This window comes from Miscanthus floridulus, chromosome 11 (genome assembly GCF_019320115.1).
Source record: "Miscanthus floridulus cultivar M001 chromosome 11, ASM1932011v1, whole genome shotgun sequence".
Taxonomy (NCBI): Eukaryota; Viridiplantae; Streptophyta; class Magnoliopsida; order Poales; family Poaceae; genus Miscanthus; species Miscanthus floridulus.
The window spans coordinates 81446488-81518075 of NC_089590.1; the positions used below are offsets into that span (position 1 = coordinate 81446488).

General features: G+C 46.5%; 2 protein-coding genes, 2 long non-coding RNA genes and 1 pseudogene across 7 annotated transcripts; 1 reads left to right on the forward strand and 4 right to left on the reverse strand.

The window, feature by feature from the left end:
- Positions 1 to 25775: 25775 nt before the first annotated feature.
- LOC136493573 (WEB family protein At5g16730, chloroplastic-like) lies at positions 25776 to 28850 on the forward strand. Its single transcript, XM_066489671.1, has 3 exons — positions 25776 to 26178; positions 26329 to 26581; positions 26687 to 28850. Exons 1-3 carry the CDS (start codon positions 26159 to 26161, stop codon positions 28700 to 28702), a joined length of 2289 nt encoding a protein of 762 aa, XP_066345768.1. The 5' UTR covers positions 25776 to 26158; the 3' UTR covers positions 28703 to 28850.
- Positions 28851 to 36931: 8081 nt separating this feature from the next.
- Positions 36932 to 38079, reverse strand: LOC136494917 (uncharacterized). The gene is made up of 3 exons (XR_010768746.1): positions 38035 to 38079; positions 37626 to 37941; positions 36932 to 37539 (listed from the first exon to the last, which is right to left on the reverse strand). It is a non-coding gene; the product is annotated as an uncharacterized lncRNA (long non-coding RNA).
- Positions 38080 to 38169: 90 nt separating this feature from the next.
- LOC136494918 (uncharacterized) lies at positions 38170 to 38861 on the reverse strand. The gene is made up of 3 exons (XR_010768747.1): positions 38665 to 38861; positions 38312 to 38584; positions 38170 to 38242 (listed from the first exon to the last, which is right to left on the reverse strand). It is a non-coding gene; the product is annotated as an uncharacterized lncRNA (long non-coding RNA).
- Positions 38862 to 39849: 988 nt separating this feature from the next.
- Positions 39850 to 50230, reverse strand: LOC136491352 (uncharacterized). Of its 4 annotated transcripts, none has more exons than XM_066487627.1 (11): positions 49625 to 50230; positions 49161 to 49212; positions 48770 to 48889; positions 48586 to 48680; positions 42469 to 42674; positions 42118 to 42213; positions 41832 to 42041; positions 41474 to 41627; positions 41286 to 41349; positions 41127 to 41201; positions 39850 to 41024 (listed from the first exon to the last, which is right to left on the reverse strand). In XM_066487627.1, the coding sequence occupies exons 1-11, from the start codon at positions 49850 to 49852 to the stop codon at positions 40945 to 40947; spliced, it is 1380 nt and encodes a 459-aa protein (XP_066343724.1). In that variant the 5' UTR covers positions 49853 to 50230; the 3' UTR covers positions 39850 to 40944. The 4 variants fall into 4 exon arrangements, with proteins under 4 accessions (XP_066343724.1, XP_066343721.1, XP_066343720.1 ...); XM_066487624.1 differs by having other exon boundaries at positions 42118 to 42306; XM_066487623.1 differs by having other exon boundaries at positions 42118 to 42309.
- A 136-nt stretch (positions 50231 to 50366) lies between these two features.
- On the reverse strand, positions 50367 to 53453 carry LOC136491353 (uncharacterized membrane protein At4g09580-like; annotated as a pseudogene).
- Between the last annotated feature and the right edge of the window lie 18135 nt (positions 53454 to 71588).

A 71588-nucleotide genomic window follows, 5' to 3' on the forward strand; every position in this document is an offset into this window, starting at 1 on the left:
ATGGCACATTTGTGAGTCAAGACAAGTATATCAAGGACATGCTCAAGAAGTTTGAAATGAATGAGAGTAAAGCTATTAGTACACCAATGGGGACAAGTGGAAGCTTGGATAGTGATGCTAGTGGCAACATGGTGGATCAAAAGATGTATCGGTCCATGATTGGAAGCCTACCCTATGTGACCGCATCAAAACCGGATGTGATGTTTAGTGTATGCATGTGTGCTAGATTTCAAGCCTCACCAAGAGAAAGTCACTTGAAGGTGACTAAGAGAATATTGAGGTACTTAAAGCATACACAACATGTTGGATTATGGTATCCCAAAGGAGCAAGATTTGAGTTGATTGGATATTCGGATTTCGATTATGCGGGATGCAAAGTAGAGAGAAAGAGCACATCAGGCACATGTCAACTATTGGGAAGATCACTTGTGTCTTGGTCATCAAAGAAGCAAAATAGTGTAGCACTTTCAACTGCCGAAGCGGAGTACATTTCGGCCGGTAGTTGTTGTGCTCAATTACTTTGGATGAAGGCTACCTTGAGTGACTTTGGAATCAAGTTCAAACAAGTGCCATTGCTATGTGACAATCAAAGTGCCGTAAAGCTCACCAACAACCCAGTTCAACACTCAAGAACGAAGCATATTGATGTCTGCCATCACTTCATAAGAGATCACCAACAAAAACGGGACATTTGCATTGAGAATGTGGGTACCGAAGATCAACTTGCCGATATCTTCACCAAACCACTTGATGAGAAGAGATTTTGCAAGCTAAGGAATGAATTGAACATACTTGACTTCTTCAATATGTGTTGATGCACCCCCACTATATGACATGCCTCTCCTTCAAGCCAAGCAAGGTAAAGTTGAGTGACATGTCATCCATTCATTGCTAAGGACTTGTTTAGTGCATCTAGACATATTTCATATTTGAATAGGCTCATTCATAAAAATCAAATAAATTTGATGCTTGTATGGTACCACTATTGCTTGTATGTTTGAAATGATCTAGTGGTAGCATATAACATGTTTGTGGGCTTGCAAACCTAGTGTTTGATTTAGAAAATGAGCTATAAGTGTTTAACTCAACATGGTACAAGATAACCCTTATTTGGAGGTGTGAAGAAGCTTGTCCTTGGATCAAACCGAGTTAAATATCTTTTGCAAGTAATCTAGATTGAACTAAATTGGGAAAATGATACTCATTTCACATGGTTTCACTCCAACCTATCTATAATTTGAGATCACCTTTGGTGCTAATTGTTAACATTGATAATCCTACCCTATCTATACTTTAAGCCTTTGTGGTCATTGATGACAAAGGGGGAGAAATAGTGTACAAAGATAGTGAGAGATAAAATATGACAAAGGGGAAGGGGATCAATTAAAATTTTGAGCATACAAATAGGGGGAGCAAGCTCATGAACTTGTATGGTAAATTTGAATGTGCATTACAAATGTTTGCTTGCATGGCATAAATTTTTAATTTCAATATCCATGCTTATGTGGTGTATGCTAGTTGTAGGTTTGTATGTTGAAATGAAAAACTAGCATGCATAGGCTAAAGTAACTAGACCTATGTTCACTCTATGGAAACTAGACCCTTGCTTGTAATATTGATCTCATGAGGTATTCTAGTTTTTGTGTATGTCTAGTTACTAATGGTGCTAAGGATGGTATATTGGTGCACTCCGATTGGTATCACGCTTCAAAGGTCCATCTCTTATACCTTAGCATCATTTAGTAGAAATTGACTCCTATACTTCCTATCTAATCATATGTGCAAAACTTCAATCCAAACTCTTAGCACATATGTAGGGGGAGCAATTGCTATCATACAGAGTTCATGAAACTTGACCATATCCTTTACACATTGTAAATATGCTTAGGCAACCAACATGGATTCAAACAAACTTTAATTCATATCTTTGTATAAGAGTTGTCATCAATTACCAAAAAGGGGGAGATTGAAAGCTCCAGTTTGGTTTTTGTTAATTGATGAAACCCTAAGTGCTAACCTAGTTTATCAAAATGATCATCAGATAGGTAGCACTACTCCAAGTGATGAAGCAATGACAAAGATCATGACATTGATGATGATCAAGTGCTTGGACTTGGAAAGAAGAAAGAGAAAAACAAAAAGCTCAAGGCAAAGGTATAAACCATAGGAGCTATTTTATTTTGGTGATCAAGACACTTAGAGAGTATGATCACATTTAGGTTTGATAGTCGTACTATTAAGAAGGGTGAAACTCGTATCGGAATGCGGTTATCAAAGTGCCACTAGATGTTCTAACTCATTGCATATGCATTTAGGATCTAGTGGAGTACTAACACCCTTGAAAATGTTTGTGAAAATATGCTAACACATGTGCACAAGTTGATACACTTGGTGGTTAGCACATTTGAGCAAGGGTGAAGAAGATAAAGGAGAATGGAACTCAGTCTCACTGTTTTCACTATGATTGGACGCTAGGTCTGAATTGACCAGATGCTGTAAGTCCGAGTCCGATCGAACTGACGGGTCAGCATAGTATCTAGGGTTTTGCACTGGATGCTGAGGTGTGTTCGGTCATGGTGGACCAGACGCATCCGATCAAAGAAAACCTATTTTGGAACCTTACTGTAAATAACTGGATGCTAGGGGTCCAGCGTCCGGTCACTTATGCTGGAGCATCCGGTCGCTACTTAGCCTTTGTGATCGGGTGGTTCTTATTGAATGGACAATGACACATGGCTTACATTGGTTGACCGAACGCTGGGTCTAGAGTCCGATCAGTCTGACCAGAGCGTCCGGTCACCCCGATCAGTACCCAGTGAAGGGGTACAATGGCTCTATTTCACGGGGGCTTCTATTTAAGCCCCATGGCCGGCTCAAGCTCTAGCTCTTGCACATTTTCATTGACATAGCAACCTTGTGAGCTTAGCCAAAGCCCTCCCACTCATCTCCATCATTGATCCATCATCATTGTGAGATTAGGAGAGAATCCAAGTGCATTGCTTGAGTGATTGCATCTAGAGGCACTTGGTATTCGTGTTTCGCTGCGGATTTCACTTGTTTCTCTTGGTGGTTGCCACCACCTAGATGGTTAGAGCAGCGGTGGAGGATTGGCACGAGTTGGTGATTGTTCGTGGCCATCTCCAGTGATTGTAAGGGGAGTTGTACCTTCCCCGGTGGAGTGTCGAAAGGTAACTCTAGTAAATTGCTCGTGTCATTGAGTTACGTCACTTGTGGGTTGGTTCTTGCGGTGTCCTATCGTGTGGATGAGGTTTGTAAAACATCTCTTAGCCGCCGAACCACTAAGTGTTGGTCAACACAACGGGGACGTAGCGTGTTGGCAAACACGTGAACCTCGGGAGAAAATTGATTGTCTCTTGTCTTTGGCATTCTCCCGGTGATTGTCTATATATTCATCTTGTGATTAGTTCATCCCCTACATGGTGGTATAATCACCCTACTCACTTATTTATATTCTTGCAAACTAGTTGATACAAGCTCTTTAGTGTAATTAGAATTGAGAGCTTGCTTTATTATTTACATTCATCTAGTTGAGCTCTTTAGAGTAGCAAGTTTGTGTGCCTTAGTAATTATTGCAACTAGAATTATTGGATAGGTGGCTTGCAACCCTTGTAGAGCTAGAGCAAGTTTGCATTATACTATTTGTCATACTAATCAAATTGCTCTAGTTGATTTGTAGATTTTTAAATAGGCTATTCACCCCCCTCTAGCCATATTAGGACCTTTCACACTCCCACCGGTCCTAAAGATGGGCCGATGGTTTGGCCCGTCTCCGCTGGCCTCACGGACTCACTTTCCCCCACATGGAATGGGAAGGGTCCCTGTGTGGGCAAGCGAGTGCCTATCAGCGTATCTTCACCCTCTAGGACATCCCAATCCACATCGGCAACTACCTCATCGAAATCCTCATCGTCGTCATCGTCGTCACTGCTTGTCTCCTCTCCTCGATCCTATGCTTGTTGCTTCCATAGCATCTTCTTCTTCTTGAGCTCCCTCGTCCTCCTATCCCACTCGGTTGTGGTGTGATTCGCTATCGCTAGGATCTGGTCCTTTGGTAGTGGAGCCAGGCTATCCCTAAGGACGAGTCTCTTGGGCTGGTCTCGCTACCTCGAGGTCAGCTTCAAGGGGTCAGAAATTCAATTGAAGAAGAGGCACAAGAAAAGGGAACTTACGAAATCGATGAACCCTGGTTCTGGCCGCACTGGGGGATGCCCTGGCACCGGATACACAAAATCAAGGACAACACTAGCACTGTCCTTCGAAGGCTCCATCGCCTCCTTGATCCACTGCACCACTTTGGTGGGGGGAGCACTTCATCGACAAGCGCCATCCTTTCAAGCGATGCTTCGAGCCCCATCAAGTACAGGGGAAGTGTGCGACTCATCAATGGTGCCACCCTCCACGTATGGTAGGCGCCGATGATCCCCGATCCCTTCACACCCCTCTCCTTCAGAATTTGGAGGGCAGCAAGATGGTCCTTGATCCTCTTCTTGTCTTTGTCAGGGACACCCCACTTTCATGACCCCGGGACCTCTTTGATGATGCGCCCAGAGAACACCGGCAAGGGGGTGGCAACGTCATCCTTCACGTAAAACCAATGCAAATGACATCCCTTGTTGGAGGTCGATAGATGTATCGATGGGTAGTCACTCACCCGGTTGTTGCGTAGATGAATGCTGGCATATCCCATCGCCATGCTCGGCTCTTGCTTCCCAACTCGCTTCTTTGATAGGTTGACGACTAAGAGATACCACCATAGATCGAAGTGGGGACTAATCCCCAGGAACCCCTCACATAGGGCGATGAACGCCGCAATGTGCTGGACCCCATTGGGAGTAAGGTGCTGCAACTCCACCTGGTAGTATTCTAACAGTCCCTAAAGGAACTTATGAGTAGGTACGGTGAATCCTCACTCGTGGGAGTGAGCAAAGGACACGACATATCATTCGGGCAGCGATGGCTTGTCCTCATCACCGTGTAGCCACCACTCCTCGATGACGGTCAGCGAGCAAAGAAGGCCATGGCGAATGAGGCCCTCTAGATGCTGAGGGGTGATGTTGGATCTACACCATGGCTCCATTGAAACGATGGGGAAGGGGGTGGATGCGAGCTTGACGACGGTAGCGATGCGGGTACGGGACGCTCAGGCGATTGGCGGTGGAGGTTGTAGTTGCGAAGGCAAGGAGGTGAAGTATGGAACCCTAGGAGTGAATCCCATGGTTTTATAGGGGCGATGGATGCGAGAAGATCAACCGTCTACCTCAGTCTCCGAGCCTACCATGATACACCACCACGTCATGTCGCAGGATATGCTCCCGCGATCCCTATCCTTTCCCACCAAAATCGCGCTGGGCGTTTCGCCTTCCCAAGTAGACCAGGACTCTTTTCCCACATAGGGGATACGAGTCAAAAAGCATTTCTCCAGCCCACCTAGGCCTAGGAGTTCCTGGGATGGCCCAATAGTTTCAGCGGTCGTCCCAACAAGGGATGGGCCCGCAAACGACCAGAACTTAGGTACACGAGCATCAAGGGAGCCTCGATCTGCAATCGAGTCCCAGCCAGGCTGATCCTGGATGAAATCCCCATAAATAGGATACCAGGGTTCCCTTAAAACTGTCTAGTTGACAAAAATCAAATCTCACAGCCTTACCCGCGAAGAGTCCGAAATTACCCCCCGGGTGATTCTATCCGAATCACCCGGGGGCTCGAGGGCTACACCTGATGGGTGTGCTCACACGCACCCTCTGGTGAATCCAAATACCCCCTGAGTGATTCTACCTGAATCACCCAGGGGCTCAGGGCTACACCTATCGGGTGCGCTTGCGTGCACCCTCTGGCAAATCGAAATACCCCCAGGTGATTCTGCTCGAATCACTCGGGGGCTTGGGGGGCCACACCCGTCGGGTGCGCTCGTGCGCCCCTCCTAACGTCCGAGGGTGGGCTCCGTCTTGCCCGACGACTGACGGTTGGCTTCGCCTTGCCTGACGGCTGAGGGCCGGCTCCACCTCGCCCGACAATTGCACCCTTCTCCTTCATGATGAGAAGCATAGGGTACGACAGGACATTTGAGTCAACCACAATACCAAGGACCATGCCCTACACGCCTGCAGGAAGGTACCATCGGGATACGATGGGATGGATGCTTTAAGCCCTTTCTAACCTAATAGTGTTCAAATAGTGTTGTAGGCACTGACTTTTGTCCCACAGTGTTGTAGGCGTTGCCATCAGCCCTCGGGCGCGGATACTAACATAGGCATACGACAACTACTACAATCCAAGGAAGAACTCACATCATCTATAGTGATAGGCGTATAATCATTTCCCCATCTACTCCCCGTAGAGTCATGGCTCGGCGCCCTAACACACTGCACTGTTTGCGGGGGGGGGGGGGGGGAGGATGGGACGTGACCACTTGCTGAAATGAAGTCAGAGCCCAGCCCTATCAGGATCGGTGAAACATGCTATCCCTGGCGTGGTCTGCCATGTCAGTAGGGTAGGCTCAAGGGAAAAGGAAGACCTAGCACCCTCGAAGGACTTTCTCTGACTTTGGTTTTTTCCTCTTTCTCCCATCTAAAACCCCTGCTCCCCCTTGGTCTATACAAGGGAGGGTAGGGCACCCCACTAAGGGGACCGGTCATTTTAACACACAAGACACAACCAAGCAGCAACCGAGCTCTTGGCGTCCATTTGACCTTTCCATCAGAGACTTGGGAACTGTCTCTCTCTCGACCATTTATACCCCCTACTATGAACCTTTTTTGGTACTAATAACACAAGCAGCAGCAAACTGGACGTAGGGACATTCTGCCCGAACTAGTATAAACCTTGTATCCTTTAGTACACCATCCGAGCCTAATGCGCAATAATTATAAATTTACTAGTCGGTGCTTGTTCAAAACACCAACAAATGAGAATTTTAAATTAAAAAAAACTATCTACTTGCTAGGATGCAATGCAAGGGGCAAGGTTATATGATGCTAAAAGATACTACTTGTAGGATTAAAAGATATCAAATAAAAACTTATCTTGCCCTTGCAAATGTCCCCATGTGGCATTATGGATTTAGGCCTTGCTTCCTACAAATTCTCCCTATTACATAGGCGATCCATAATCCATTATCCTCCCTTTCTTGGACCATTACCACTTATAGACACCACTTGTAAACCATTGCCACTTGTAAATCATTATGATCTAGCTTTTGGTCCTCCAAATTAATGCTTGCAAGGTCCTATAAATTCTCCCCCTTAGGAATCAAGCATCGAAAAGAAAGACATTAGTAGCACAAGGGAGGGTCAAACTTTGTGATCCTTTGTGTATAAAGTGGAATAGATCATAAAATTTGACTCTTACATTATATAGACTAAGCTCCCCCTAAATATATGCATACATATGGTAGAAGGCAAAGCATACACATAATTGGCAATTTTTTTTGCTCAAGCGAATTTAATCTATTTAATGCATGGAGAAAGCATATAAATATCAAAAAGAAATCAACATGATAATATCAGTTAAGAAATACCACATGTGGAAACCAATTTGATTTCTACCACTTGCAATAGGTGGTGGATATTTGAAGTATGATGCTTAACTCCGGGGACTCTATTTTCCTTGCAATGAGACTACTACACACATGATAAGCTTGAAAATGTGTTAGTCTCAAGGCATCCAACTTGTAGAGTAACCTCCCCCTAAATTTATGCACACAAGTGTGGAATACTTATAGAAGACATGCATATTGATTTTAGAATCAATAATATCACATGAAAGATGACATCACAAGAATATGAGAATCATTTTCGAAGTCGATATTCTGGAGAAATTATCTATAATTTGGACTGTGGCACATATTAGATGAACAATTGTAAGACAAGCTATGTGCCATGCTCTTAAACAGTTTTAAACCATGTAGGTTTGCTCCAAGGTTTAAGAATGGAACCAAGCAAGCCTACCATAAGATATACCTAGTGTATGCATGACAAAAGATTTAACTATGTAAATGCAAACATAGGCATGAAAAGTAACTAGAAGCTTAAAGATACCAAATTGTAAGAAATGCCACTTGTAGGAAATGTAAGTTGATACTACTTGAAGGAAATTGAATCTAGTTACCTAACATGGAAAAGGGAATTTAGGTCCATAATCTTCACTAACCCACTTGGCAATGATTTTGTCCATTATGATGCACCCCATGAAATGCACCCATACTTTGCCAAGTGTAACACCCCAGGTGTTTAAATATTAAAAACATGACATGTCATCATATGCATTGTAAGGTATTTGGTCAAATTGCAAACTTTAATATGCATTTACTAAAACAAGTTTACATTTGTGTTATGAGTGTTGGATTGAATTATTTGAATCAAGTCAAAATTTGGTTTGGATTTGAATTTTCCAGAAAACCCTGATTTTCAGTATTTAAACCCTACCCTGAAAATACATTTCAAAATCTAAGCATATTTTGGGGTTGGTTATAAAAGCAAAGTTGTAGAACTTTTGATTTTGAACAACTTTTATTTTTGGAGATTTTTGAGTTGTTATGAAAATTTGAGAATAATTTGTGAATTTTGGTGAATGGCAATCTTGTAAATACTGTGAACAGTGTTCACCACCGTAGCTACACCGCCGGTGACCTTCGATTTGCTTCTAGATGCGCGTGTGGATGTCCTCGGCTTCGTGCTAGCACGGAGAAGTCTCCTACGTGGCTTTCTTGTGCTTCTGAGCCGCTCTATTTAGCCCTGGCCGTCGCCGTTTGCCCCCGCTCCTTTCCTCTGTTTCCACCGCCGCCGTTGCCATAGCTTCGTTGAGCTTTTACCGTCGAACCAGCGCTCACGCCATCGTAGCAAAGCATGTCCCAGCTTCGCTAGTTCCTTACGCATCCAGCAAACCAATCCTTGTGGCTTGTCTTCACCGAAAACTCACGGTGCGCGCTCTTCTTCCTCGCGGCCAGCAGTGTCCCCGTCGCGAGCACTTTGTCATGGCCAGAGCTCTACGGTGCGCCTCTGCCCCTGCTGAGTCTTGCTTCAGCTTCACCATGATGCTGTGGTACTTCATGACCCATTGATTTCTCATTTTGACCACCACAGCCACCGAAGCATCGCCACCGATGATGATCTGCTCTGTCGTGCTTGCTCGGAACGTCGACCCACCTCTCCGTTGCTCCTCCGACCTTATGCTCTACTCAGTCGCGTTTGGGGTGAGCTGCTGATGCTTCCTGGGCCATCTGTTTAATCTTTATAGGTCTCACATCGCCAGCGTAGCGTAGCCGCACCGTCGTGGCCACCATGGCCAGCGTAGTGTTTGGTCTAGTCCGTAGATAGTCCAGCTTATGCCCTAGAATGATGCGCCTAGTTGAGGAGAGTGTTTTGGTGCTTTGGCCGTCGCCGTTGGTCTCGCCGTCGACAAGATATCGTCGGTCAGCGTAGTCGCCGGTGTGGTCAAACGCGCGAGGTTAGGGATGACAGGTGGGGTCGGGATGTCAGTGACTGCGTAGTTCTAAATGAATTTCTGTTTTTCAGATTTGAATGAATAGTGTCTATTTTTGTTATTTTTGTGTAGATTTATTTAGAGCTCCAAAAATTATGAAAATTTTTGTGTGACTCCTCTGTGATGCATATTATTTAAGAAAAATGTGAAATATTGTTTTTTAGCACTTTTTGAATGTGATAAAAATTGCTTAATTTATTAATAAATAGATTTCCATGATTTTTCTAGGCTTATTTAATTGTCCAAAAATTATGAAATTTGTTTTGCCACTTACTTATCATGTAATAAACATATACTAAAATTTTAAGCTCAATTAGAATAAGTTGATTTATTTCATAATTTTGGATTAAATAATTAATTCATAAAAGTAAATAGTAACCTTTAATGATTTAGGTTTTGTTTGAAATTTTGATTGAGTGATGACCTTGGGTCATTTGTTGATAATGATCCTTGGCAATTGATGTATGTGTTACAAAAAAGATTTAGTTTGTTTGACTTGCAACTGTACCACGAAGGAAAGTTATATTCAAATTGTTAATTTTAGCATCCATCATCGAGCATCATGTTTAATATTCCGCATCATGTTAAACATGGCATTGTTATTACATGTAGTGAACGAAGGTGAATACGTGGTAGTTAATCAAGTTGTTGAGGAGGTTTATCCATCTATTGAAGTCAGACCGAATACTTGTGAAACGTCGCAGGAACTGGACTTTTCCGTCAACGAAGGTAAGCCCCGGATGCATACAACCCTACCTTGTGTTTTACAAATTAATTTCACTTTTGCTTTCTGTTACTGCATTAAGTGATTAGGAGTTAAGTAAGAGCCTAATTGGTGCATTACCACCCTTGTTATTCCATATTTACCATATTACCAGTTTTAAATTCGTATATGCCTAGTTTTGCTTAGCTATGCGTAGAACGATGAAAGTCGGGTGATTATCTGCCACCTGCAAGTTTTTAATGGAACCTTGGTTACTTATGTTATCATGTGATATGGGGATGTGGAGTAATAAATCTAGACCGGACGGACTCGGTGTGTGTGTGAGCCACAAGACATGGAGGTCTTGTGAGCGGGTTCTTTTCGCCTGTGTCGATTAAGGTCCATACCGTTGTTGAATTGCATGAGGTGAGACTTTGTAGTACTAACCACATACTCCGGTAAGCCTTTACTCGGCTATTCTATTATGAGAATGGCTACTCGCGCACTGGGAGTGGAGAGATGGCGGGAATAGCGTGTACCCACGTGGCAATGGGCTAGATTGGTGGAGTACTGTATTCTCGGGTGGCGCGGACCCGTTCTTGTTTAGAGGATCCGAGGGTAGGTTGGTATATGGAGGTCAAGGACCTGCATATGTCGTGTGGTCTAGAATTCCCAGCTGGGTTTAATCGGTTCGAATCATCGTTGCTCCTCGGTTATGGAGACTCAACTCACTGTTCATCATCGTAGATTAATAACTGGAACTCGAATAAGGCTTGTGAAGGTGTTGGATATGAAGTTTCATGATCTCAACACGGATCGTGTTAGCTTTGTATATGATTTTATGAAGTTTTCTATATAAAGAATTTTGTTAAAGAGCTTTTATGCAAAAGAACTTTGATTATTGTTAAAGCTATACCTTGAATCCCTGAGCCTACATCCCTAAGTTTATCAGTTAATATTTTGGTTAAGTATTGTTGAGTACTTTTGTACTCAGGGTTCATCGACCCTTGTTGCAGGTGAGCCTCATGAGCAGATCTATTTTGGATCATGCTGCATGACTATCGTTCGTTTTGACGATGAGAAGTAAATGTGTGATCCTTAGGCAGGATGTTTATTTTGTGTGTTATGTATAGGTTAATTATGCCACTCCACTACTACTATGGTTTGTAATAATTATTGAACTTAATTTGTAAGGTTTGAAACAACTGGTTTGTAAACTAAGTTATCGTAAGACTTTCGCTATTTTTACTCTGGTATTGATATTTGAATAAATGTTGTAATAATGCAATGACTCTGTAATGTGATCCTGCTCGGAAATCGTGGATGATTCGGGGTTCCCCGAGGACACCCGACAGACTTCTTAAGTTACCAGGAACATATGCATAGTTGTCAAAGGTCGTTGGACAGTGACAAGTGCATGTGGGTCCTATAATTTAGGAGGTTCTGCCACACCAAGTCTCCAAATTCCCTGAAGTTCATTGGACTTCTCACTTCCCTTTTAGGATCCAAACCTTCTTGGTGCTCTTCATGTTTGAAATGATCTCCTTTGGCACCCAAAAGCATTTGACCCCATTGTTGGCTTGCTTGTTCACCTTGATGGCCACCACCTTGTCATTTTTCTTCTTCTTCAAGAGATAAGGTGTGGAGGCTTTTTTATCCACCTTGTTTGTGTAGGTGTTGGAGAGCTTGCTTGTTTGCTTCTTCTCTTTCTTCTTTGCTCCTCTCCTATTTTTCACCTTGCACTCATAGGACTTGTGACCTTCCTTGTGGCACACGTAGCAAACCATGGTTTATCCTTCATTAAGCTTCTTCACTACCTTGATGGTGTTATCTTGATGAAATTAGGCTTGCTTCGCCTTGCCTTTCACTTGAGTCAAGTCCTTGGTGAGGCGAGCTACTTCTTGCTTGAGTTGCTCATTCTCCTTTGCAACCTTTTGTGTGCATGTATCTACAAGACCTTTCTCAACACAAACTTGGTTGCACAAAGATGAGTCTAAATATAAATTATTACAAGAAGTAGAGGCATCCTTTTTAGACATGTTGAAGATAGAACTTTTCTTTTTAGATGCCTTGGTGGGGGTTGTACTAACGGCTTCAAGATTAGCAATTTTATTAGTGAGCTCATCACAATGTTTGCACGTGGTTTCCATTTTAGCAAGCAAACGTTTATAAGCGTCTTATGAGCTAGCTAACTTTTCTTTTAATTTTTCATTTTTCTTTACAAGTTGCTCATCATTGATTGTGCATGCATTTGTTGTTGCACTAGCCTTAAGTTGCTCAATTTTAGTAGATAGTTCAACATTGAGATTAGCAAAGTTCTCATATTGTTCAAGTAAAGTTTTGTATGCTTCTTGTGAACTATTTAGCTTTTCTTTTAATTTTTTGTGCTTCTTTTGTTGACTAATGCAAACTTCAGCATAATTAAGATTTTGTTGCATAATTTCCTCACAAGAAGGTATTTCATCATCACTATCACTCTCACTAGAGGATGAGCACTCATTACCTCATGCCATAAGGCACATACGAGAAGAGCTTGATGATGAGTGCTTGCACCCTCGCCTCTTGTGATGGTGTTCTTCTTCACTTGAAGAGTCATCCCATGACCTTATTGATGTGAGGGCTTGGTTCTTGCATGCCTTCTTCTTTGTCGGTGTGGGTTTATTTGGATAAACTTCCACAAAGTGCCCCAACTCGCCGTATTCATAGCATCCTCTCTTTCTTTGCTCATTTCTTTGATTGGTGAAAATGAGATCTTAGATTTGGATGGGCACACCCTTGACATTGAGCCTTTGGATCATCTTCTCCACCTTGTTGATTAATTTGATTGATTCTTCATCAAGGTCAGAGGTGGAGGAGGAAGATTCATCATCTTCACTTGAATCTTCATCATCATCATCATCCTCATCTTCTTCATCTTCACTTAAGGAGCTTGAGCTTGTCTCAACTTGCTTGCCCTTCATCTTCTTTTTCTTGCTACATGCGAGAGCTTTGCCTTTGCTCGATCAAGAGGCTTTGTCTTGACCCATCTTACGTGATATTTTAAATGCCACTATCTTGCCAATGACTATGCTTGGGGTCATGGTACCCATATTCTTCATGTTATGAAGGATGGTGATGATGCTTGCATATTTCTTTTGTGGTAGCACAGAGATGATCTTCCTTATGATGTCCGCATCATCTAGCTTTGTTAATCCTGTTGAATGAAGCTCATTGATAATTAGATTCAAATGAGAATACATATCATGAATGAGCTCATCATCATTCATCGTAAAGCAATCATAATTTTGTTTAGCTAGACAATGTTTTTGCTCACGGACATTAGATGTGCCGTCATGGAGCTCTTGAAGTTTTAACCAAATTTCATGTACCGTATTTAAAGTGAATACTTGGTTAAACACATCGATGCTAAATGATTCAAATAAGCAATTCTTAGCTCTAGTATTGAAATGCATTTCCTTTTCTTCACTCTTTGTGGGTTTATCAGGATTCTTAATGGGTTTCATCCCATCACGAGTGACTCTCCAAACACCCAAATCAACCGCCTCAAAGTGACAACCCATTATAGCTTTATAATAGAGGAAGTTAGTGTCGTCAAAGTGTGGAGGCCTAGAGGTATCCATCCCAACCACTCTAAATAGCGTTGGCTCAACGGCGATTAAGCCAAAAGTCCAAATTGAGCCAACCGGCTCTGATACCACTTGTAGGGGACCGTGATGCCTAAGAGGGGGGTGAATTAGGCAACTTAAAATTCTACTTCTAAACTATGGCCTCTTTTTCTAACCTTAGAAAACCTATGCAAAAGATAAACTATCTAAATATGCAACTACGGTTTTGCTAATGTGTTGCTATCTCTACCGCAAAAGGAGTAATACAATCAATGTAAATGCGGAAGCTAAAGAGTAAGGTAGAAATATACAAACTCCCATCGATGACTCTAGTATTTTTACCGAGGTATCGAGAAGCACGCAAGCTTTCTCCTAGTCCTCATTAGAGCCCCTCGTAAGGAATCCCTTGTAAGGGCCAAGCTCCCGGTTGGGTAACTCTATGGATAGCCTCAGGCCTTTCCCATGCACAAGTGGGTCTTCGACGTGCCTTCTGGCAAGCCTCTCTCGGATGCTCCTCGCCATCTCCACTATCTAGCTTCTGGCCAAAACGTTGCGGGCCTTGTTCCCTTCGGTACACGGTGGCGGCCACACCACAAACGCAGTTGGTGTGATCTCGTAAGACTACAAGCCCCTCTAATGTATAACAATGGTGCGCGCAAGAACTGAATGGTAAGAGGTATGCAAACCTCACTAAACACTAGGCCTAAACCTAGAGCAAGCGTATAAGCGGTGGTCTAATCAACCTAAGCACTTCGCAATGCTAATCACCTAATGAATCACTAAGCACTATGCAAGTGGAGATCATTAAAATGGTGTATCAACACCCTTCATATGTTTCCTTAGCTCCACACACCACAAATGGCTGGTTGGGGGTCTATTTATAAGCCCCACTGAGAAACTAGCCATTGAGGATGAAATCCCGCTTTTCTGCTACTGATCGGACGCTGATCATGTCTTGATCGGACACATCCGATCGTCCTGACTGTTAGAGCCACGATCAACTAATCGGACACTACCAACGTCCGATCACATGCCACCAGACGTGTCCGGTCGTAGTTTTGTCGCTCTGGAATCTCTCTATACTCGACCGAACTCTGCTGTCCTACGTCCAATAGATTTGCCACCAGCGTCTGGTCTAGCGTTCGATCACTGCTGCTGCCGAGCCTCTTGATTGGGGCATCCAATCACTGTGCTACCAGCGTCTGGTCACTTTTGTGAGCTCGTTTCTTTACGATCTTACTACGGCTTGGTTCTTATCTTCATGCTTGGACTTTGCTTGATATCTTGGGTCTTCGCTTGTGCTTTGAAGGTCTTGCTTATGGTGTTCATCATCGGATCACCACGTCGCCTTCGTCCAAGTTACGTCTTGCATCCTATTGAACTATAAAACAATCACTTGCAAATTCATTAGTCCAATTTAGTTGTGTTGATCATCAAACACCAAAATCTAAAGTAAATGGGACATTAGTCCATTTTCCTTATAGAGCCCACATCCACAACTGGAGCAGGTACACGCATCCACTAAGTGAGCCGAGGACAAAGTCCGACGACATGCCTCGCAAAGCTACCGGTAAAGAAAACCCAACACTGCAGAGCCCCAACTGTACTGACATGCTTGGTCCCAGTCACTGAGGCAGTGGACCCACATCAATGACGTAGTGTCTCATTTAGCGTCGGGGAAGAGAACGTAGGCAAACAGGTGTAGGATCCATGCCCTGTAGTAGAACCCAACTGTCTCCTCATCTATCTCCTCGGGGCACTATGCGAACTCTTGCCGAAGCCAGGAGATTACAACTCTAGAAGTGTGAGCCCCTTGCTCACCAACCTCATGCCTAAGGAAAGCCTTTACTCGTGCTCTCCAACCTTCTGACCTGCACTGCCCAATCATTGTGTTGCCGTGAATCCTCAGACCTAGCATCTTCTGACAGACCTAGAGCATGACTGTCATCTCTCCGAAAGGCAAGTGAAAGTTATGAGTCTCCAGCCACCACCTACATTTTAGACAAAGCAAGATTACATGTCAAAAAGGCAAGCACATGAACAAATGGCCATGAATGGAGGCAATGATTGAAGATAATACCTATCAACCAATGTAGTTATAGCCACTGAGTTGAACTTGGGCAACCCACGATGAACCTGAAAAGAGATGACATCTAGGCCAGTTATTTGTAGGAAAGGAGTGTACCTGTTGTTGTACTGCATGTCTAAGAACCCATTGTGGGTTCTAGGACGAAGAAGCGGAAGGTCCTGCATGGAATAAAACATAGTCTCCTGTTACTTCACGAACACATGTATGTTCACAAAAAAATTGAACAAAACATATAAATTATTACCTGCCCCTCTGCTATGAGACATCCTCGGTGGGTCTCCTCATACGTCCGGTCGAACAGGTGAAATTGCGCCATCCTACAAAAAAGTCAATGAAATAGAAATTCAATATACAATGGAACATAAACTTAGAAATGTACAAGTAATTGACACAATTACAAGCATAAATTGAGACATGCATAATTAATTGAATGAATATGACAAGTATGAAATAATGAAAACAACCAATAGTCACACCTCACTAATCTGCCAATGGCAAGTGCGTGAATTGTGGCCTAGTCTACCACACTTGCCGCGCTCGTATTGCTTGGGGTTAGTAAGAAATGGGGTTCCTCTCCCACGCCTCGTTCTTCTGAGTATCTAATCCATAACCATCTTATGCCTCATCCTCTTCCTTGATCCACGCTTATTCCAACAGTAAGCTAGATCCGCAATGTACCTTGGCCCATCATATGGAGGCCACTCTCTAGGGTCTCGAAAAGGCACAAAGCGGGGGCTCCATGTGTGCACAAGCGTGTTGACACTGAACTCGTGAGGTATCCTGCTCTCGATATTATAGTTGTGATGCCTAGCTACCATCACCAAATGAGAACATAGAAAGTGGTACTACCTTGGTTTACTACAAGTGCATGTAAAATCTTGAAGGATTACCACATGCATCCTCGACTCTTGGACCTCACCGTCGGACGTTGTGCCGCCCCTATGCTTGACCTGATAAGTCCCTATAGCGTGGTCAAAATATGTAACCTCATGTGTGCCAGCCCTTTCATTTGCCTTCTCTAGCTGTGCCTTTGGTTTCGAAGCCCATATCTCTCCATCACTCCACAACTTCAATGCATGAGCGTGTCTATCGTTGAACCAAGCAACAAGCTTGTAGAAGGTGAATTGAACGATTGCATTCATGGGCATACCATGTATCCCTAATAGCAACTTATTGAATAACTCTACCATATTGCTGCACTGAAACTCGTACCACCATCCACCGGCGTCGTGAGCTCTTGTCCATTTCTCTAAATCCCTCATCAAACCTGTGAGCCATTGTCTACCTTCTGCATTTGATGCAGTTTTGACCTGCTCCAACTTTTTCTGAAAGTACTTATCCTTAAGCTGTCGAGCAGCCTCCTAGAACAGATCAAAGTTATCCTTCACACCATCCTTTCGGAGTAGATTCTCGGCAAGGTGCCGAGTACACCAACGATGGTGCAAAGGTGCATACCCCTCTATCTGCTCTCTCACATCATTAAGTATTCCCTGGTGCCTATCAAATATGATGCCAACCTCCCTACCAGGCCCAACCACATGTATTCGGACTAGCCTCAAGAACCATCCCCAACTGTCATTGTTCTCTTTCTCAACCAAAGCAAATGCCAAAGGAACCAACTTGTTGTTCGCGTCACAGGATATGGCTATAAGAAGTGTGCCCTGGTATTAGCCAATCAAGAATGTACCATCAATGGAGAAGATGGGATGACAATGCCAAAAGGCCTCAACACACTGAGGGAAGCACCAGAAAGCACGGAAGAATATATGCCTTCCATCCTTCCATGTATTTGGTTTTGGGATGTACTCATAATACATGCCTGCATTCGCCGCTTTAATTGCATTGAAAAGTACTGGCAGCTGCTCATACCCATCCTCCCAGTCCCCATATATCATCTTCCACGCTCGCTGCTTAGCCCTCCAAGCTTTACCATAAGTTATCACATAACCTCCATATAACGTCTCAACAGTCCTAATAAGTGTCCTAACCTTCATGTTGTTTCCATCAACCGCTTGGCAATGAAGATAGATGTCAATTGCCAATGCTTCAATGTCAGCACATGGTCAGCGCAATTGTGTGGCCCAATAACTTTTGTGATCTTCCACTTTCTGGTGACCCTTTGCTTCCTTGCACAAACGCTCCATGAGCAGCGTTCCTTGTCACACACAACTATGTAATGGCGCTCCGCATATGAGTGCAAGATCTTGTAAGGTCTCTTTCGTATCACTGCAAACGCCTGCAACCACCTCTTTAATGCAGGGAGGTCCTTGAATACCCTCCCATTCTCAATTACCATGTTAGGACCGGCCTCAGGAGCTTCTAGTTGCTCATCATTACGTCCTTCTGCACATGCCTGATCGGAATGAGTAAGATCGCTGAACTCGTGAACTCTTGGATCACGGCGGCCGGGAAAGATACGCCTCAGCATCTCAACATCACTCTCTGTCAGCTCTCCAACAGGACGATCATCATTAGAATCAAGAGCCCTTGTCATCTCATATGACTCGAATCATTCATAATTTCAACACTATTGAAGCCACGAAATCCATCTCCACAGAGCACTTGCGCAGCAACAGTGGGCACATCCACATTGTTAGGAATATCTACTTCAACATAAGTAGAAAATGAGGAAAGAATGAAAAATTGGATATAAGGAATGGGGTAAGCTCCCAATAACCATGCGGATAAAACACTTACTCAGATGATTCTGTGTCAAAGGAATCTCATGAGGAGGATCTGCCACAACATCATGAGTCTGACAAGCATCTCCAACTAGCATATTGGGGGCAGATTGAGCATCGGGAACCGTAGGTGCAACCTCCACATCCATACCAGGTTCTAGGACGGGAGGGTCGAAGTGTGCCTGCTGACCCATTGATGGGAAAAAAACCATGAGGGATGGGATCAACTAACACCCGATGCACAACCACGTCCAAACTTTGGAACTGGCACTTCATAGCCGATCTCACATAGTTCTCACACTGGTCTGCACACCCAATTAGGATCATCTTCCTAAGGATGTTGGGAGGAAAACCTAGGTGAAGTACACCCTCCACTGCGATGCCATCATCATCAGCAGCTCCATGGCAATGTAGCTCCTCTCGTGCCCATGCAACCAACTCACTAAACGATGGCTTCTCAATGAATAACACAGACACGCTTTGCATCTCAACAAACTCAACATATACATAGCGATCTCTTTCCACGGTGCCTCCATGATATATGCTCACTAGATTATCCATCTAGTAGTTCAAACAAAAATTAAAATACAGTTCATTTAGTCTAAAGTAGCTGCTATATAGTGCCTCTCTAATAGATACTAAGCAACCACACCCTAAATAACTATGTCACTAACTATCTAACTATATTTATCTTACTCACTAAATCAACTAGCTATCTAATAACTATATCTATGTACCTATGTCACTAGCTATCTAACTATATCTATCTCACTAACTAAATCAACTACCTACATCATGTCATTTACTAGAAACTACCAAATAATCAAAGTAGCACTACATTTCAAGCTAACTAAGTTCCTACATTGCATATTTAAATTTTTTTACATATCCAAGTCAATACAACGATGCGACGTGGACGTGGAGGATGGGATCGACAGCGAGGTCATGGCATGCTGGGAGCAGGGGCCGTGTTGCGGCTGAGGTCACCAGAGGGAGCGCCTATGCGCGCGGCGGACGCGGCGAGCCGGGACAGACGAGGCGGCGCGGGCCGGGAGGGGCGGCGCGCGGCGGGCGTGGGACGACCGGCTCTCCGCGCGGCGAGGTGGCACGAGCGGGCTGGGGGCCGCGGGCGGCCGACACGGTGGGGGCGGGCGCAGGCGCGGTGGGCACCGCTGGCACGGGCGAGGGCGCGGGGGCTAGCGCGGGCGGCCGGGGCTACGCGCGGCGGCGGCGATGCGGCAGCGCTGGTTCGGGTAGCGGTAGAGAGAGAAAGAGAGAAAGAAAGGGAAGGTCTATGCGTAAGACATGGCTTGGCGCCAATAACCACGGCGTCAAGTTTGGTGCTAGGATCTACGGCGCCAAGCTGCCTGCCAAGTTACTGCCACGTCTGCGTCGAGCCCAAGACCTAGGCGCTAAAATCTATGGTGCCGAGACGTGTAAGCTCGGCACCACCAACGATTACACCGAGCTAAGACTCCAGATTTTGAAATCATACCTCTAAAGACATATTTGTAAAAAAATTTTAAAAAAAAGAGAGCTAAAAACAAAAAAAAAATCGGCCCTCTCTCACCCCAATTTTTTATTTCATTCCTCATTCTTTTCCGCCCATTCTGTCGATGGGCCTATTCCGCCTCGATCTGTCGACCATGCTGCCTTTCCTGCCGAATTCGCGGCCCCCTGCACGCAGCCCAGCACCACCCTTTTCTTTATCCTTTTTATATTTGCGAGATACTAGAACAAGAACTCATCATAAACACATGGTCCGAGCCAAGATGCCTTTGCACATGCCGAGTTGGAGTCGCACGATACTTTATTAGCGGAGACTTTACAAACATTCTGTTATCTATCTGCAGGGATCAAAACTCATATCGTTATATATATACTCCCTCAGTCTCAAAAATAGAGTCACTACAAGAATCGTGTTGTTCAAATTTTCTCAATTTTAACTAAGTTGATAGAAAATACGTACAACATTTATATCTTTAAATGAGTTTATTATAAAAATATATTCGACGATCTACCTAATGATACTAATTATGTATTATAAATATTAATATTTTGTTAAATATATTTAGTTAAAGTTAAAAGTTGACTTTTTATAAAGCGGAAATAACTCTCTCTCTCTTTTTATAGAGGGGGTATGCATTTGTCTACAGCGTGGGATGATTCATGATTGCAATGCACGGGCGCCGTCCTGTCCAAAGTCAATTCGCGGCTGACCAGGGGGCATCCACCGTGCGTGCTGAGCGCCTGCGCGCGCCGACCGCCGGCGCCCACATGGGCGACGCCCGCCCGACGGAGACCATCCAACAGAAGCACGCCCTATATGCTGCTGCGTACTGTACGGGCGCGCGTTCGGTGGCGTGGTGCGCATCACGTCGTCGTCCCATGCGGATGCAGCAGGAAGCAGAACCACAGCTGGAACGGAGTGGAGTGTGGACGGACGACGTCGGCCGGTTTCTTGGTGGAGTTTCGGCGTCAGGAGGGAGAGAGAGGTTTTGCCTGTCTCTGACTGTACTCCAACGGTTCCACCTGCCAGCGGTTACTGTTGTTCAGTGCACGAGGACTTCTACATCTATCTGCGTGCCATTTTTTCTGCGCCTGCCTGTGCCTGCGGATCAAGGCGGAGCGCAACCAGGCCAACCATTGCCAGATCGGGGTTGTGGTTGTGAGCTGGAGGGAAGATAAAAAAACATTGAGATCCATGTTTCGTGCTCCTCGGTTCCAAAATAAATGTAATTTTAGGACACACAAACCAATGTTAAGTGTAAAATTATAAAAATGTCTTGTCTTTTTGTGACGAGTGGGTGGTAGGTTTTTGGCTATTTTGTGTGTGGGGTGGGGTGGGGTGGGGGGGGGGGGTTTGTATGTGAACGAGAAGCATCCGGACATTTACCGTGTTCGACTCGGCTTATCTTAGCTTGTTTCAATTTATTCTCTCTCATAGAACATTATTGAATCAACCAAAACCAACCGGAACAAACTAGTACACAGTAGTCTTGTGTACCAGTCGAACGAGCTAACTGTCTTCGGCCTATTCGTATGGCTGTGGCTTGTCGTAAACGATCGTAAATTTCTAGCCGGAACAGTATTTCTCTCTCACATAAACCAGCCAGCAGTACTTCTTCACGAACCAGCAATGATACGAACCAGCCAACTGAACAGGCTGCTTGTCTTTTATGGCAGGTGAGTCAAAGTAGTAATTTTTGTGGGACAATTTTCAAACTCTGGAGTTGCAATTATTCTGATACGGGGGTATTTCAGTTGGGGCTTGCTGCTCACTCTATGGTTTTGCGACTGTTTTTATGGCTTTGGCTGTTCTCCCTGCCGTGTACGAGAGTCAATGATTCCACCATCAAGTTACTGTTTTTATGCCAACGAGAGTCAATGATTCCACCATCAAGTTACTGACGTTAAGGCATTGAAGAAATATATTTGGACATCAAAATCGACAAATGAAGTAAATGAAAATTGGGCACTGTCAACCAATATCGGCCTGACTAGATTCCCAAACTGATCTGACCGGTTTATCTGTGTTCCATTTGGCAACACAGTTAAGCCCCATGAAAATCGACTAGGCAGCTTTCCGGAACCGGCCAGGCCAATTGTCAGAACTGGACAGGCCGGTTTTACTATTCTAAGTCCGGTTTATTTCCAAGATTTTAATCAATTTTTGCCTATGGGAAACTCCAAGATTGTGTCTAGACATGTTTCCTAGTGTGATAAGACAACTCTCTCAGTATATATGAAAGGATCATGGCCGATTAAAGAATCCAACTTGAAACCATCAAAAAACACATCTACTACGTTTTTTACCCTAACTTTTCCACCACCTGGTGTTGGTCATGTCCTTCGATAAGATTTGGCAGCATTTTTAGGTGGTCTTGCCAATCTTAGAGCAACCTCCCTCCCCGTCGGGTCTTCCTAAGAGGTGTTCAGAGTATACCAAGCGAAGAACGAGCTGACTTGCTAGTCAATCTCACCGTTCTACCATATTCTTGTTGGGTGATAGATTGTGTGCGACCTCATACGTGCTAGTCCTGCTAGTGTATGACCCAATTCGGCGTTAACAAGTATATCTAACCTATGCATTAGTGCATCCCCAATGGCGTTAAAAGAGTTAACTTATAGAATATTTTATTTAATAAAAAGAAATGAGAATGTCAACTAGCTCTTTATAAAGAGATAAGCTCATACATTTTTGTATGTATGTTTACACATTTTTTTATACTAGCATGTTAAGTTATTCTATTTTATTTTTTTAAGATCATATAAGCTAACGAGTTGTTTTTTAAGACCGAGAGGAATGCTTGTGTTCCTCTTTCCTCACAGGAAAGGACTACATTGACGTCTCATCCTCTAGGTGCCCAAGGCGCGACTGTTCTCCCACCCAAGTCCCAACACCATAAGTGCATCCTATAGGGCTCATATTTTGATCACAAAATAAAAGCTGGTTCCTTGAATATATTTTTTATAAGAAAAACTCTTTCCATAGTAACGTTTTTGGAAATTTGTGATGCCTAGAACCGCAGCATTTTGGAGGTACTGACACTAAGGTATACTTTCCCCATGCTTAGAGTTGGCAGTAATTCAGGTTGGTTTTCAGAGACGAGATGGAAACAGGGAAATAGCCACACACTCTAGTCCCATCTCTAGTTTGATAATAATATAATATAAGGTCGATGCTACTAGATTCGTTATGAAAAATATATTACATAAATTTTGTTCACAATCTAATAGAAATTCGATACACCTGCTTATGTTGTGAACTGCTTATATTCATTGTTTTTTTCTCGAATACGTAAAAAAAATTGTGCGTCATTCTAATTAAGAAGATGAATTTAAGCATACAAACGATGCACTGTGACGAGTTTATATTCATTGTTAGATTAGAAGGGCTATCGTTAGTTGACTAAGTTCATTATGATAGAATATAAGCATGTAGAATTGATCTTTCGATTTTGGATGGGTGCTCATATCTTCAAAATTTTACTTTCAATATGTAATGGTGTTACCTTTCAAAAAGAAATGTGTAATGATGTTTTTTTTTCAGTGATAGATATACTCATTGACACTAAGGGCACTCACAACGTAGAAACCATGTAGCAGTTTCTATGTCACACACTGTCTGACTGGTTTGATGTGAAAGAAAAATATTATTTAAGCCAGATACAATCCAGCCGAAACGATGTTGTCCGGTGCAGACCCGATCATTCATTGCTCCTGTCTCCCATTCTCCTACTGCAACATCGCTGGGATAGCCGCGCGAGGTCTGCTGGGCGAGGCTGCATGAGGTCCCGTGCGGGCGGCGGTGCAGGGCGACGGCATGCGCAAGGTCGGGGCGGCGGCCTGGGGTGAAGCCGCGCGCATGCTACCAGGGAGGGATTATTTTGGATTGGATTAATCGGGAAGCAAATGCAAAGCAGCAGCACCACAGGCGTACGCATGTCAGCTTTTGACGGATCAAGTCTTTCGATTCGATCTGAGGGGCGGACGGCTCCATCTCCACCTCCACTTTGCCGATGGGAGACGACGGCGGCCTGCGAGCGCGCGCGTGCAGGAGAGCTGCGGTGCTGGGCAAGCGGCCGCGCACGATCTGGACGACGGCCTACGAGCGAGCGTGCAGGAGTTCGCGACAGGGGGCGCCAGGGAAGAGACGGGCGCACGGGATCTCGACAGCGCGTGCGGGAGCGTTCCAGGGACATCGGTAGGCGTGAAGACGTCGAGTCTATGACTCTGTTTCTTGAGTTTTGCTTTAATAAATACATTGTCACGTCAGTAAAATATAATAAATAGAAGAGTAACAAATGATCGTAGAAATCACGATAGACAGTCTGTTCGGTTAGCTGGTTCGAATCGTTGTTGATTTGTGAAGAAATACTGTTGGTTGGTTTATGTGAGAGAAAAATACTGTTCTGACTGAAAATTTACGATAGTTTACGACAAGCCACAGTCAAACAAACAGGCTGAGAGTCTACATTAAAAATGTCTTAAAAAGTCTATGTGTGTTTGGCGTAGCTCTCGATAGCTCCGGCTCCTTCTCTTTAGATGCACTGTGACGGAGCCGGTCGAAGCACCGAATACCCGGCTCCTTGGCTCCTCTCTGGTGGCAGCCGGAGCCGGAGCCTATTTCAGGCAGCCCACGATGAAGCACAGGGGATGCACAGAGCCGGAGCCGCAAAGAGCTGCACCAAACTGCACCCTATATATGATAACTTTAATAAGCTTAAGACTAGTTTAGAGTTTGAGTGTATTAAAAAAAGATTACTAGTACAGTAGCAGTAGTATTCTTTTGTCCTGCCTCAGTTGCCTAGATCTTAAAAAACTGGCTCTCGCCGTTTCGCGGAGTATGTATAGAGAAGTGTGTGTGTTTAAAGGACCGAGGTGTTAGCCTGCCACGGCCATTTTTGACCACTCAGTCCCACACCAACGCCAACTTCCGAGGTTGAATTTGCTCGTACTACGAAAATCATGCTGCTGTAAACTACTCGCCGGAACGAACTGTAAACTACTCCAGGTAATCATCGATGACCCGGCCGGGCTCGTTCGTTCCTTGAGCGCCACGAGTTTCCAGGAGAACCCGAGGAGCAAGACGACACACCGACCTGGGAAAGCCTCGCCGATGCGAGCCGCCGAGCGGTTTTAAAACAGACAGCCAACCGGATCGTTGCACTGACCGACCGACGATTGAACATACTCCTAGTATGTGTCCAAGTATCAGGGTCCGGGTCAGGGACAGGGCGCGATGAAACCATGCGTGTCAAATAAACTCGCGACAGATCTTTCTCTTCTTCCTCGAAAACAACAGGGAATCAGGGTCCGGGTCAGGGACCACCATGCTGCTTCCTTCATCATTATGGAAAAACTAACACGACAAGGAAAGGGGAAAAAAAAGAATCGGCAAAGGATTGCGTCTGCTTCCGTAGGATAGATAGATAGATAGAGAGCGAGAGATTCTCGCCAAAAAAACAAAAAAGATAGAGAGATGGACGCAGCGAGACTGCGAGAGTGACGTGATACTGATACCACAGCCGCAGCCCGCAAGCCCGTAAACGTGTAATAACCAGTGAAAGAAACGACAAGAAAAGACGAATTCCATTCCAACCCACCCGTTCCGTTCCGTCTCCCTGGACACCACCAGCCCAGCATGCATGGCTGTCCTGTCCGGTGACCCGGCCACTCCGCCTGCGTCCCGCTCTCCCTCTCCCTCTCCCTCTCCCTCTCCCTCTCTGTCCTCCAATAAAAACCTGCGAGGAAAATGTGAAGACCCACGCGACCCAACAGCAGACCCACAGGGATGATCGGAGGCGGTGTCTTCTAGTTCTAGCCGCAACGCAACCGCAGGCCCGCAGCCGCACCGCTCCGCCCGCGCCCGTCCATCTTCTTCTCCAACTAGTGGCAGCGCGGCCGCAACCGCTCACCCACCACTCCTACCCCCAAATTTCTCCGCATTCGTAGCGCTCCACCTCCCTGCCTGCCCGTTAGAGAGCGACGCCGACGCACCAAAGGGACGAGACGAGAGAGAGGAGGCCAAGCCAAGCAGCAGCAGCGGCAGAGACAGACAGACGCAGGCGCCGCAATGCAGGGCTCCAAGACCAAGTAAGCGTCCGTCCATCACACCCCTCCTGTGCTGGTTCTTGATCACTGCGACTCCGCCCGCGCGAGGCGGATCCCCGCCGCGGCCAGCGGCGGTGGATCCTTCATCCGTTCGTCATCTGACGGTGGTTCCGTTTCTTGGTTGGAGAGCAGATCTGGCTCGGCGGAGGCGAAGAGCAACGGCAAGCCGAAGCCGGACAAGGAGAAGAAGGGCGGCGGCGGCGGCGGCGGCACGCCGCCAACCCCCAAGGACAGCAGGCCGCGGAAGCCGGCTGTGCCCAAGGCGAGCGCCGCCGGCCATGGCACGCCGCGCTCAGCCGACAAGTCCCCCGGCTCGGGGTCGGCCGACCGCAAGGCGCCCACGCCCAAGGCCGCCGCCGCCTCCCGCCTCGCCACGCCTCCGGAGGTATGGCAATCCGCGACGACTACCGTACCACCACCGCCTGCGGTTTGCGGGCGCGGAAACCCGCGTGCTTTTTCGCGGAATTCAGACTTGTTTTGATGGTTTCAGAAGCAAGGGGGGAAGCCCACGAAGCCGTCGCAGGAGCAGCAGCAGGCGGCCAAGCCTGCTCAGGAGCTGCAGGCGCAGCTCGCCGCGGTCCGAGAAGACCTCGTCAAGGCCAAGGAGCAGTTGGTGGAGAACGAGAAGGAAAAGGGCAGAGTCCTTGCGGAGCTGGAGCGTGCCAAGAAGGCGGCTGATGAGGCCAATGCCAAGCTGCAGGAGGCGCAGGGGACTGATAAACTCCCTGCCGGCGAGTCGGAGCAGGCAAACATGCACGGCCAGCAGGAGGCTGATGCTGCTGCGCTGCGGTCGACAGTGGAGCAGCTTGAGAAGGCCAGGTATGAGCTGGCCGACGCACTCGATGCAAAGAACGAAGCTCTGAGCCAGGTAGATGAGGCCGTTAGGGCTTCTGAGGTGAAGGCTCTGGAAGTTAAGCTCCTCACTGCAGAGGTTAAGCGCCTGAAAGAGCTGGTTGATTCCAAGCTGGATGGCAGAGGGAAGAAGACTGCAGAGAGGATTCAGAATCTTGAAGCAGAGAACTCTGCATTAAAGCTCAAGCTTGAGAAAGCAAAGGCTGCTGAAGAGAAGGCAATTCAATTGGAGCGCATGGTTAATGAACTTAAGAGTGATGCTGATGATGCTAGGAAGTCTGGTTCCAAGTCAGAGCAGTTAGCTGATGAATGGCAGAAGAAGGCAGAGCTGCTCGAGGCCAGGTTGGAAGAGGCTGATCAGTCTAATATTTTGAAGGGTGAGTCTTTGAATTCAGCAATGGAAGAATTGGATTCAACAAGTAGTTTGCTTCGTGATAGAGAATCTGAAGTTGCTGTTCTTCAGGACAAAGTCAGGTTCTTGGATGATGAGCTGGCAAAGCTCAAGAGTGATATTGATGTTTCGGGCCAACGGACCAATGCTGCAGAGAAAGAGGCAGCGGATCTATGGACAGAGGTTGAAGGGCTTAGGTTGAAGCTCCGTACAGCAGAAGAAGAGAAAATTGAGGCTCTGAACAGTGATAAATATGCTAGCTCAGAAATAGAGACCTTGAATGAACAGAAGAACCAGCTGGCTGACGAGCTTGAAGCTACCAAAGATGAGCTTGAGAAAGTCAAGAAGGCAATGGAGGGTCTGGCCTCAGCCTTACAGGAAATGTCAGCTGAATCCAGAGAGGCGCAAGAGAAGTACCTTCTCAAACAAGATGAGATTGAGCGTGCTCAGGCACAGGTAGAGGAGCTTAGCTTGAGTCTGAAGAATACTAAGGAGAACTATGAGCTAATGCTTGATGAAGCAAACTATGAGAAGGTTTGCCTTACGAAATCAGTTGAAAGGCTAGAATCTGAAGCTAAGGGTGCGCATGAGGAATGGCAGTCCAAAGAGCTAAGTTTTGTCAACTCTATTAAGAATTCAGAAGAAGAGATAGGTGCTATCAGAGTTCAGATGAACAGGACCTTGGAGGTTGTTAAGGAGAAAGAAAATGAAAACACTGAGTTGCAGGAGAAGCTGCAGCAGCTTGAGTCTCAGCTGATGGAAGCTAACAGAATCAGGGAGCAAGCCAACGCCGAAACTATCCAATGGAAGGAGAAGGTATTGGACCAAGAGAATGAATTGCAGAACATAAAACAGGAAAATGACGACCTGCAGGCAAAGGAATCAGCTGCTTCTCAGAAGATTAAGGAACTCTCCTCCCAGTTTGCAAATACAAAAGATGGCACGACAAATGGTAACGCCAAGGAAGGAGATAATGAGAAGGGGGACACTGAAGATGAGGATGAACCTGTTGTGGTAGTTTCCAAAATGTGGGAGAACAGCAAGTTTGCTGACTATGATTCATCTAAGGAGAAGGAGAATGATGGTGACTCACAGGTTGATTTGGAATCAAACAAGGGGGATGCAGGTCTTGACAGCAATGGGTTGCACTCAGCTAAGGATAACAGTGGCAGGACATCACCAACTAAACAGCACCAGCAGCATAAGAAGAAGCCTTTGCTGAAGAGATTCGGTGGTTTGCTGAAGAAGAAAAGCGAAAATTAGCATAAAACCATCTGATGATATTCTTTGTTCTATCCTTTGTGACATATTTCTTTGACTAGCCATCTAGTTCCTGAGTCTTCCCCCATGTTATGGTAAATCAAATGATGGATGCTTCAAAGAATACATAATGTCGACTGTATTTACATAATTGCATCCGCTGAGTTCATGCCTTACATTGTTGTATGTTTGATTGGTGATCATTCGTATGCCAGCTCTTGTAATTGTTCATTATATGCTTTGTAAATGTTGCTGTCTGTGAAATTCAGATTTTCTAATCAGTCATACTACCTCGGTCCGAATTTTTTACAATTTAGCCCTTTTTTGAAAGTTTCTCACAAATAGACCCCTGACAGAAAGAATTTAGAAAATGGACCCTTAGCTCGGCGCCATCATCTCTGGCGTCGAGCTCTTGGGCACGCTGGATGACCTGGCAAGGAGCTCGGCACCGTAGATCTTGGCGCCGAGCTCGGCGCCAACGTGAATGGCGCCGAGCCTTTAATACCTATTGGGCCCGCGCCTTTCCTCTCTTCTTCTCCCTCTCTCGCCCTAGGATAGCCGAGCTCCGCCACCCGCGCCCACGCAGCGCCACCGCGCCCGCGCCCCGAGGCCGTCCCGCGCCGCGCGCCCAGCGGACGGCCCGCACCCCTTGGCCACGCCGCCCCCCCCCCGCCCCCCTCCCCCGCCCCGCGCCACGCGCCTCGGCGTGCAGGAGCGTCGCGCCCCGTGGCTGCGTCGCCCCCTACGCCGCGCCACTTCTGCTGCCCTCCACCGCCGGCCTCGCCCCGCCTTGCCGCCATCCAGCGCCGGCGTGCCTCCCGCGCCCGTCGAGCCGGACTCGCCGCGCGGAGCCCCGGGCATCCCGCGCCCGCCGCGCGCCACCGCCGACCCCCGCCACCTGCAGCGGCCGGTCGTGGCACCGCCGGTCCGTATCATCGGCCTGACCCAAGCCTATCGTCCGCTGCGATTCCGTCGACGTCCGCGGAGCAGTCATTGAAAAGGTAAAAATTATGAATTTGCAATGTACCTACTTAGTTGGCATTTGTTATTTACTAGTTAATGTGATGACTCAGGTAGTTGATTTAGTTAGTGATCTAGTGAGATATATATGTAGATAGATAGTAACATAGATACATAGGTTCATAGATATAGTTAGATAGCTACTTAGATACGTAGTTACATATTTAGTTAACTACATATGATCTAGCTATTTAGTGATTACACTGTATATATACGTAGTTATTATCTTGATTACTTAGTTTGTAGCTAGAAAGTACTTGTTAGGTACTATCTATCGTCTAATTTTGACTAAAGGACATGTGTTTCGTTACGTGTTTGAACTAGATGGACAACCGAGTGACCATATATCATGGAGGCACCGTTGAAAGCGATCGCTATGGATATGTTGAGTTTCTTGATATGCAAAGCGTGCCTGTGCTATTCAATGATAGGTCTTCATTTAGTGAGATGGTTGCAAAGGCTCGGGAGGAGCTACACTGCCTTGGAGATGATGACATTGCAGTTGATGGTGTACTGCACCTAGGTTCTTCTCCGAACATCTTTAGGCGAATGATCTCAATTGGTTGTGCGGATCAGTGGGAGAACTATGTGAGATCGGCTATGAAGAGCCAGCTGTAATGTATGGACGTGGTTGTGTGTCGGATGTTAGTTGATCCCATCCGTCATGGGTTTACCCCAGCAATGGATCATCAGGCACACATCAACCCTCCCATTCCAAAACCTTACCTACATGTGTAGATTGCACCTACAGTTCCCGATGCTCAATCTACCCCCAATGCGGTATTTATAGATCGTTGTCAGACTTATGTTTCCATGGCAGATCCTCCTTATGAGATCCCTTTGACACAGAATCATCCGAGTAAGTGTCTTAACCGCATGGTTTTTGGGAGCTTACTCCGTTCCTTAAATCTATTTCTTTCATTCTTTCCTCATTTCTGTACTGATGTTGCAGGAGACATTCCTGAGAATGTGGATGTGCCCCCTGTTGCTGCGCAAGTGCACTTTGGAGATGGATTCTGTGGCTCCAATAGTGTTAAAATTATGCATGATTTGGAGCCATATGAGATGGCTAGGGCTCTTGATTCTGATGATGATCGCTCTATTAGAGAGCTGACAGAGAGTGATGTTGAGATGATGAGGCATATCTTTCCCGACCGCCGTGATCCTAGAGTTCACGAGTTTAGCGATCTTGCTCATTCCGATCAGGCATTTGCAGAAGGACGTGATGATGAGCTCCTAGAAGCTCTTGAGGCCGGTCCTAACATGGTAATTGAAAATGGGAGGGTGTTCAATGACCTCCCTGCTTTGAAGAGGTGGTTGCAGGCTTTTACAGTGATACGAAAGAGGCCTTACAGGGTATTGCATTCATATGCGGAGCGTCGTTACACAGTTGTGTGTGACAAGGAATGCTGCCCATGGAGGGTTTGTGCAAGGAAGCAACATGTAACCGGAAAATCGAAGATCACAAAAGTTGTCGGGCCACACAATTGTGCTGACCATAAGCTGACACTGAGGCATCGACAGTTGACATCTACCCTCATTGCCAAGCGGTTGATGGGAATTTTGCAGAGAGAACCCAACATGAAGGTGAGGACAATTATCAGGACCGTTGAGGCGTTGTATGGAGGATATGTGATAACTTATGGTAAAGCATGGAGGGCTAAGCAGCGAGCGTGGAAGATGATATATGGGGACTAGGAGGATGGGTATGAGTAGCTGCCAGTTCTTTTCAATGCAATCAAAGTGGTGAATCCAGGAATGCATTATGAGTACATCCCAAAACCTAATACATGGAAGGATGGGAGGCAGATATTTTTTCGTGCCTTCTGGTGCTTTTCCTTAGTGTGTCGAGGCCTTTAGGCACTGTCGTCACATCTTCTCCATTGATAGTTGGGGATGGTTCTTGATGTGAACAACAAGTTGGTTCCTTTGACGTTTGCTTTGGTTGAGAAGGAGAACAATGACAGTTGGGGATGGTTCTTGAGGCTAGTCTGGATACACGTGGTTGGGCCTAGCAGGGAGGTTGGCGTCATATCTGATAGGCATCAAGGCATACTTAATGTCGTGCGAGAGCAGATAGAGGGGTATGCACCTTTGCACCATCGTTGGTTTACTCGGCACCTTGCCGAGAATCTACTCCGGAAGGATGGTGTCAAGGGTAACTTTGATCTGTTCTAGAAGGCTGCTCAACAGCTTGAGGACAAGTACTTTAAGGAAAAGTTGGAGCAGGTCAGAACCGCATCAAATGCAGAAGACAGACAATGGCTCACAGGTTTGATGAGGGATTTGGAGAAATGGATGAGAGCCCACGACGCCGGTGGATGGAGGTATGAGTTTCAGTGCAACAACATGGCAGAGTCATTCAATAAGTTGCTATTGGGGATACGTGGTATGCCCGTGAATGCAATCGTTCAATTCACCTTCTATAAGCTTGTTCCCTGGTTCAACAATAGACACGCCCATGCATTGCAGTTGCGGAGTGATGGAGAGATATAAGCTCCGAAACCAAAGGCACACCTAGAGAAGGCAAAAGAAAGGGTTGACACACATGAGGTTGCTGCTTTGACCACGCCACAAGGACTTATCAGGTCGAGCATAGGGGCGGTACAACGTCCGACGGTGAGGTCCGAGAGTCGAGGATACATGTGGTTGTCCTCCAAGATTTCAAGTGCACTTATGGTAAACCAAGGCAGTACCACTTTCTATGTTCTTATTTAGTGGCAGCAGCTAGGCATCGCAACTATAATATCGAGAGGAGGATACCTCACGAGTTCAGTGTTGACACGCTTGTGCACATATGGAGCCCCTACTTTGTGCCTTTTTGGGACCCTAGAGAGTGGCCTCCATATGATGGGCCGAAGTACATTGCGGATCCATCTTACCATTGGAACAAGCATGGATCAAGGTAGAGGACGAGGCATAGGATGGTTATGGATCAGATACCCGGAAGAACGAGGCATGGGAGAGGAACTCCATTTGTTACTGACCCTGAGCAGTACGAGTGCGGCAAGTGCGGTAGACTTGGCCACAATTCACAAAGTTGCCATTGGCAGATTAGTTAGGTGCGACTATTGGTTCATTTTATTATTTTATATTTGTCGTCTTCATTTAATTAATTATGCATGTCTCTTTTTGTGCTTGTATTTGTGTCAATTACTTATACATTTGTAAGTTCATGTTTCATTGTATATTGAAATTCTAATTCATTCACTTTTTTTGTAGGATGGAGCAATTCCACCTGCTCGACCCGACATACGAGGCGACCCACCGAGGACGTCTCATAGCGCTGGGGTAGGTAATAATCTATAAGTTTTGTTCAAAATTTGGTGAACGTACATGTGTTCGTGAAGTAATAGGAGACTATGTTTTATTCGATGTAGGACCTTCCGCTCCTTCATCCTAGAACCCACAGTGGGTTCTTGGACATGCGGTACGATGACAGGTACACTCCTTTCCTGCAAAGAGCTGGCCTAGATGTCATCTTTTTTAGGTTCGTCGTGGGTTGTCCAAGTTCAACTCAACGGCCATAACTGCGCTAGTTGACAGGTATTAAATTGAATCATTACCTCCATTCATGGCCATTTGTTTATGCGATTGACTTTTTGACAATTAATATTGCTTTGTCCTAAATATAGGTGGCGGCTAGAGACTCATAGCTTCCACCTACCTTTAGGGGAGATGACAGTCATGCTCTAAGACTGTCAAAAGATGTTAGGCCTAAGGATTCACGGCAATCTAGTCACCAGGCAGTGCAGGTCAGAGGGCTAGAGAGCACGAGTGGAGGCCTTCCTTGGGCGTGAGCTTGGTGAGCAAGTGGCTCGCACTTCTAGAGTTCCCATCTCCTGGCTACGGGAAGAGTTCGCACAGTGCCCCGAGGAGGCAGATGAGGAGACAGTTGGGTACTACTGCAGGGTGTGGATCTTACACCTATTTGCATGCGTTCTCTTCCCTGACGTCACGGGTGACAGTGCGTCCTAGATGTGGATCCACTGCCTCAGTGACTAGGACCTGGTGGGTCACTACAGCTAGGGCTCTGTAGTCTTGTGTTTTCTATATCGGTAGCTGTGCGAGGGGTGTCGTCGGTCTTCGTCAAACCCGTCACTTGGTGGATGCGTGTACCTATTACAGCTGTGGATGTGGGCTCATCTTCCAGTTGGCCGTCCTGAGGTTCTGGATCATCGTGAGTGGTTTCAAGGTCAGCCTCCAAGACGGCAGCCGACATGGGCATACCTTTGGGACCAGGCCAGGGTTTCATACACGAGGTTAGACCAGGCGTACATTGAGTTCACCAACGAGCAAGACACGCTGACGGCGTCTAGTGTAAGTAAATTTTATTTCCCATGCTAGTTTGAAAAGGATTAGTATACCATCTAACATCTTGTTTGGGCATGTTGTAGGTGGAGTGGGAGTCGTACGGTGGAGAGGACACACTTCCTTTTCAGCTGAGCAATGTTTGTGGGGCCGACGATGACTTCTATAGGATGAGGTGCCCTCTAATCTGCTTCTATGTTGTTGAGTACCATCTGCCAGATAGGGTTGTACGCCAATTTGGAGTGAGACAGCTTTGGCCTACGGCTCTGTTCTCGACTAGGGTTGACTTACACAAGTAAGTGTTTTGATATTTTAAATGTCTCATGATGATGGTTCATTTCTATTAATATGGTGACATGTACATGGATTCAAGTAACGATGACATATGTGCAGGTTGGATCATCAGAGGAACAAGAAGATTTTTGACTGGGAGAGACACCACCAGTACTTCATTGAGGAATGGGAGGAGATGCACGACAACATGGACGACAACAATGAGCCACACATGAACCGTGAGTTCAGGCGGTACCAAGCTTGGTACCAGCGTGCGACACAGTGTAGGCTGAGGCTACAGTGGACCGAAGCTAACTACGCCGACATCGAGTCCTCCGACGATGAAGACACGGCCTGGGACCAGTCGACTTGTACAGGAAGGCAGGTGGAGGCAAGACCGATCTTGGATAGAGTGGTAAGCCAATTGTCTTATTTTTGTATGTTAAATTGCATAATAATACATTAGGCGTTCTTGGACCGACATTAGGAGTTATCTATTGTAGTTAATGCAACCTTCGAGCCGTATAACCCTTATAATACGTTAGATTCTTGTACAAAAGAAAACAAAATCTATTGCTATCTGTTCAGAAGTATTATTATTGAGAACTTTGTTGCAGGGCAATACACTCAAATGCTCAGTTGAAGAGATCGAGCGCGTTCGGTCGAGAGTCAATGACAACTACATACTTGGCTTCCTAGATGTAAGATTAAAAATATTATTTCAAACATATCATTAATACGTTAGATTCTTTCAGTTAACATAATTTTGTACAACAGAGGCTGTCACGTCGTCTACGCCGTGCGGCTGGTCATTATGGTTGTAGGACAGACATGACGCAAGATGTATACGTTCCTTCTGCGGGCAGAGGAGGCTTGGGTTCCTCTAGGCAAGCAGCTACAGGGGACGGGGATGAGGACGAGGAAGACGACGACGATGACATGGACAAGAGGCACGAGGAGCTTGGCCCCTCTCAGCTCCATGATGCTCCCTTGACTCATCCTACACCGCCTCTAGGCACTAGACGACGCCGTCTGCATGACCCTTACACTCCAGGTACGAGCGCTCTCAGTCACAAGGATAAGGGCAAGAATAGGAGGCAGTGAGGGATGTGGTAGTTGTTAGTATGCACTATTATAGATTTTGTATTTACTTTTCTATAACTATTTAGGACTGTATGGATATTGTGGACTATTTAGGACTAGCGCAGGACATATTATGTTGGTTGTGATGTTCGTTGTGGTTGCATTTTGCTCCTTGGATGATTAAATGTTTGGAATATATAATGATGTCTCTGTTTGTAACTATAGATGCTCCTAAAACAAGGGAAACTCTTGTGAATTTTTTCCGTGAAACAATAATCCAAATAACAGTGAATGATCCAAATAACAGTGAATGTAGTACACTAGATTAACTATAAATTTATTAGAAAGTGTATAATCCAAACGTATCGTACATACGCTTTGTAGATGAATCTAGGGTTACCAAGCAACAGTGAATGATTCTATGCTTTTCAGATAATAAAAATAGACTTTTTAGATACAGGGACAACAACGAATTTATCACATCACTGACATAGTACTGGTATGCAAGGAAGCACAACTCCACTCTATCTCCACCATCCATCTTATTATTGTTTGATCCAAGGGCTTAGGTGAAGAGGCACATGGATCGCTGACATGGCACACTGAGAGGCCTCCATTCCTCCTCTCAACCTATAAATAACCACTCACTTCCTCTCATTCACACACACACAAGGAAGAAGAACACTCCTCAGCATTTTCTTTTGTTGCGGTACCAATGTCTGGAGGGTCAGTCCAGAGGGAGAGGAAAGGGGAAGGGAACTACCTAGGGGTGGGAGGGTCCTCTTGGTCCTGATTTCTTTGATGAAGCTCTTTATGAGAGGTTCTCAGTTGAGAGCAAAAGTGATTTCACCAAAGAGGCACCACTAAGAGGATACGATGAAAGTAAAGAAGAGTGGCCAAAATGCATGCATGGTGAGGACTGCCTAGTGCAGATGTTCACCGAGGGAATAGATGGAGGTCAGTCGTTTCTTCAAATGCCCGTGAGCATGGGTAATTGCTATTACTTTTTGTTGCTTCAATATGCTTCTCTTGTATATAACTTACACGACATACTTATTGTAGTCTTCCTTGGCCGAAGAAAACTATGGGTTTAGTAGGTGGGTCGATCCTCGACATATTTATCCGCATACGGAGTACATCTACTACCTACAGGACCGTATCTTTGATCTAGAAAGGGAAGTTAGCAGCGGTTACAAGGACGACGGACAGGACGACAACAACAATGGTGCCGATTCACAGGAGGCACTCTGCAATGATCCATATTGCACCTGCCCTAAGCCACACTACTAGGATGACTTTATCTTTTTCACATACCACATCTATGTGTTTGTTGTTTGGTTTAATTACCTAAGGCATATTAGGTTTAGTCGAAGGAAACTCTGTACCCAGGTTCGGTACATGTAGTCACATGCCATTTCATGTGTTTCATGTGTTGATTTATATAATGTCGTACGTCGTTAGGTTTTTTGCAGCAAGTGTTCACATTTCAATACGTTCGTATCATTAAGCGGAATATTAAGACCATAAATAATGAAAACAACCACATAATGAAAAGTTTAATACTATGCCACATTACACAACATATTAATACTAGAAGTACGTGCCGACAGTAGACATAGGGGCAAATGCACTTTCAAATCCTCAGTCTGAAACATAGTGAGTAAGTAACTCATTATCCGAGTACCAGTCCTCTACCATAACCCTGTTGTTGTGGCTAGGATCACCTGCATTGCTCTAACTTACCTGTCGCCTGTAGTAAGAGGCCTCTGTTTCATCTATGGCCACTGCGGCCTGAGTGAAGAACGCGTCGTCATCCTCTTCTGCCTATAAGCCCGTCTCTGCTAGAGCGATGAGCTCGCTCAGTCTGCCAGTGTCGTCCTCAACCTCCTTCGCCTGCATGCCCATCTCTGCTAGAGCGATGGGCTCGCTCAGTCTACTAGTGTCGTCCTCAGCCTCCTATGTCTGCATGCCCACCTTTGCTAGAGTAATGAGCTCACTCAGTCTGCCAGTGTCGTCCTCATCCTTGTCCTCCTCATCAGACAACACAATCTGTGATTGAACGGTGCGACCAACTCATGATCTATGCTCATCTAACTTCTCCTCATACCTTGCACAAGCCATCTCTGTGGCATGTTCCTCACTGCAACCAATCTCTTTATGTATAAAATGCAATCAGTTAGCAACGTGATTATATTACATTTAAAATCAGGCAACGAAAAAAAGGCTTTCAAGCACTCACTGGCATATAATGTAGCAACATGCTCGTTCAAGACCTGCATCTGTACTCTTGTCTCCTCCCTTGCCTCATTCCTTGCCCTCTCCTCCTCTAACATCATCCGCCTCTCCAATCCCCATTTGTTAAGCCCAACATCGATCGGGTTGCAAATATCGCGCTGTCTAGCAAACTCACACATCTTTTCTTTGTGATGTTTAACGAATAGGTTGACGTAGTCAGGTCCATATCCCCTCTTCTATACAATTAGTTGCCTCTTCTTCAGTTCATCCAAGAACTTAGCTTGACCGTCATAACATTTCCACCTGCATTTTCTAGTGCTCTGTTCAAAAGAAATATCATATCATATATGTCTTAGCAAAAGAAACAAAATACGATTCCATGTTTACCACAAAAATAACGAACCTCATCATACTCAATCATATGGCCGCAATAATGGCCTATTCCAAGCTCCGAAGGGATTAGACCATAGTTGGATTTAACATCACATTCGCACATGACAGGAGGTGCTTTGTAAATTAACCTTTCTTTCTTCTTTTCCTTAACCCTTCGCGGTTCTTCCGGCCATTGGTTCTTAGGACCATACAACTATTCTTGAAACAACACGTCGTCATTGAAAACACCTAAATAATGAGACATTAGTACATGAACACATATAGCTCAAGATTTTAACACATACACTTTGCACTTACTTCATGCTTGTTTGGACATACAAACTTCAACGTATTCTCAGGGTTTATCACAGCTCGATCTCCGTAATCGCACAGAGGAGGTTCCTTGAGTCGTCTAACTGCGGCTAGGTGCTTCTCCTTAGCTGTCATTGGCGGAGGGTTAGGGGGTGGAACTCACTGCTTGAAGTGCTCACATGGATGTCTCCCTCTAAACCAATCATCGAAAAGGAGGTATCTAGGATCAAACTTGTCTGCACCATCGATCCACTGAAAGAAAAAGCACCTCTCATGGTACTACACAACGAGATTCCAACAAAATATTAGTAGCATACTTACACAAATAAAGAAAAATGATAGTGGAAATAATTTCTTACATTAAAACGACTGCATGTGTAGAAGCAACGCGTCGCTGTGTCCGGATGTTTCGATTGAAAAATATGGGCCGAGAAACCACAGTCACAGTTAGGGACAGGAAGGTCAGGAGGGACGGGGGCATCTTTGCTAGACGCGTCGGGGTATAATTCTCGAGGACGACCCCATTTTCACCAAAACTCCTCCCGAAATATTTCTAGCATCTAACAAAATGGATGTAATTTAACAAATATAAATCAAAACATCACAAATAAATATTAATGAGAACCATAAATACAATACAACCAATTTCGTTCTAAGAAACGAAAGCAGTTAACATTAAACCCTAAACCTAAGGTTTCCCATTTGATGCACAACAATGAACCCATAACATAACTACATGCGCCTAAGTTTGCTAGCTTTTTCCACACCTTGACATCATCCAATGGTTGTATAATATATATATTGAGGGATACAATGAAACCCTAAGTGATGACGATTCTTAGGTTGAAAAATCTGACTAATATATATCAAATTGATGCGAAAAAAACTAGGAGGGGAGCGAGGATACCTTGCTCTCGAAGATCTATGGATCAAATCAAGGTTTTCAAGGTCCAATATGCCGATTCGTGAGGTAGGGTGAAGTGGGGAGAGAAAAAACCCGAGAGGGAGGAGAAAGAAGAGGAAGAACGCTCGAGCAGGAAGCTTGGGCCGGGGTTAAATGCAGGGAGCTCGGCGCCAGTCACTATGACGCCGAGTTCTGCGCCGTAGATCTTGGCGCCGAGCTCCCTACCATGTCATCCACCGTGCCCAGGGAGCTCGGCGCCAGCATCAATGGCGCCGAGCTAAGGGTCTATTTTCTGAATTCTTTCCGTTAGGGGATCTATTTGTGAGAAACTTTCAAAAAAAGAGCTAAATTATAAAAAAATGCGGTACCTCCATCCACAAAAGAATACAATTATAGGTTTCGTGTCGGTCAAACTAGCTCAACTTTGACCCAAATTTATAGTAAATAGGATTAGCATTTATGTCTCTAAATAAATTTATTATAAAAATATATTTTATTACTAATCTAATGGTATTTCTTTTGTATTATGAATGTTAGTACTTTGTTATATAATTCTAGTCAACGTTCAAGCTATTTGATTTCTCAAAAAACGAGAATTGTATTTTTTTTTTTTTTGACGAAAGAAGTACTACTGAAAAAAAAATCAAATAACCTGTATGAGCAGAAGTGACGATCCCCATGTTCCTGAGCTGACATTACAGAGTGATGACAGCAACGGGTCATGGTGCATTATTGGACGGAAAAGGCCTGTTAAACATGTGAGAGCCGGTAGGGTTCTTGATGAGGCTGTTGGGCTTCAATAATCGATTTGCTCCGGGTACCCTTTTATTTTTTTTCCCCCCTTTGGCAATTGCCCCCACTCCCCTAAAGTTAATATAAGGTGCTACTCCTACATTATAAGGTGTATGCTCTTTCCAAATTATTCAGTTGGCTCACAAAGACCTGGAGTGATGTGCCTGAATAAATGAGCCCATAAGCAACACCAAAAGTTCAGATGAGCAACTTCCGCTGCTCACCGCCTTATCAGTTGAAACTTTCAGGAATGCATGCCAAAATACGTGAGTTAAGATGGGATGGATATCGATACCAGTAATGCCAGTATGAACAGGTGAAGCAAGGACCATGGTGCAGAGGGACCACCGCACCATTCTTCTACTCTTCTCAGTGAAACCATGTGAAGCTCTGGCAGCTCCCGCGTGAAATGAAACGGTAGGATTCAATTTCTCAATGTCGACGGTTGACGCCCTTTTGTATCGTGTCCTCCAATGTTTCACAGTTCACTGCATTCTGCACTCTGCACTCTGCACTCTGCACTCTGGTGCCCCAGCAGTAGTAATGGTAAAGAGGCAACGGTGTCCGGTAAAGTGTTGCCAGGAACACAGCACCATGATGGAGAGCAGAGATCAGTTACCGATTCTACATAATAGTACAGTCTGATATCTGCAGCTCACAAAGTCACACGTGACATGAATATACTGAAAGTTTTCAACTTTCTGCTGCTTAACAAAATTGACTGAAATGGAAGTGCACAACTGCACAAGCCAATTCATGCATGAAGGTACTAGCTACACTGCGTCAGTACCCACGCACCAGGATGGGGAAAGATGTAAGGTAATAGAGTATTATTTTTTAATTGAGATAGAATGGGATTCCTAACACTTCTTAACTCAAAATGTAAACCTATGTGACTATGTCAGTAAAGATACATGTCCACTGCAACCTCAGAGTATATCTCCTAGAAAGAGAATTCCTCGAGTAAACATTTGCCAAACTTGCTGGATAGAAAGTTCCTGTACTTCCCCTTGAGTTCCCCAACTGCAACCAAAGATGTATTTCTGTCGGTTAAAATTGGACTGCACTTTATGGATATCACTTACCAAGATATTGAGTATGTAGGGCGTCAAGAACTATTTATACCTCTAAAGTCTTTAGTTTTGATGTCAGGCACATTATGAGATAGTGCCAGCTTTAATAATTTCATAAACCCATTGTCTGTCACACAATATTTGTCATCTTAGTGTCCATTCCAGGAAGGCAAAGTGAACAATACAAGAGAGGAATGTGATGTTATCTTACCATCAATGTACTTTCCAGAGTGCTTAGCATTGATCAGATATGCTGGTGTATCATCTTCTTTCAACTGCAAAGGCAGCACATCAATCTTTAGAGCCAATACCAGAAAGACAGTAATGGGCAAAAGGTAGAGAGCTAACACGAGTTACTAAATAACCAGAGAGAAAAAACAAAGAAATAGAGCCACCTACATGTGAGAATAAGGAACTTGCGAGTGCAAGTGGGTCAGCAGGAGAGGGGGCTCTGCTGTATGCTGGGACAAATTTTCCATCGTGGTATCCAGCCAAGAAATGGTAAGCAGCCTGGCCAGGAGAGAGCTTCGATACAGATGGTATGGCACCAGTGCTGAAAGTAAAAAAGACCAATACATTGTTAGCAAACTTAGTCCTATTCTTTCTTGTCACAACTACAAATCTTTTTTTCATTTTAACTATCATAATACAAGAGACATTAATGTTCCTGTTTAGCAAAAGAACTGTTGTAACACTCCACATACTGCATGTTTTAGACAAGACAAATCATGTCACCAAAGCATGGACTCTTCATTACCTATCAGATGACACAATAATTACAGCAGTTGGTTTGGCAAACAATTTTGGCTCCCTTCTTGTCTTTGTTGGGAAAAGCACAGTAGACCCTTTAGAAGAGATGACTGCACCACAGTCAGTGGACAATAGAGCATTGTGGATTTCTAAGCAGGACATCATGATTTCCACCGGAGCAAACAATAATACAATAGAACCACCAAAGCACATAAGCCTGAAATACACAATATGGAAGGAAAATAAGAACTTCATAGAAACAGAATAAATGAAGAGTAATAAGCTGACTTTACCAGCCTGGAACCGGGAGGCCTCCTCTTGCAGACAATATCGGGGCTGTCATAGCAGTAAGTGCATCTTTCACAATAGCTGAATCAGCGAATGCTTTACTGCATAGGATTAGAGATGACCGTTCAATATCCACTGCTGCAAATCCATTAGCATATTGTGTTCCAGAACCAAGAACAGTCTTAACATTGTTACTGCTTCAAACATTCACAATCAAGAAGAATATAACATATTAATTAGCCTTACACTGTAGCCAACTACAGACTTCAGTTCTTGTGGGAAAAGATATTACTTGAATGAATGAAGTCAATGAACAAGTTAAAATCATATGTAAAAGAATGAAAAAGGTAATGTACCTTATTGAACTGGTAGCATATATAGTCAAAGGGGATGTGTCATGGGAAATTGCACGATCTGATATTTTCCAAAGGACATTGGACAGTAACATAACAGCAGAGGGGTTATCACTAATGACTCGAACCTTTGCATCACATTCTGCTGAGGAACCAACGGCGCCATCTTGAACATATAGACACGAGATGGATGAAAGATGAAACGTCACCTATACAAGCAAGCGTCAACAAACAGGGAGATGATATGACTATAAATTAAGAAGAGTAAAAAATTTTGGATGCTGAAAAAGAGACTAACAGTACTTCATCTCCATTCATGATAATCATCATTGAATACCATCCCATTGAGGGATGAAGCCAAGACTTAGGGCACCCGCAATGGTATAAAGCAGTTACTAGCTCTAAGCCAACCTCTCAAATAGTGCTAGCTTTTAGCAATGGCTCATAGTATGATTAGGCCCACATGACACTCTCACATGATCTTGAAATATGTGTATGAGCCAAGCTCTTGATCAAGAGCTAGTTTTTCTGGTATGACGCCGGCCCTTGCTTCTCAGGTCGTATGGAGGGGAATGAGGAGCGAGAGATCCCTGAAGCTTGCGTCGAGTTGAAGCCGTGGTTGACGGCTAGGGTTTATGCGGGAAGGAGGAAAGGAGGGGGCCAGGCGCCCAAGGGTGTCAAGGATGACACAATCCCAGGCTAGTCCTTATTCATCTCCAAGTTTGATACTTATACATTGAGGACTATAACAACTTGTGCTAACAAATAGGAAACTAACAAATAGGAACTTAATAATCAGTTGACTCTTTCCTAACCAACCGAAATCTTCTATGACTCAAACTAGACCGGCCCCTGGCTAGGTTTAGCCAATTTGCCGCCTGCCCCTGCGCTCATATGTGGTGCCGACCATAACATCTCTCCCCCCCTCGGGAAACAGCTCGTCCGCGAGCTGGAAGGAAGGGGTGAGCTTCACGGAACGCCGGAACAGGCTCCCAGGTGGCCTCCGAGGCTGGCATAGCCGACCACTCGACGAGGACATGCCACACGCCGCGGCGAAGCTCCTGAGCGCAGCACCCGTTCAGGTTGTTGGAGAGGACGGCCATGGTGAATCGGAGGCAAGCCGGGACTGGATGTCGGTGGAGGACCCCGGAACGGCTTGAGGATGCCGACATGGAAGACGTCGTGGATGCGGGCGCCCTCTGGCAGACGCAGGTGGTAGGCGACCGTGTCCGATGCGTTCCAGCACCTCAAAGGGTCCGGCGTACTTGGGACGAAGCTTGCCGCGGGCGCCAGGAACCAGGGACTGCGTGTGTACGGTGAAGCATGCGCAGCAGCACCCAGTCCCCAACCGCGAACTCCAGAGCGCGGTGGTTGGCGTCGTAGAAAGCGACGAGCATGTTCCTGGGCCTTGAAGAAGACGGGCGCGGACCTCAGTCAAGAACTCGTCGCGGTTGGCCAGCAGGACGTCGACTGCCTCCGTGCGCGCCTGGCCAGGGTACATAGGGTAGAAGATCGGGAGGAGCGCGGCCGTAGACCACCCGGAACGGCGACGTCTGGAGGGCGGAGTGGTAGGCGGTGTTGTAGTAGAATTCGGCCCACGGTAACCAGTCGAGCCAGTCCCGGGGGCGATCTCCAGTCAGGCATCGCAGGTACATGGCGATCGTCTTGTTCACCACCTCGGACTGACCATCCGATTGGGGATGGAAAGCGGTGCTCATGCAGAGTTTCACACCGGCATGGCGGAAAAGGTCCCGCCAAACAGTGCCCAGTGAACACCTGGGTCGCGATCACTAACAATGGACTCCGGGAATCCATGGAGGCGCACGATCTCTTGGAAGAAGGCGCGGGCGACGGACGAGGCCGTGTAGGGGTGACCCAGAGGAATAAAATGCGCGTACTTGGAGAACCTGTCCACCACTAGTGAGCAACACACTTTTGCCGTGTACCTTGAGCAGAGCTTCGATGAAGTCGATGGAGATGTCCGCCCAGACGCGCGACGGAACCGGCAATGGCTGGAGGAGGCCGGCCGGGTGGAGGGTCTCGGTTTTGTTCCGCTGGCAGGTCGCACAGGAGCGGACAAAGTCGCTCACCACACGCCTGTCATGCTCGACTGAAGAACTCCGTGCGCAGGCGCTGGAGGGTTTTCTGAATCCCCTCGTGGCCGCCGGTGTGGGCGAGCTGGAGGACAGTCCTCGAGTATCGCGGAACTGTCCGGGGACGAACACCCGGCCATCATGGAGAAGCAGGCCGTCGCGCACGGTCCAGGCCGCGCCGTGGGCACCCGCGGCGACAGCGTCCCGGCGCGCGCGCAGTGCGGGGTCGGCCTCCAGCTCGCGGCAAATGTCGTCGAAGAGCCGAAAGCTGGGGACCGAGATCGCCGAGAGGGTCGCTGGTCCGGAGTCGACGAGTGGCGCCAGAAGCGGGGACTCGCCCTCTCGGCGTGACAGGGCGTCGGCGACGACGTTCGACATTGCCGGCACGAAACTCCACCCTGAAATCATAGCCAAAAAGCTTGCTAATCCAGTGATGTTGCGGGATGGTGGAGAGGCCGTTGATCCAGCATATATTTGAGGGCGTAGTGGTAGGTCCTGACGACGAAGGCGCGGCCCCAAATGTATGGGCGCCAATGGCGCACCGCTCGGACGAGGCCAGATGAGCTCGCGCTCGTAGGCCGCGACCTTGAGGTGTCGTGCGGCGAAAGGGCGGCTGAAGAATGCTATCGGTGCGCCGTCTTGATGTAGGACGGCACCAAACCCTGAACCCGATGCGTCGCAGTCCACCATGAACGGCTTGGTGAAGTCCGGGAGATGTAGGACCGGCGCGGCGGAGAGCGCACTGCTTGAGGGCTGTGAACGCCGCTTCGGCGTCGTCCGACCACTTGAATCCCTCTTTCCTGAGGAGTTGCGTCAGGGGGGCAGCAATGATGCCATAGTCTTGGATGAAGCGCCGGTAGTATCCGGCCAAGCCAAGGAAGCCGCGGAGGCCACGCGCGTTTCGCGGCTGGGGCCAGGACTGGACAGCCTCCACCTTGGAGGTGTCCATGGCGACGCCGTCCGCTGTGATGACGTGTCCCAGGTACTGGACTGACCGGGCGGCGAAGGAACACTTGCTCCGCTTGAGGTGGAGCTGGTGCGCCCGGAGGACATCGAGGACGGCGCGCAGATGTTGCAGGTGCTCCGTCCACGATGCGCTGTAGATCAAGATGTCGTCGAAGAAGACGAGGACGCAGCGGCGGAGGAACGGCTTGAGGACGAGGTTCATGAGCGCCTGGAACGTCGAAGGAGCGTTGGACAAGCCGAAGGGCATGACGAGGAATTCGAAATGCCCATGGTGTGTGCGGAATGCCGTCTTGTGCACATCTTCAGCGACGACGCGGACTTGATGATAGCCCGAACGGAGGTCCAATTTGGAGAAGAATTTGGCCCCGTGCAACTCGTCCAGGAGCTCTTCAACGACGGGGATCGGAAACTTGTCCTTGACGGTTGCCGCATTGAGAGCTCTATAATCGACGCAGAAGTGCCAGGATGTGTCTTGCTTCCGGACCAGCAGCACCGGCGCTGAAAACGGTGAGGTGCTTGGCCTGATGATCCCCTGCTGGAGCATGTCTTCGCACTGCCGCTCCAGCTCATCCTTCTGGAGCTGGGGGTAGCGATATGGGCGCACGGCGACCGGCTCGATGTCGGGCTTGAGGTGGATATGGTGGTCGCAGTCCCGTGCCGGGGGCATACCCGTGGGCGGTGCGAACACGCCGTCGTAGGACTCCAGGAGGCGCTCTAGGAGGGTTGGCTCGGCACCCTTGTCGGTGTAGAGGTGACTCGCCAGGAGGTGGTCTGTGGGCGCCTTGGGCACGGCCGTGCCTCCTACGCCCGACCAGACCACGCGGCGGCCGCGGATGGTGATTGCCAGCCGGAGCGTGTCGAAGTCCCAGAGGATGGGTCCCAGGGAGCGCAGCCAAGTGATCCCAAGGACCATGTCGTAGCACTCGAGGGGGATGGAGTAGCAGTCCACCTCGAAGGCCTCGTTGTCGATGCGGATGCCGACGTTGCGAGCGATGCCTTGGCATTGGACGCGGTCGCCGTTTGCCACGATCACGTGGGCGCCGCCACTGTCATGGAACGGAATGGACGCCCGCTGAGCCGCCGACGTGCTGACGAAGTTATGTGTTGATCCCGAGTCTAGGAGGGCAGTGAACGCGTGTGCGCCGATGTGCACGCGTAGCTTCATGGTGTCGGGAACCCGGATGCCCGTGATGGCGGACAGCGAAATCATGGGGGCGTCGGGGTCGAACGTTTTGTCCGGCGCGTGTCGTCCAAGTCCTCGGGCTCCTCGACGATGTAGTCGGGCGCCTCCAAGTAGAAGAGGCGCGCGCACTTGTGGCCGCGCTGGAACGGCTCGTCGCAGTTGAAGCATAAGCCGAGCTTGCGCCGCTCTGCCATCTCCTCAGGCGTCAGCTTCTTGAAGGTGCGCGCCGGGGTCGTAGGCGGTGTTGAGGACGATCCGTGCCCTGGTGGCGCGGTCAGCGCGGCAGGAGCGGCCGCAGCGCGGCGCGCCGGACGTGGAGCGGCCAGGGCGGGCCATTGGGGTGCATTGCGCCGCATGGCGTGCTGAAGGTCCTGAGGGTCCTGGAGTTCGACGTCCACGCGTATATACTCCGGAAGACCGCCGGTGAACAAGCGCGCCTTCTGGAGCGTGGAGAGCTCGCCGGCGTGGGCGGCGCGTGCCTGGAACGCCTCCATGTACGCGTCCACCGAGGCGCCGAACGGCAGGCGCGCAAGGTCGGCGAGGTGGTTGGTGCCGAGGGCGGGGCCGAACCGCTGCTGGCACAGCCGGCGGAAATCCGGCCATGTGGGCCGCCCCATGTCCGCCTCCAGGACGATGTACCACTGCAAGGCCACCCCGGTCAGATGATAAGAGGCCAGCCATACCTTGTCGACTTCCCGAGTCATCTGCCCGCGGAAGAACTGCTCACACTTGTTGAGCCATCCGAGAGGATCGTCCTTGCCGTCGAAGATGTTGAAGGTGAGCTTGTGGTATTTGGGTACGGCAAAACCCTCGAACTCCGGCGGTGCGCCCTCGTAGGCCTGACCGGAATAGGGCGCCCTGGCATGATGTGCTGTCGTTGACATGTGCGAGGTCGGCGCGGAGTAGACCGGCATCCCGGACGATGGGAACCCCGGAATCGGCGAGGGCGAGCGCGGGAAATTGATCTGATGGATCGGCACTCCCATGGGCGGCGGTGGCACCGGCCGTGGTTCCTGCGGCGCCGGGGCGGTCATCTGCAGGGACTGCGAGACAGAGGCGGACGAGTCCCCCGGCGTGAGCTCCGTGATCACGGGATGGGAGTGCGGCACGCCACCATAGCCGGCCAACCCGAATTGTGGAAAAGGCAGGCGGCCATCAATGGCGGACAAGCGAGCTCCTTGATCAGCCAGATGGGTGTTGATGGCGGACATCTGCAGTTGCATGCTGGCGAGGATCTCCACGATCGAGGCGAGCGTGGGAGGCCCGGAGGGTGGGGTCGTGTTGGCGGGCGCGCCGGTGATGTTCACCAAGACGCCCGTCGTCGCAACGGGAGCGGCGGTGGATGGGATCAGTGGTGCCTGGGCGTTGGTGGTGGCTTCCATGATCGGCAAGGTCTCTGATACCAGGTTGGTATGACGCCGGCCCTTGCTTCTCAGATCGTATGGAGGGGAATGAGGGAGCGAGAGATCCCTGAAGCTTGCGTCGAGTTGAAGCCGTGGTTGACGGCTAGGGTTTATGCGGGAAGGAGAGAAGGAGGGGGCCAGGCGCCCAAGGGTGTCAAGGATGACACAATCCCAGGCTAGTCCTTATTCATCTCCCAGTTTGATACTTATACATTAAGGACTCTAACAACTTGTGCTAATAAATAGGAAACTAACAAATAGGAACTTAATAATCAGTTGACTCTTTCCTAACCAACCGAAATCTTCTATGACTCAAACTAGACCGGCCCCTGGCTAGTTGAGCCAGTTTGCCGCCTGCCCCTGCGCTCATATGTGGTGCCGACCATAACATTTTCTCTCTTCTATTAAAATATGAAAAAAAAAATGCTTAGAGCTAGCTTATGAGTCAGCCATTGCGGGTGCCCTTAGAACCTACCAGTTTTAGAAGCTTTGCAAATTGAGCTTTAGAAACACCAGGGACACCACCAATGACATCTCCTCTAACATGAAGTGGAATACCAGACAAACAGTCTGCATGTTCCAGATGCAGTCACAGAGTTACATGTCATATATCAGTTGTACATACACATAAGTACAGGACAACAACAATTTGCACATACCTGGGTAAGTAGCACCTCCTTTCTGAAGCTCCGATGTTTCCAAGTTATGGAAGACCTTATCTTTCACAATGACACCTTTCCCAGCAATAGCCCACTTAAGACCATATGAAACTTCTGGGTCTTCTCTGTGCAACAAAGGGTAGATCAGAATTTTGCAGATATTTTGAAATGACTGGCCAAATAGAATAAAATGAAATATCAAGCTTGACATAAGAAGCAGTAAGTGACATAGGCATTCCTCAAGTAAGAAAGTTTAGGGTGCATGCCATAGTTTGTCGTTTGGGAGACCCATACTTAGGTATGAGTCTATGAGAAGCTCATAGGCCTAAACAAAGACATTAGATCAAGAAGCAACTAGGAAGAGTATAGTATGGCCATTGACCACACTTACCTTGGTGGATAGGTGATAATCTCTCATTGCTTCTATGGTAAGCACACTGAAACTGCAAAATTCAGAAACCAAAAGTTTTGTCAGGCTTCAAACGGAGCACAATCACAACGAGCAGACAGTCATAGTCACAGATACTCTGTTTGAAGCCTGACAAAACTTTCAGGTGATTGTGCTGTTTACACGGAAACCTCGTTTATTTCACCGATACTCGTAACCAGCTCTTAGACAATCCAACCGCGCGTCACCTGAAAGTGCAGCACTCTAAACTACGGCCATCTATTCGAGTCGTTAACACTGAACAACACCTCCCTCTCCCTAATAATAAATTCAGTATCAGAGCTACACGCTTCTGGATCCTCAGGATGTAGGACGGCAAACCACAGCCGATATCAGTGCCGGTCGCGGAAGGAATGCAGTGAGTGGCAAGCAGCAGCACGCGCCCTGAAGAGTGGAATCGGACGCACCTGTCGGAGGCCCGCCGCCGGCGACGACGCTGCGGCGAGGGCTGCGCGGCGAAGAACCCCGAGCATATGCGGTGCGCCGGTGCTCCACTTCCCCTCCACCGCTCCCCGGCCTGGCCGTGTTTGGCTGCGGCGGTCGCTGCCTGCTCGCCGCAGCGGCGGAGATGGGGACGATCCCAGTTCAACTTGGGCAGCCCAACAGGCCAACAGTGCAGCTGCGGGGTAGCCCATGTAGCGTCATCAGCCCGTGACGATTCGCTTGACTGGTACGTGTTGCCAAAGGCCCAACAGTAGTTTTTTTTAGCAGAAAAGGCCCAACAGTAGTTAGCACTTGGGGTGGGTGAATCCCAAAGACGAATTGCACGCCACGTTGGCCCAGCTAACAGCGGCTATCAACATTTCTTTCCTTTAATGACACAACGTTTCAATTCAACATTCAAATGTTCTAGCTTTAAAAAATTCTCGGTTTCACGAGAAAATTGGTCCGTTTCAAATAAAAACTTTAGCTTAAAAAACTTCACTAGAAAAATGAAGCATTCTATCTAAAAAAGTAAAGACACTATTGCAAGATCATCGGAACTAGCAAACTGAGCGCAGGGTCAGCTGTTTATACTGATGGTGAAAAAATATTTTAGAATTTAACAATTACTGTTCGGCTGATCCACTTTCGGATGATTTCGGCTGATTCAATAGTGTTCTGTGAGAGAGCTAGAAGTAGTTCAGCCGAACAGTAGTGTGTTCATCGTGATAAGTGTATGTACACGCATGCAGCGTGTGTACTGTGTAGTGTGATTAAAAAAATACGAACCAGTTTTGTTTAAAAACTGTACGTCGGCTAGTGCCTCTCCCTTCATGCTCACCAAACAAAAATAAACGCCCGATCATCATAAACAAGCTCTACTGTTTCCTTTTGCAAGTTGCCCATTTGACGACCGCATCACTTGGCATGGAAAAGGAGGAAACAAGCTCTACTGTTTCCTACCGACAGGGAAGGAAGGCATCATCACTTGCCAAATGCCCAAGTGATGCGGACAAGGCATTTACAACAGAACCAGTAGGCCATAGTCAATCAGGCACAGAAGGGAAACTAGAAATGGATTGAATGAATCTGGTCAATATATATACAGGGATTGGACTAAATGCCTGTCCTATCCGAACAGCATTACTCGTTTACACATCAGAGCAGCTTGTCTAACGGGCATTCTGCTTCCCAGGTTCATTCATTCATTCATAATGTGGTGAATGGCCACCGGATCATGTTCTGATGATGGCAACACAGGTGCCTCTGTAGGCCGGCGGTGGACGGAGTTTAGGCCGAGGTCCTGCCAAGCTGTGTAGCCATGCGAACCATTTTTGTCATCCAGCCACAAGGGCCTGTCGATCCAACTAATGAAGCCACTGCATGCTGGATGTTGATATATACAGGTGAGGTGGACAACTCTCGGTGCTTTGGTGATCATGACGTGCCTACCGCCATTTCTGATGGTTTTTCTTCTGCCTTGTCCTTGCCCAACAATGCTGGTGTGACTGAAACAACACCGATCATGAATAGCAGTGCTATCGACTGGGTGTCGTAAAGGTCACTCAGCGAAGTTAACTCTCCGAGAGCAATTCCAGCCTGAATGCATGACAGTAGGGGGGGGGGGGGGGGGGGGGGGGGGGGGGGGGAGGAATAGCAGAACTGATATTAGCACAAAAAGGGGACACTAGATGGCAACAGGTAAACAAGCATGATATCTGACAATAGAACTTACCCTGACAGTCACATAAGCAGCTGGGATAAGACCAATGAGAGTTCCCAGTAAGAATGTATGGTAGGGGACATCTACTATGGGTGAAGCTAAGTTGATGAAGGTATTTGGCAATGTTGGGGTCACCCTGAGGAAAAGCATGTAATTCAACAGCTTCTCTCTTCTTTTAGCAACCTGAAATGAAAGACAATTTACCTCTCCTCAGTTATGAGATACATAGACGAGGGACTTAAATCAAATAGCCTGACTCAAGCGTAGAGCAATTCAGAATAAACAATTTAAGCCTGATACACAGACTTTAGAAACAAAACTACATTTGGTGATTTTGGTCTTTAGATACCTGTCTCTGGAAGAAACTGAGCTTATCTGGCCACAGTGTGAACACCAGTGGCTTCCCAATCATCTTCGACAGGAAATAGCACGAAGAAGCACCAGCAGTGGCAGCAAAGACCACCAGGGCCAAGCCCCGGAGTTGCCCAAATAGAGCACCAGCAAGCAGAGACATGAATATTGTCCCTGGGATCATGAAGGTCTGCATGAAGATGTACACAGCGCAATAACCTACTAACACCTGTAGGGTGTAATCACTGGTATAGTTCTCAAGATGGCCACTGCAAAGAAACAAACTAGTGGTTAGAAAACAAAGGAAATTTCCATTTCAGTGGTACTAGCAATTACTAAGTACTGTGCACACATCTGAACTTTCATTTCGGCAATATAAAAAAACAAAGGGCATGTCCAATTCGGTAGTATATCAAGAAACGAGAAGGCCATGTTCAAACGGCAAACCATTAGTATGGGAAACAAATAGCTGACGTGTGTAGACAGATCAGATCCTGTGTGATTATCGGCTCAAGGCATATGGAACACGCTTCGACCAAGTCCAAAAGCATATGGCAATTGTGGCTGGCACGAACACGAAAGTGACATGGTAATTATTAGGAAAAATAAAGTGACATGATTAAGTTACCCTTTTAAAAACTTTACCCAGAGAAATGTAGATTTGAATTGGAACACCAGGTTGTAATTCAAGTTGATCGGTTGCCATCAGATCTAAAATCATGGTTCAACTAATAGCACAAACACACTAAACACTAATCTTCCCAATTTGAAGGGAAACGCATAATGGTCCAGAACACAAACAAATCATCCGTCTGTAATTTCGAATTAACACAAGGGGCAGCAAATTTCACCAGATCCATGCTATACGTCTCTCAGAATTTCCACCAAACGAACGTTGAGATCCATTCCGGATCACGAGATAACCGCCAACTAATTCCTTGCAAAGCTGCCACCACTACCAATCAACTGTTTCATTCGCGACAAACGCCAGTGTCATTTGGCATTGAAATCGCAGACAAAGAATGAAACGCTTGTCGTGCACATTATTCATCGATCCACCAACACAGATTTGCCTTATACGTACAGGAAGAAAAAAGAAATGAAATCGATTTGTGTCTTGGAAACTACTCCATTTAGAGCATATAGACAATTTGCGTGCAGAGATCAACTAATAATCATAGGGAGGGAATCTTGGCATCACATCACAGAAAAAGAAGAAGAAAGCTGAAGCTTTCGTGAACAGAGCTGACAAGGCACCAATTCACCAACCGGAACAAGAGAAACGAAGAGCTTCTTATTAGGGGGGGGGGGGGGGGGGGGGGGGGGGGGGGGGCAGGAGAAGGAACATACGTGAGGATTTGGAGTTCCTCGAGATTACGTGGCAAGCTTGAGGAAACTATAGTCGGAGTCCGGCATGGAAAGGTAGACCCCGACGAGCCCAGCGGCGAAGGCGGCGGCGACCCCGGCGCCGAGCGCGGCCTCCCACACCGGGAACCTCTCGTCCCGCCCCATCCCTCCTCTCCTCCGCCTCCTCTTTTTCCCCTCTCAAAAACCGGGGGAACCGGGCGAGGAGGACAGAGAGACAAGAGACGGAATTCGAGAGGAGGAAGAGGAAGAAGAAAGAAGAGAGCTTTCCCTGGCTCCCTCTCTCTCTCTCTCCTACCTTCCACTTCCCTTGCCCTTTCTCCTCCCTGCCTTGCTTTTCTTGGCCGAGTTTAATACGGGAGGGAGGGCGGGAGCTGGAATAGAATACTCTCTCTATTCTCCTGTTTATTTAGCTGATTGCCTTTGCCTGAACAATTTTCTGCCCGTCTTCGTGTTTCTTGCTTGGCTTGGCGTTGGTGTCAAGATAAACAAGCTTTTTGGCCAGGTTTTGTTCGGTCTGTGGCGTTTTGGCAACTTTCAGTTCTCGGCCCATTTGATATGGTTGCTTGCTCCTGTTTATCTTGCTTGCTTGTTTTTAGCAAAACTGCAGCCAGTTCATAAAAAATAAACTTCATTTAAAAAAAAGACTCGTGTGTGTGGGTTTGCTTAGGGACGGCGTCGTTTTGTTTCAGTGTAGACAACCAGACATGGTTGAAATGCTGCTGATGTGACAGCGCCTAGTTGGAAACAACAAGCACGTCGGTTTTATCTCACCTTTTAGCCAGCTGAGTTGAATACAAATGGACCGTTGCGTCGCTTGGACGTAGCCTCCGCCCTCCGCCCATTTTCGAAATATATAGCCTTTTTTTGAGAAATCGAAATATATAGCTGTGCTCCCGTTTAAAAAATGCTCTTTTGCTTGTCACGTTGGTTTGGGGGGCTTTGCCGCTTTGGCTTCCGATATTTTCCATCCATCGGTGTCGTCCGTTGGGACCAGCCCTGCCCGCTGTGACTGTGATTGCCGCTTGGGCACACCACGACGTGGCTCCTCGTGCTCCTGTTTCGTCGACAGCAGCAGCGCGCGCTGCACCACGTGATGTTTTTTTACTTAAATAAATAAATATAAACCGCAGCCTGTGCCGACCGCCTGTGACAACTCGCAGCCACAGCTACAAATTGAACCGCCAGGTTTTGAGGATACCTTGCAAATTCCCGGCGATGATGGAACTAAATGGATGGATTTGTTTGGGGGAAATGATGAGCAGATTGACCACATCACATGGGCTGGCTGGAGCAGCACGTATGAGATACTCCCTCCGTCCGTAGGTCTCACCGTTTGACCCGCCATGTGTTGGTTCGTTTACAGGTACCCTGACTGTAGGCATGCAGTGCAGTACCCGCCACCACCTCCCCACTAACCGCTAACTGCCACTGCCGTGTTCAGTCGAGAGAAAACAACGAACTCCCCCCATTTGTGCATGTGCCGCACGATCGCTGTAGATCGGAGGAGCTCAGCGAGAGCAGGACTGTGCTCCCGTTTGGTGTCGAACGCTTACAGATTTCAGACAACTTGACGATCGAAACCATAGAAACAACAAATTAAACATGCAAAGTAGACAGATTTCTCAATCTCATGTGGATACATGTGTTTGTCACTACTCCTACCTAGGAATTCCAACTTGACGAAAACCAAAGGTGGTTGCAAATTCTTCTGCAACGGCAACGGATCTCTCGCCAATTCGCCATGCCTGGCAGATCTAGCGCTTGTGCAGAGTCAGCAGTGACTCGGAACGCGATCGCGAGAGACAGACGGAGGGAGGGCGCACTGGATTTGGACCTGCCTGTACTGCACGCACCTGCTGGAGAAGCAACGCACGCAGCTATGGAGGTGGAGTAGGACTGACGAAAAAGGCTCATCGCCGTCCATCACACCGTCACAAAATTTCAACACGGTAGGCATAACCCGCAGTTATTACTGTTTGTTGGAGATCTGATCCGCAAGGAACAAAGTTTTACAGGTAATTAAGTAGTAGAACATGAAGGAGAGTGATTACTCAACGCTCCACCACTGCCGTGGCGCGCACATGGTTCCCGTCAGATTCACCACGGTCAAACTAATCCCACGCGCCTTTTCCTACAGATCGAGCTCTTTGATTAGCCTACCGATGAGATGACCATGCCACGGACGAGCTTAACTTAACCATCGGGGATGCTGTCCAAGCAAAGCTGCCACCACACCTGTTTTTAACTGCGGTGGCTGCCGGCCTTTCCGCGCGTCTCACATGCAGGAAACGTGAACCAACGCCGTTGTGTACCAACGACAACAAGGCACGTCCGGTGCCAAAAAAAAAAACATACCACTACCAGTATTGCTTTCGGTACACAACACAGCGTGTGTACGTGCTGCTGCACACCACAGTGAAATCGACACAAAAGATGTCTGTTTCATCTAGAACAGAGCACTGTTTGTTCGTTCATTCATCTGTAAACGAGGATGGCCGCCCGCGCTTGTCACGCCGCTGGCGGGGTGGCGACTGGCGACAGGATATCGCCTCGTTCGTTTGGGTTTGTTTGTCTGGTTTCCGGTCAATGAATAGTATTTTTTCTCACACCAAATTAACTAACAGTACTTTCAGTCATGGTCTATAAGCTAAACACGACAAAGCGAAGGCTGTAGGTCGCCACCTGCCGTTGGACAGAGACCGAGAGCGAATTCTGTAGGGCGTGCCAGTGCCCAGTGGCTTGCCTGATCGTGATCTCCGAATTTTTTATTTTTTAGTCTTTTTTTAAAAAAAATCATAAATATATCTCTGGAGGTAAGATTTCAAAATCTAGACCCTTAGCTCGACGTCATCGTTGTTGGCGTCGAGATTACACGTGGCGTCGAGCTCTTGAGCTCGAAGCAGATGTGGCGGTGACATGACAGGTTGCTCGGTGTCAATAACCTTGGCGCCGAGCTCGGTGCCATAGATCCTGGCGCCGTAGATCCTGGTGCCGAGCTTATCGCCATGATCTATGACGCCGAGGTGGTGTTTTAACTCTGGTCCCAACCTTCCTGCCTGAGCTTTCTTCATCTTCTTTCTCCTCCCTCTCGTGTTTTTTTCTCTTCCCACTTCGCCTTACCTCACGAATCGGCATATAAGACTTTAGAAACTTTGATTTGATCCGTAGATCTTCGAGAACAAGGTATCCTTGCTCCCCTCCTAGTTTTTTCGCATCGATTCGGTATATATTAGTCGGATTTTTGAACCTAAGAATCATCAATACTTATGGTTTTATGCAATTTTTAATATTTGTATTATACCTAGGTAACCGCAGCGCATGTTATTATGTTATTGGTTCATTGTTGTGCATAACATTGGAAACCCTAAGTTTAGGGTTTAATGTTAATTGCTTTCGGTTCTTAGAACGAAATTAGTTGTATTGTAACTATGGTTCTCATTGACATTAATTTGTGATGTTTTGATTTTTGTTTGATAAATTACATCCATTTTGTTAGATGCAATAAATGTATCGGGAGAAGTTTTGGCGAAAATGGGGTCGTCCTCAAGAATTATACCCCGACGCGTCTAGCAAAGATGCCCCCGTCTCTCCTGACCTCCCTGTCCCTAACTGTGACTGTGGTTTCCCGGCCCATGTGTTTCAATCGAAACATCCGAACACAGCAGCGCGTTACTTCTACACATGCAGTTGTTTTAATGTAAGAAATTATTTCCACTATCTTTTTTTCTTTATTTGTGTAAGTATGCTACTAATATTTTATTGGAATCTTGTTGTGTATGACCATGAGAGGTGCTTTTTCTTTTAGTGGATCGACGGTGCAGACAAGTTTGACCCTAGAAACCTCCTTTTCGACAATTGGTTTAGAGGGAGACATCCACGTGAGTACTTCAAGCGGTGGGTTCTACCCCCCTAACCCTCCGCTAATGACGGCTAAGGAGAAGCACCTAGCCACAGTTAGACGACTCGAGGAACCTCATCTGTGCGAATGCGAAGATCGGGCTGTGATAAACCCTGAAAATACGTTGGAGTTTGTGTGTCCGAACAAACACGAAGTAAGTGGAAAGTGTATCTGTTTAAATATTTAGCTCTATATGTGCGTGTACTAATGTCTCCTCTTTTAGGTGTATGGATTTACGAAGTGCCGTTTCAAGGAGTGGCTCTATGGTCCTAAGAATCAATGGCCGAAGCCACCAAAGACAAAGAAAAAGAAGAAAGAAAGGTTAATTTACAAAGCACCTCTAGTTAAGTGCGAATGTGGTGTTAAATCCAACTACGGTTTAGTCCCTTCGAAGCTTGGAATATGCCATTATTGTGGCCATATGATTGACTATGATGAGGTTGGTTATTTTTATGGTAAACATGAAATCGTAATTTGTTTCTTTTGCTAAGACATATATAATATAATTTTTTGTTTGAACAAAGCACTAGAAAATGTAGGTGGAAATGTTATGATGGTCAAGCTAAGTTTTTGGATGAACTAAAGGGGAGGCAAGTAATTGCACGGAAGAGGGGATATGGACCTGACTACGTCAACCTATTCGTTAAACATCACAAAGACAAGATGCGTGAGTTTGCCAGACAGCGCGGTATTCATAACCCAATCGATGTTGGGCCTGACAAATAAGAATTGGAGAGACGAATGGTGTTAGAGAAGAAGAGGGCAAGCAATAAGGCAAGGGAGAAGACAAGAGTATAGATGTAGGTCTTGAACGAGCATGTTGTTGCATTATATGTCAGTGAGTGCTTGAAAGGTTTTTTTTCGTTGTCTGATTTTAAATGTAATATAATCGCATTGCTAACTGATTGCATTTTATACATGAATGAATTAGATGCAGTGAGGACCATGACGGCAAGGTGGCCTGTGCAAGGTATGAAGAAAAGAAGTTAGATGAGCACAGAACGTGAGCTGGTCGCACCGTTTAATCACCAATTGTGTTGTCTGATGAGGGAGACGAGGATAAGTACGACACTGCTAGACTGGGCGAGCTCATCGCTCTAGCAGAGGTGGGCTTGCAGGCGGAGGAGGCTGAGGACGACACTGATAGACTGAACGAGCTCATCGCTCTAGCAGAGACATGCTTGTAGGTGGAGGAGGCTGAGGACGACACTGACAGACTGAGCGAGCTCATCACTCTAGCAGAGACGGACTTGTAAATGGAGGAGGATGACGACACGTTCTTCACTCAGACCGTAGAGACCGCAGATGAAGCGGAGGCCGCTTACTATAGGTGACACGCAGGTCAGAGCAATGCAGGTAAGCCTAGCCACAGCAACAAGGTTGTGGTAGAGGACTGGTACTCGGATGATGAGTTGCTTACGTAGTATGTTTCGGACTGAGGATTTGAAAGTGTATTTGTTCCCTATGTCTACTATCGGCACGTACTTCCAGTATTATTTAGCTGTTTAATGTGGCATAGTATTGGACTTTTTATTATGTGGTTGTTTTCATTATTTATGGTCATAATATTCAGCTTAATATTACGGACGTAGTGAAATTTGATCACGTGCTGCAAACAAAACCTAACGAAGTAGGACATTATATAATTCAACACAAAAAACACATGAAATGACATGTGAGAACATGTACCGAACTAGGGTACAGAGTTTTTTCGACTAAACCTAACATGCCTTAGGTAATTAAACCAAATAACAAACACACAAATGTGGCATGTGAATAAGATAAAGTTATCCTAGTAGTTTGGCCACACAACAAATTGTGGTGCACCTTCTCCACAGTAGCCTCCCATTGTTGGTGGTGGTGGTGGGGTGACAGGGGAGGCCCCTTGTTCTTGTGGTTAGGGCAGGTGCAATATGGATCATTGCAGAGTGCCTCCTGTGAATCGGCACCATTGTTGTTATCGTCCTGTTCGTCGTCCTTGTAACCGCTGCTAACTTCCTTTTCTAGATCAAAGATACGGTCCTGCAGGTAGTAGATATACTCCGCATACGGATAAATAGATTGAGGATCGACCCATAGTTTTCTTTGGCCAAGGAAGACTACAATAAGTATGTCATGTAAGTTGTATAGAAGAGAAACATATTGAAAAAATAAATAGTAATAGCAATTACTCATACTCGCGGGCATTTGAAGAAATGATGACCTCCATCTATTCTCTCGGTGAACATCTGCACTAGGCAGTCCTCACCATGTATGCATTTTGGTCACTCTTCTTTTCGTTCATCGTATCTCTCAGTGGTGCCTCTTTGGTGAAATCACTTTTGCTCTCAACTAGGAACCACTCATAAAGAGCTTCCTCAAAGAAATCGGGACCAAGAGAACCCTCCTACACAATGGTAGTTTCCTTCCCCTTTCCTCTCCCTCCGACAATCCTTCAGACATTGATACTACAATGAAAGAAAATACTGAGGAGTACTCTTCTTCCTTGTTGTGTGTGTGAATGAGAGAGAGTGAGGGGTTATTTATAGGTTGAGAGGAGGAATAGAGGCCTTTTAATATGCCATGTCAGCGATCCATGTGCCTCTTCATCTTAGCCCTTTGATCAAACAGTCATAAGATGGATGGTGGAGATAGAGTGGAGTTGTGCTTCGTTACATGCCAGTACTATGTAAGTGAAGTGATAAATCACTGTTGTCATCGTACTCCTTGTCCTTGTAACTGAAAAGTCTATTTTTATTGTTTGAAAAGCCTATATTCGTTCACTGTTACTCGAAAAGCCTAGATTCATCTACAAAGCGTCTGTATGATACGATTGGACTATACACGTTCTAATAAATTTACATTTAATCTGTGTACTATATTTGTGCCTTTTAGCAGTGTAGTATGATTAATGATTCACGAAAAAAATTCACAAGAGTTTCCCTTGTTTAAAGAGTATCTACAGTGACAAAGAGCACAATGCACCACAACGAACATCACAATCAACATAATATGTCCTGCATAATCCAAATAGTCCATAATGTCCATACAGTCCCAAATAGTTATAGAAAAGTAAACACAAAATGCATAATAGTACATACTAACATCTACTATAATCCTCATTGTCTCCTAGTCTTACTCTTACCCTTGTGACCGAGAGCGCTCGTACCTAGAGTGTAAGGGTCAGGTGGACAACGTCGCATAGTGTCTGGAGGCTGTGTAGGCTGAGTCGAGGAAGCGTCATGGAGCTAAGAGGGGCCAAGCTTCTCGTGACTCTCCAAAGAGCATGAAACACACGCAATATGTAACACTTGAATGCAACATACGTCTGAAATAGATAAAATATCTGAAAAATACACTTGCAACATATATGTGAAAACATATGCAATATCCAAATAGAACACTTGCAATTTGTAACATGAAAACACTTGCTACAATAGAAGACTGAAACAGATAAATCATTTGAAACATACTATTGCAACATATTTGTGAAACATATGCAACATCCAGATCAAAACGCTTGCAACATATGTTTGGAACAGATAAAAAATTTAGAACAAATTATTGCAACATGTCTTTGAAACACCTGCAATATATGCAACATCCCCCAATCTAGTTTTGCAACATTCATATGAAATAACTATAACGTACCTCTAAAACGTCTGAAACACTTAAAATATATATTTGCAACACGAGGAATGCAGAGGGCCTGTGCTAGTCAATTCCGACCATCGAGGTGGGAGCCGATGGCGAGTGGCGGGGCTTGAGTACCATTAGCATCTAGCATCAGTGGCGCGCACGAGCATTGCTCCCACCAGCACCGGGCTTGGGTTGGCTAGGCGAGTGGCGCGCGACAAGCCGAGCGAGCACCACTAGCACTAGCAGGCGTGACGGAAGGGAGCGGGCGATGCACGTGACGGGGATGTGAGCGAGCGGCAGCAGATGGACGTGCGATAGCAACGAGGGGAGTGCGCGTCCACGTCCAGGACGAGGCAGCCGCAAGGCGCTGGACAGGTGAGCAGGAAACGAAAGAGATAAGGATGGGTAAACTTTTTCCTAAAAAAACTCGCGGATGGAGCGAGCAGCAAGATAAAAACACAGACAATGAGCGATGAGAGCGTCCGACGATTTGCTACGTCCGCTCTAAGACGCTTAGCATTCATTTGACATGCATGCATCTCACGGAGAGAGTAGTACACAACATGCTTTGGCCGTGGTACGCGAGCAAAGCGGGTTAGGTCTGAAATAATTTTTGGATAGGTTATTTTTAAAATATTGATTGAAATAGGTTAATTAAAATAAAAATTCACCTACCCGTCCAACCACGACAGCCTCAGAACCGTCCGTCCTATTCGCTTGGCTTATAAGTCAATATTTTTTTCACATCAAATAAACCGAGAGGACTTTTAGTCATCAGAAGCGAGGAGGCCAGTCGTCTCCCGACCCTCCGACCACAACCAGCGCCTTAACCACCGCGGGGCCCACTCTCTGTCTCTCTGTTCCCTGCAACGACAGAACGCCTCCAATCTCCATCCCGCGTCCCCGTCCCCGTCCCGTCTCCCGTGTAGTTGAATCAAAGCAAGGTTGGAAATTTTCTCCAATCGAATCTGATCTTATTCACATTTTTTTACGATTCTTCTTTTATTGGTTACTAAGTTTATTTTGTCCTAAAGTTTTGATTTTTGATATCCGCTGCGGATTATAAAAGCAAAAAAGTGGCATCCGGCTCCTGAAGGCTACATGGATAATAACGGTTCTAAGAACAAGACTAGAGTCAAGGCTCTGCGGCTTCAGCATCTGCCTCCTGTAAGTCCTATCGAATCTCCTCTCCTTTCTGGACATTGATTTTGGTCGAGACTGAGTTATGCGCTATGCTCCACAGGATATCCTAAGTGATGTATTGTCACGGCTGGAGTTCAAAGAAGCTGCTCGAATGAGCATACTGTCTCGTAAGTGGCGACGCCTTTGGAGATGCTACGAGAACCTGGTGTTCACTAGGGAGACGATGTTCAGCAGCGGCAGCAATGCAGTAAGGAACCGACAAAGGTTCATCAGCAATGTTAACACTGTCTTGCGTCAGCTAAGGTCTACCATTCTGAAAAAGTTTGTGGTTAGATTCAAGCTCCGCAAACGACAGACCCGCCATGTTGATAGATGGGTTAGCTTCGCTGCAAAGTCGAAAGCGAGGTACCTTATCTTTGATTTCTCTCGGGGGTCCTGGGGCGATGACCATGACAGCAGGTATATCTTTCCGCTGCATAATTTCAGCGGTTCCAGTGGCTCTTCTGTTAGATCATTGTGCATCATGTTTCTCTGCTTGAATCCACCACCTGATTTCTGTGGCTTCACAAATCTCAAGTGATAGTTGATCTCCACCAATAGGCCCAATGGTCTATTGGGCCCTTGATTGCGCCCTGATCGAGGACGTCCAACCCTAATGTGGTTGGTGGACTCCTGTCGCACAACACTATAAATAAAGGAGTGGGGAACTGGGCACGACGAACGAAGTTGACCGGAGCCGCTGCAATCCCACCACAGAGAAACCTAATCCGATCTAAAGGAGTGCTGCCAGCGACGGGATGCTCCACCGCACCGCCATCGCCCTTGCAGCGTCACCACCGGTCCACTGCATCGCCACCACGACGCCAACAACCCCACGGTACCGGCGTCTACCCTGCTGCGGTGCAACTACGCAAAGACGAGGAGGCTTACCCGGATCTACGGTTACAAAGAGGTACACCATGATTTCTAACAATAGTACCAGAGCCAGGTTGCCAGTGCGTAACCCTAACCCTAACCGGGTAAAAGTAAATTGAAAAGAGACCGAGGGTGGCAGACGTCACTGGAACCCCGGTCACCACCGCCACCGCGCGGGGAAAAGTGCCGCACCGCCATCCTCGCAGGCGCGCGGCAAGAAAATAAGAGAAGAACATCCATGATCGGATCAGAGAAGAGATAGTGGTCTCGGCACTTCAAGCCGAACCCTAACCCACGGACAGACCGTGGAAAAGAAAAACCTTAACCCTAACTGGGTGAAAGAAAGAACAAAGAAAGAAGGATTCGGCCTAGAACAGAATCAAAGCCGAACCCTAAACTAGAGAAGAGAAAGGGGAAAGGATCTCAAGAACCCTAGAACGAATCCCCATCTTGATCTCGAATCAAAACCGAATTGGGTTCTTGAGAACCCTAACCCTAACTCGCATGAAGAAGGGGAAGAAAGTGATTCGGTATAAATAGAAAAGAAAAGAAATCAAAACAAAAGCGAAACCCTAACCCTAGATCTCGATTCGGATGAACTCCGAAAAGAAAAGAAATCAAAAGAAAAGCGAAACCCTAACCCTAGATCCCGATTCGGATGAACTCCGAAAAGAAAAGGAATCAAAAGAAATCCAAATCGGACTCAACCGAAAAGAGAATCAAGAACCAAATCGGAGAAGGGGAAAGGGGGAACGAACCTACCTCACCGTGCGTCGGGATGGCCCTTCGCCGATGCGGGAGAAGAAGGGCCAAGCCGGGGGGGGGGGGTAGCTGCTCGTCGGGCTCGGCCAAGGGGGCGCCACGGCCTGGCTGCTCGACGGCGGCGTGCTCACTCGTTGGGGAGCACGCGCGCCGACGAGGGGGCCGGTGTCGGCGCCATAGCTGCCTCGCTCATTGCATTCTCTCGGTTGCTCGCTCGGTTGTGCTCGCTGCGCTGAGAAGAGAGCGAAGAGAGAGAAAGGGAAGGCAGCGAATGAATTAGGGTTTGGAGGGCGTAGTCGCGGGCGGGGTTTTGTTACCCCTATCCGCGCGTGCGACCGTCCGATCAGAACGAACGGCGCAGATCAACCGGGCCGCCTTTCGGCCCAGGCGGGCGAGGGCGTGAGGCCACTTTCCTAGCCCAGGCCCAGGTTGCGGCCTGGGCGCGGGGAAGCGCGAAGAAGAGCGCGCGCGCGCGGCTGTGGGCCGTGGGCCAGTTTTGCCGGTTGGGCCGAAAACAGTGAAAGAATCAAGATCAGTTTTTCCTTTTTTATTTTTCAGTAATTGCTTATTTCTGGATAATGAAAAATAGCTCAATGAAAACAGAAAAGAGATTTGTCCTTTGAGCAAAATTCATTGAATTGAATTGTTTTTCCGCTGCTAAAGAAATTGTTGATTCTCCAGTTATTTTGAACCAACGTGATATTTAATTGGAGAAAAAGAGAGTTTTTCCACTGCTAAACAAATTATTTATTCTCCAGTTATTTTGAACCAATGTGATATTTAATTAGAGAAAAGGAGATTTTAACATGATTATGATGTTGTCATTTTCTGACCAACGTTGTTAATAACAATATCGTAATTTTAATGATTTATGCATTAATTTTATTTCTGCCCAATGGTGATGTAGAATTAGTGTATAAGAACAGATATAAATTTTAATGATTTATGCATTAATTCTATTTCTACCCAACGGTGATGTAGAATTAGTGTATACGAACAGTTGTATGTTTTGATTTTGACCAACGTTGGAATCAAGGTATGCAAATGGTGTTATTTTTATGTTAAGAAAAGGTTTGACCTGGTTTTTCATCTTGTCTAAGGTGAACTGGGTAGTCACCTCGCCGTGTTTCACAGAGCCTGTGGCACCGGTGAAGGAGACAAACGAGGATGATGCCGTTTGAGCAACTAAAGAGAGGGATTTTGAATCCCAAAAGATGTCATATGACTTTGAGCATAGGAAGAGGGTCACTGCCAACAAGAAATTTTTGGCTGTGATAAAGAACACGATTGAGCCTGCAATTGTGGGCTCAATCGCAGAGTGTGACACGGTCATCGAGTACCTCGATAGAATAAAGAGTCAGTTCACTAGCTCTTCAAAGACATATGCTACCCAGCTGATAAAGCAGTTAGTGACAAAAAAAGTTAATCTGGAAATTGTGGTATAAGAGAGCTCATGATGCGTCGTCAAAATTATGGCACTATCGTTTAGGCCATATTTCGAGGGGGAGAATAAAAGACTAGTGAAGAATAATATTCTTCCTCCATTAGAGCTCTTAGATTTAGAACAATACAGAGAATGCATAAAAGAAAAGTATGTAAAGAAAGTTAAGAAAGATGTCAAACGAAGCGTAGGAATTTAACAGATCATTCACACAGACATTTGTGGTTAGTTTCCTGTAAAGAGTGTGGATGGTAATGATTCGTTCATAACATTCACAGATGATTACTCCCGTTATGTCTATATTTATCCAATCAAAGAAAGAATAGAAGCATTGGATAAATGTAGATATTTAAGGCAAAAGCTAAAATCCAATGTAATTTAAAGATTAAGATGGTCAGATCCGACTGTGGGGGAGTAGTATGGTCGGCGTACCCCATATGGCCAAGTTCCTAGACCTTTTGCAAGGTTCTTACAGGAGAATGGCATAGTAGCCTAGTATTCTATACCGGGCGAACCTCAGCAGAATAGAGTAGCTGAAAGATGCAAATAGAGTACCAAGTAAGTCGGTACCCAAAACACCGTATGAGTTGTGGATAGAAAAAGTACCCTCACTAAACCAATTACGTGTGTGGGGAGCCCTGCTGAGGATAAAGTATTTAACCCAAACATTGGGAAGCTAAATCTCAAAACAGTAAGTTGTCATTTCGTTGGCTACCTAGAAAAGTCAAAAGTTTTTCATTTCTACTGTCCAGAGAGACATATAAAGTTTGTAGAAACGAGATACGCTGTCTTCCTAGAGGATGAATTGATGAGGGGGAGCATGGTAGCTCGAGAAATTGACCTTGAATAGAAATGGGTGTATGCGCCCACTCTAATAATTCATGAGCTATTTTTCGCACTACTTGTTGTCGCTGCACCGATAGTGTCAGATACTGTGGTGCCAGCACCTGTTGTTATTCCGCCTGTGGCAACAATGAATGATGATAAGAAACATGTTCTTTAGGATCCTATAGAATCTATTACCACACATGAGGAGGAGCAACAACAGCCTCAAACAGAAGATGTGCCAAATGTGGAGGCCCCTAGAAGGTCTCAAAGAGTTAAAAAATCAGCTATTTCTGCTGACAATGAAGTATACAACACTAAGAAATTTCAAATGGAGGATGATCTCACCTCATTTGAATAAACCATGAAAAGTGATTATTCATCAAAGTGGCTTGAGGCCATAGAAATAAAATGAAATCAATGAATGTCAATATAATTTGGGACTTGGAAATAATTCCTAAAGGAGCCAAAACAGTAGACTATAAATAGATCTACAAAACAAAACTTGACTCCCAAGGGAATATAGAGAGATATAAAGTGTAACTTGTGGCAAAAGGCTTTATGCAAAAAGAAGGGATTGATTACAATGAGACCTTTTCTCCAGTCTCGTGTAAGGATTCCTTCAGAATCATAATGGCATTAGTGGCACATTATGATTTAGAATTACATCATATGGATGTAAAGACGGCATTTCTCAATGGGGACTTGGAGAAAAATGTTTACATGGCACAACCAAAAGGTTTTGTCATGGAAGGAAAAAGAACGAATGGGATGCCGCCTAAAGAAATCCATTTAAGGATTAAAACAAGCTTCAAGATAGTGGTTCTTAAAGTTTGATCAGACAATAAAGAATTTTGGGTTTAAAGAGAATGTAGATGACAATTGTGTCTATACAAAGTTTAAGAATGGGAAGTTTATCTTCCTTGTCCTGTATGTGGATGATATCTTATTTGCTAGTAGTGATGTCAGTCTACTACTGGAGACAAAGAAGTTTTTGTCCTCAAAATTTGAAAAGATCTTGGTGAAGCTTCGTTCGTTCTAAGGATCGAGATTCACCAATATAGAAGTAAAGAGGTATAAGGACTGTCACAAAAGGCATACATAGAAAAGATCTTAAAGAAATTATGTATGCACAAATGTAGTCCCTCACTTGCTCCTATAGTTAAAGGCGACAGATATGGGGATTTTCAATGCCCCAGGAACCAATATAAGATCGATCAAATGAAAACGGTTCCATGTGCTTTAGTTGTCGAAAGCTTGCAATATGCTCAAGTATGTACGCGCCCTGACTTGGCATTTGTTACCGGGTTACTTGGCAGATTCCAGAGCAATTCTGGAATAGAACACTAGAAATTAGTAAAGAAAGGCTTGCGTTATTTGCAAGGAACGAAAGGTCTCATGATGACGTATAGAAGATCTGATTCACTCCATATAGTGGGATATTCAGATTCTGATTATGCGGGAGATGATAAAAAATTCATGTCTGGATATGAATTCACTCTCGCAGAGGGAGCTATTTTATGGAAAAGCTCAAAGCAAACTGTCACTACATCATCCACAATATATGCCGGTGAAAGGATCAAGATGCCCAAGAGGGGGGTGAATTGGGCAAATTCTAAATTTTCTTGCAATAATCAAATCCTACGGATAGCCCAATTAACCCCTTGTGCCTAGAAAAGTATTTATATCAAACTAATGCACAACAACCTCGCAACCTATGTTCCAGACTTACTCTAGCAAGCAATTCTATGGATGTAAAACAAGTATTGAATTGCTCAAAGTAAATACTTAAAGTAAGTGCTCAAAGTAAATAGAGAGAGAAAGGAACGCGGCGATGTTTTGCTAAGGTATCGGAGAGTCGCCACTCCCCACTAGTCCTCGTTAGAGCACCCGTGCAAGGGTGTAGCTCCCCCTTGATCCGCGTAAGGATCAAGTGCTCTCTACGCGTTGATTCTTCGACACTCCGTCACGGCGAATCACCCAAAGCCGCTCACAACTTGAGTTGGGTCACCCACAAGCTCCGCCTGGTGAACACCAAACTCCCAATCACCACCAAGCCGTCTAGGTGATGGCGATCACCAAGAGTAACAAGCACGAACTCTCACTTGACCACGCGAAGCCTAATGAGAAGATGGATGCACACTTTGCTACTCTTGATTTGCTAGCGAGGCTACTCTCTTGGATTCTCAAATCACAAACACCTCACTAGGATCTTGCTCTTCTTGGCACTCACAAACATGTTTTTCAGCTGTTAGAATGAGCAAAAGTGACTCCACTGATGAGTGGAGCTTCTATTTATAAGGCAGCCTGAAAAACAAACCGTTATGAGCTTCTACGGGGTGACCGGACGCTCCGATCATTTTGACCGGACGCTCCGGTCAGTTTAACCCATGCAACAGTTTTCACGTGATGACCGGACGCTGTCAGGGTCCGGTCAGCACTGACCGGACGCGTCCGGTCGCTCTTGGATGCTTACTGTAAACGACCGGACGCTGGATATTTAGGGTCCAGTCACCACTAACCGGACGCGTCCGGTCGCACTTTCTCAAGTCTGGACCCTTACTGGAGTCGACCGGACGCTGGCCCTCAGCGTCCGGTCACACGACCTTCTAGCGTCCGGTCACACCAGACTTGTTCTTCACGGTCAAATGAACTGACCGGACCCTGCGGCCAGCGTCCGGTCGCACCGGAGCCAGCGTCCGGTCAGTATTTGACCCTCCATTCACTTCCAACTTTCGAACATATGTGAATGAAGTTTGCTCCAAAGGATCTTAGGCATTCATAGGAGCTACCTAGAGCTAGTTTTAACAAGTGTGCACCACACCTAACTCACTAGACTCAACTAGGTCAAGCTACCCATTCATACCCCCCTTCATAGTACGGCCAAAGGAAAAACAAAGTCCTAAACTACTCTAAGTGTCTCTTCAACTTCAAACGACACTTAGAACTAGTTATCCTTAACCTTGTCGTCCATCCTTTGAAAACTGAAACGATTTCCATCGTAGGGGCATGACAACCTCAATTGCCCAATCGATCTCCATTACCATGACCTAACTTAATTGCCTCTGCAAAACACACGTTAGTCATAGTAATCTTGTATTGACATTAATCACTGAAATCCACTTAGGGGCCTAGATGCTTTCAATCTCCCCCTTTTTGGTGATTGATGACAATACCACCTCGAGTATGTTAAAGAGTGAGGTTTTTGAAGGGCTTGGTTCATATAAGCTTTTGTCGATAAGAACAAAAGAGTTAGGCAAGCTTATATGACCCAAGCCAACACAGTGTACTCAAAGGATATGAATTAAGCATGAGTACAAGTAACAAAGCTCATTTGCTTCGAAGTATAAACGCGGAAGCAAAAGCAAATGAGTATAACACAAGTGATATGACATATAGATAATGCAAAGTAGAAATCACACATGTCAAATATCACAATCACGTAGATAGCACTATCACATATATATAATAGTATGCATGAAAGTAAACACACGAATGCATAAGTAATAGTGTATCACACAAATAAAACTCCAAATGTATATAATAAGCTAATACGAGATAACTAGCTCCCCCTAAAACTCGCTCCCCCTGAGTCTACATACTCAAACCCTCTCTCCCTTTAGCGTCAAACACCAAAACCTAAGGGTCGGTCGGCGGGGCTACAGCGGATGAGTTGGGCGCTGAAGTACGTGGAGCAAGATGGAACTGGGCGCCATCATCATCTGACCCTGAGCTCTGAACTGACTAACCCTCTATGGCAGGAAGTGTCGCTGAAGTGGTCTGGGTCTAAGCTGGGGCTGGTGCTGCCTGTGAAGCTGCTAGTATGTCTGTCGTAGGATCTGACGAGGCGACAGACGAGGGGAGCCTCTGAGTAGTCACTGTGACTGGAGCTACTGTAGACGGACCGGCGGTATGCATATGAGGCGGAGTAGGCATGCCGGTCAACTCGCTGAAGGATGCTCCAAGACTCCTGGAGACTGACGTCTCAGGCATGAATAGCGAGGAAGACTGCTCTGGTGTGAAGCCCGTCTGAAGTGGAGTGAACTGCGGGGCTATCACGGGTGAGGCTAACCACTGGGACACCTGTACAAGGGGTGAAGCAAACTGAGCTGGAGGCTGTCCCTAACTCTAGAGCCCACTGGGCTGTACTGCAGGAGTCGTCGAAGTGGTAGGAGGCTGTGCAAGCTGGGGCAAAGGCTGTGGCAGTGGGACCCTAATGGCTATCACTACATGCTGCATGAATCCCATGAGCTGCTGCTGCATAAGTAACTACTGGTGCTGAAGGAGCTGCTGCTGCCGCTGGAACTCGTCCTGACGAGCCTAAAACTGTGTGAAGTTGGTAGCTATCTCCTGTGCCTAGCGTGTCTGATCCTGCTGCATCCGCTCAAGAATAGCAATGAGAGCGGGGTCTGTCTGTGGAGCAGGTGGAGCAGAACTGGAGCTATCGGCCTCTGCATCGTGTCTGCGTGGCGGCATCTGAGGTATAGGCTGGTAGTCGTCGTCAGAGCTGTCACTGTACTTGCTCACCTCCTACTGTGCCTCTAGCTCCTCCTCCTCAGTGGCTGCAATCCCTCTGATGATCTCATCCTGCTGAGCTGCGAACTCTGGCACGTTGAGACGATGGCTAGGCTATCTGGGTGCCTGAAGAGTGGTGTGCCTGATCCTCTGTGATAGGTTGTAAGCTGGGAACTCTGTGGTGGCACCTGTATACTCATCCATCATGCTAGGGGGCTTATCAAGCACTACTCTGCGGATGAGGAATGTGATCCAGTGAGCATAGGGAAGCTGCCTGCGACCCTTGAATCCCTCAGCTATAGTATCCTCCATCTCTGAAAGTAGGAGATCCCAGATATCAAATACCGTCTGCTGCATGATGGCATTGAGAAGCCAGAGCTGTAAGCGAGTCAGACCCTCCCTGTATCCCAACCTAGGAAGCAGTGTCCTCTTGATGATGGCCTCTAGCACTCTCGCTATAGGAGTCAGGTCACTGTGGTTCCTGCTCGACCCCTCACCAAAGGGCTCCTTGAAGCAATGGCGCACTAAATCTGTAGGGGGCACCAGCCCTCCATGAGGACGCCTGGGAGGTCCCTGCTGTCCATAACAAACCTCATACATCTTGATAGGCTGCTCCTATAGCCTCAGTATCTCTCTGACCCTGCCACTCGTCACTCTGTAGTCTTTGCCTCTGAAAGCAAAGTGAATAAACCTGTGATGTGGATCGATGAAGAGTGAAGCATAAAACTGACGAACCCAAGATGGTACATATATGCCCGTCCGTCCAATCAAATCTGTCAGTCCTAGCAAATATGATAAGTATGGCTGAATGCTCTCTCTGGCTGCTGCCACAATAGACTCTATCTGACAGACTCTCTGAGATCTGAACACTGCCCCACTTTTGAGATAAGCATTGTAGAAATCCTCCTACAGTGACGTGTAGAAACCCTCAGCTGCTCTCTCATCCCTCCTCGGAGGAAACCAAACCTCAAACTCAACAAAACGTAGCTGCTGAACTTGCCTGGCGGTAGCGGCCCTCAAGTCGAGGTGTACCACTAGAGGTGGACCCTATGGTCTAGGTGGAGGATGTGATCCCCTCCGCTGTGTCGGCGGCCTCGGCAAGACTGGTACACGGGTCCATCCAGAGTGGCGAAGCTGGGGTGCCGGCTCTGTCTCCTCGGCCTCCTCGGTCTGTTGAGGCTCTGCTGGTGGGGGCTGTTGCTGTGCTAACGGACCCTCCTCAATGGCAACCCGTCATCCTGCAAACGTGGCAGTCCTAGCTGGACTACCGTGACGACGCTCAACCTCCTCAATCGCAACTCTGACTGCTGATGAAACTGGATGATCTGCAATGACAACTCCGCTGCGGGCACCACCTCTCTCGGCACGCTCTGCGGCCTCTGCAACAGC

What these genes read in the sequence shown, in the direction of transcription:
- LOC136493573 (XM_066489671.1), top strand. Translation starts at nt 26,159, where the DNA reads ATGCAGGGCTCCAAGACCAA. An exon ending in ATGCAGGGCTCCAAGACCAA is followed by an intron (nt 26,179 to 26,328) that starts GTAAGCGTCCGT and finishes GTTGGAGAGCAG; the next exon opens with ATCTGGCTCGGCGGAGGCGA. An exon ending in GCCTCGCCACGCCTCCGGAG is followed by an intron (nt 26,582 to 26,686) that starts GTATGGCAATCC and finishes TGATGGTTTCAG; the next exon opens with AAGCAAGGGGGGAAGCCCAC.
- LOC136491352 (XM_066487623.1), bottom strand. Translation starts at nt 49,852, where the DNA reads ATGGGCTACCCCGCAGCTGCACTGTTGGCCTGTTGGGCTGCCCAAGTT. An exon ending in GGCCTCCCGGTTCCAGGCTG is followed by an intron (nt 42,042 to 42,117) that starts GTAAAGTCAGCT and finishes TGTGTATTTCAG; the next exon opens with GCTTATGTGCTTTGGTGGTT. An exon ending in CAAGTTCCTTATTCTCACAT is followed by an intron (nt 41,350 to 41,473) that starts GTAGGTGGCTCT and finishes CTGCCTTTGCAG; the next exon opens with TTGAAAGAAGATGATACACC.